The 70,899-nt window shown below is 48.4% G+C and overlaps 1 protein-coding gene across 1 annotated transcript; it reads left to right on the forward strand.

The window, feature by feature from the left end:
* Nucleotides 1–16,501: 16,501 nt before the first annotated feature.
* GARS1 (glycyl-tRNA synthetase 1) lies at nucleotides 16,502–45,189 on the forward strand (the record flags this gene model as incomplete). Its single annotated transcript, XM_082328731.1, has 17 exons — nucleotides 16,502–16,672; nucleotides 20,244–20,345; nucleotides 23,252–23,354; nucleotides 24,484–24,625; nucleotides 25,620–25,708; nucleotides 27,120–27,196; nucleotides 28,963–29,108; nucleotides 30,171–30,320; nucleotides 31,895–32,057; nucleotides 32,966–33,130; nucleotides 35,874–36,021; nucleotides 36,528–36,666; nucleotides 38,534–38,619; nucleotides 40,814–40,923; nucleotides 42,332–42,425; nucleotides 43,351–43,541; nucleotides 44,921–45,189. 17 exons carry the CDS (start codon nucleotides 16,502–16,504, stop codon nucleotides 45,044–45,046), a joined length of 2,202 nt encoding a protein of 733 aa, XP_082184857.1. The 3' UTR covers nucleotides 45,047–45,189.
* Between the last annotated feature and the right edge of the window lie 25,710 nt (nucleotides 45,190–70,899).

The following is a 70,899-nucleotide window of genomic DNA, read 5'->3' on the forward strand; positions in this document are numbered from 1 at the left end:
GCACCAATAAGAAAAAACAAGTTTGAGGACCGGGCTTGAAAGCTGACTTATTGCTTATCATCTGATTCCTACGCAAACCAGGCTGGCAGTCTCACAGGATAGTTTCAGGTAGCATCTGACCGAGTTTCCCAGCTCATCCACATGTGGGTTCTGGGTGTGTTTGAGCTAAGCTAAACCTGCCGGTCATTTAAAGTTTGCTTTAACACGAAGGAGCGCTGGGCTGGTTGGACTGTGCGTTACAAAGCCTCTTTCTAGGAAAGAAGCTTTGCGCAACAGAAGGGAAAATAGGTCGTTGTCAAGGTTTAGGGCATTTGCAAAAGAAAGTAAACAAGTGGTGCTGTGTGGCTGGGTGAGATGGGAGGTCAGCTCCGCGCCGAGCAGGATCTGCCCCTTGCTCAAGACAAGGCTGTACTTGCAGGAGGGTTTGGCTGGGAGGAAAGTCAGCTTTGTGTTTATGGCAGCGGGACTCGGGTCGTTACCCTGCCCTGATTCTCCACGTGATCCCTGGCAAATCATTTAATCCCAGTGCCCCGTCTGGGTACAGGGAGGAATCACCGCGCCGTGACACCCAACCCTTTGGGTGCCAAGCTCTGTGGGGCGCAGTTTGCACCTGGGCATGATGCATCCAGAGCAAACAGGGCTGTTGGCATGGCTGCGGAGCTGCTGGCAAGAGCGGGAGGCTAACAGGGATGGGAGGCCGGTGCCAGAGCAGTTGCACCAGCCACGGCCACGGCAGACCCAGAGCAGAGCCTGTCCCAGAGAGGCTCAGATGCAGAAAGAAACAAAAACAAGGCAAAAAATAACAACCACCAACCAACCGCAAAAGCACCGCAGGTCCTTAAAAACACCCTCAGGCATTTGCCAAGCAAAATCCCAGGGGAGCTCAGCTGCCTCCCTGGGTAATACCGAACTACGGCAAGTTACCTTCCCACCACCCCCCTTCCTGGGGCGCGGGGCTGGGGGGGAGGCTGGGGCACGCACCCGTGCATCGCCTGGTGCAAGAGGCAACGGATGGCTCTGTCCTCGCAGCAAGGGCTGCAGTTTCACTCTCCCTGGGAGGGGATGGGCTGTGCTGGAGCGGGGCTGTGGCACCTGGGGGGCTGCGTAGGGGCTCTGGAGCACATCTGCCAGCCGCCTGGCCCCCGCCGCCAGCCCGCGAGTACATCTTGTTTGTGTTTTTCTGCAGAGCACACTCCCAGCGGGTTATGTCAGAGGTGAGGAATGCAGGGCCACCCTGTGTCATGAGATCAGACTTACATTTTTAGGCTGAACGCTTACCGTATTTGCTGGGAAGCAGCACGCAGGCGGCACGCGGGGCCCCGGAGGGGTGGGAGATACCCCTTCGCCTCCGTCCCTCTTTTCCAGCCCTCGCTCCAGCAGAGCCGGGTGGAGCGGATGGGGCCCGTCTGCTGGAACAAGCTCTCCCTCTGTTCCTTGCAAGGAGCAAGAAAGGAAACGCAGTGAATTAACGCGAATGAAAAGGCAGCAGTGAAAGGCGGCCGGGCGCCATGCCAAGCGCTCGGAAAACGCTTGCAGAGAGAGGTGGTGGCGAGGTGCTCTCTGCTGCCACCGAAGGCATCGGCACCCTGCATTGCCCCGCGGGGAAAACTCATCCAAGCACCAGTACCCACAAAATATCACCGTCCCAGGGGCTGAAAGCATGAGGAGAGACTCCAGCCCATCCAGGGCCATCAGGGGGGCTGGGAAAGGTGGGCTGGGAGCTCTTGACATGAAGGACACGCACAGGGTCTGACCCAAAGCACCGCACAGATCAGTGACTTTCCCCCAGTTTTGTTGCTGGGAGCCAACCCTTATGTCCAACCTCTCTAAAATTTCTTGACTGCTTTGCAGGAGTCCTTCTGCTCGAGGAAAGCTGGTGCAAAATAACTCGGCTGATGTCCTGCAGAGTCTCTGCGCTGCCCATTCCCTGGATTTCCCACTTAAGACTTGGAGGCTCCTTTGCAACTCTGCTTCCCACCTAGGGCAGAAAGAGGGGAGCCGCTTTGATCCCGGTGCCACTGCACAGAAAACCCACTGAGGCAGGGTTGGACCCTGGTGCAGGGAAAGGCTCCCCTTCTCTGCTCTGGCATGGATTTTGTTTTCCCTTTTTTTTTTTTCCTTTTCCTGAAATAGCTGCAGTAGTAGGTATCCTGAGATCGAAAAGCCAAAAAGCAAAGAGAAACGCTTCCACAGATCACGTCCAAACTGAACGCCACTGTTTGTTTGTTGTTTTTTGGGGTTTTTTTTGTTCTGTTTTGCCTTATGGAAGGTTTTGACATGGTGGTGTTTTGTTCTGTGTCAGAAGGAAAACAAACCCTGAAATACCAAATTCTTTCATACAATGGACTTTCCTTTCTCTAAACATCCCTGTGAGATGGGCCTCTTGCAGCTCTCTCCTCTTCCCAGAACAAGAGAACAAATACTAGGAAATCTGGAGAGATGAACTGCACGGAGCTGGCGGCAGCGGAGGAGCGCGCACCAGCCCCATGTTACTCAACGTCTCCACTGCTGGCTGGTCCTCACTCGGAGGGGGCAGGTGAACCTCCAGCAAGCGTTGATGGTCCCTGTGCCACGGACAGTTTTCTGCTGTGCACCTCAGACTCCTTTTTGTGTCTCTGCGAGTGGTGACAGGGGACAATTTTAGGTCCTCGTCTGTTATCCTGGACCCTCCGTCATCTACTACAACCCTGTTTTGCCATGTCACCTCCATGTGCATTCCCAGACTCCTTTGGTCATGCTACCATGGTCCCAAGATCCTCTTTGGGACACTCCTCCTTTCATGGCAAATCCTGTTTTTTGGGTTCTCTCTAGGCTTGTGCTCCTTTGGAGGCACCAGAGGGTGTCCCGTGGAGGTGAGAGAGGTGCCTGGCAGAGACAGGAGGGACTAGCAGAGAGCAGGAGCTCCTGGGGAACCTTCAGACCCAGCACCCTCCCCTGGGCAAGGGGGTGGAGGTCCCACCAAAACATGAAGGTGATGTGTTGACAGGAAGGTGCTGGTCGCTGGCTCATAAAAATAAGGAGAAAGAGGCTATCGCGTGGGATCCTTGGGAAAATGAGGCTTTTTTTATGGTTTAGGATGTTATCTTCTCTTTCTTCCTGCTCTCTTTGTCTGCCTTTCCTTTCATAAAGTTGTGCCTTGATAAGATTTTCTGTTTTATCATTTGGGGTGGAGGAAGTAGAAGTCACAGGACGATCTGAGATTGGGTTTCATTTTCCCTGGATTTGGAGGGGAAGGAAAAGGGGGCTTGAGGCAGCGTTTAGCAACAGCCCTGGACACTGAACCAGGGCCTTACAGCTGCCAGACAAGACCTGGAGAGGGTGTCGCAGGTCCACCTTGGCTGATCCAGAAGACTTCCACACTATAAATGACATGAAGAATGGTTCTTGGCTTTCATTAAATTTTGCAGGTGTCTGGCATGCTTTGAGGAACAGAAATCATCATTAGCAATGATTATGTATCTTTAGGCTTGATATAAGCTCAGTTCAACTGCAGTGAACTCATTCGCTTTTGTTACGCTTCTTCAGTTTGGGGGAAATACACTGACACTGCTTAGCAACCTTTAATCATTTTGGCAGAGAAAAATAATCTGGGAAGGCCAAAGTTTATATCTGTTACCCTGCCCCAGATGGTTACTTGATCTCCCAAATAGTAAGTTATCTGGCCTTGCCATTTGCTTCTAATTAGCATTATTTTCTGAATTGCAACTGAGCGTCCTGAAATCATAGAATCATAGAGTATCTCAGGTTGGAAGGGACCCATAAGGATCACTGAGTCCAACTCCCTGCTCCTTGCAGGACTACTATAAATGCGTATTGCTCGACTTTAACACTGGATGATTACTCGTTCTGCAGTGTGGCAGTGCACCACGCTACCTCGGGCAGATCCAAGAATATAAGGCAGTAATATCTCCATCTGACCCAGGCAGGCAGTCGCTGGTTTGACTCAGCGCTGCTCAGCAGTGGGATGTGCTGTCCCTGCCAAAGCAGATACTGTAGGTTCTTTATTTCCTAATTGTCACTTTTTCTATGACTGCTTCAAACAGAAACAAGGAGCACGGAAAGAACAGTGCTTCCCCTGTCAGGGATGGGGCGGAAAGGACAGAAAAAAAGACTAAAGGAAGAATGCAGTGAAAGGCACCACCACATCCAGGGGCCTGACTCTGATCTCGCTTGAAGCAGTGTAAACAAGCAGGTTGCAAACCCTAGGAGGTCTGACTGACACTGGCACCAGAAGAAAAAGTAAAACATATTTTAGACCAAATATGCTGTAGAATATACGTGAGATTTTCAAAGCACCGAAAGCCATCATCATCAGGCAGTGCAGTAATTTGAGTTTTAGGGCCAGATCTACACACTAGGGCCGCAAGAACCAGACCTTTAACCCGATATAAAGTGACTCTATTGTATTGGTTGGAAAGATTTTCTATGGTTTGAAAGATCTGTGACCACAAAATCTCTCTGCTGCTCTGCTAACCTCCCTGATGGGACACCCTGCAGCTAGTCCAGACCCATCTTCCCCAAGACCTCCACCTATCTTTCTGCTCTCTGTACTCCAAATCTCTAGATAACTCTGTCATTCCTGGCGGATACTCACCCAACCTTTCCTGACCTCCTGCTGCATTTCCCCCACTTTTTTTAACCACCAGCCATGATAAAGCGCTCTGCTCAAATTCAGGACAGGACTGCCATTGCCTGTGCTCCTTCCCATGAAACTCACTGGAAGAGCATCCCACACACTTGGACTCTTGAGCAACTCAACTCACCTACACAAAGAAAAATGAGGTAGAGCTGGTAAGTCTGAGCAAGAGGCCCAGGCCAGCCCTTGTGGAGCAATAGGACAGGACTTGCAGGGAGATCTTGTTCCTTGATGTTTTCCAGGTTCCCATTAGGAGCCAGGCAGAGCTACCTGGCTTGTATGGATTCAGCTAGCTGTCCCTCCTGGCCACCTCTCCACTGGTCACTGGTGCAGGCTAGGAACATGGATCTGCTGCTCCACCTCTACCCATGTCCTCCAGGGTAGACCTAGAGACTTGGAGGAGCATATAGTCATGACTGATCTGTCTGAAGGCCAAGGACGCTGGGAGATATGCTGGCATCAGTGAGGTCCCCTGTCCCTGCCACAGAGAGGTCTCTTGAGCACTATGGTAGGCTAGATGTATTGCTCCAGAGTGTGGTCAGGGATTCCCTGGAACATCGCTTTATTCAGGGGCATCAGGTATCCCACAGTCCCCTGAGCAAGCAGACTGTCATGCCTCAGGATCCATCCTTCCTGGTTCCCATAGAGCAGCGAGAGAGCCACAGAAGCCCTTGGTGGTTCTGGTTCTCGTCAGCTACGGTTCATTCCTCCAGTCCTTCTTGCTCTTACACCCTGCAGGGCAAAGCAGAAAAGATCTCAGTACAACAGTCAATATAATGGTCCGTCTTCCTTTACACTAGCCAAGCGCACACTCCATTGCTGTCCTACAGCTACCCAGGAGGAATGAGAAGACATCTGGGAGATGCTCAAGGGTGCTAGTGTACTGCTGCAGAAGCCACTCCAGAAAGGGGTATAGGAAGGGTTTCAGGCAGCAATGGCATGGTGATTTAATCAAGTTGAGCAGGCTCTTTGCCAGGCATATCCTGTCCAGCTTGTGTTGAACCGACTGGCAACGAGGCGAGTCAGTGGCAGCCAAATACAAATGACCAAGACTAGCCTCGTTTCAGTGCTCAGTAGCTGATTCATGCTTTGGTCTTCTGCCCCACCCAGTCTCGAGTGAGTTCAGCACGTCTCCCCGAGATTCACTTTCCTGCTTTCAAGGCTCTCCCTCCTCCAGAGATCTTCCCACATTTGCAGCCCAACCCTCTGCCGCCAGTCCTCTCTGGTCTCCGGGACTGGACACCATGCAAGGCAGGAGCCAGCAGCTTGCTGGCTTTGACTCATCATCATCTAGGAAAAATGCTGGCTGATCCTGCCGGCTCTGCTTCCTCTTGCACCATCTGCTGTTCATGATAGCCATCCCCAGCACAAAGACTCGGTGTTTATCTCCACCACCCTGTCTCCTGGGGAAAGGCTGCTTCTAGGGTCACTGTTCCTATATGGCACTGCTGGACATGGCATCTGGGAAGTGGAGCTGTGGAAACGGTGCCATGCCATGCCCTAGCAATGCAATGGCATCCTGTTTTGTTGTTTTTCCGAGGCTTTTGCTAAGGCAGTGGCTCAGAAACATCACCTTATCTTCAAAGCAATGCTCTCCACCATGCAAGAGCACCCACGTGTCCTGGTGCATCAGGGAATATGGCAGTGCTGGCCGCGATGGCCGGTAGGATGGACAGACTGCCAGTTGCCATGAACACTGCACCACATGCTCTGGACATGGCAAAAAAGCATGGCCATGGGACCACGGGAACACATATCCCACCAGCTTTGTACCACCAGGTAATGCTCAAGTTTGGTCTCCGTGACTTACCTGTCTATGGTGTGAGTTAAGAATCAAAACCTGATGGTTTCTCACAGGACTCAGACTCCTGAGTGACGTAAGCATTTGTGGTCCCTTTCCTTAAATAACTACAAAGTGGAGCCAAATGGGTTTTCTCTCCAACAGATGGGCTGCTGACAGGTGCTGTTGGAGGCTGAGAGATGGAAAATCAAAGAAGATGCCCTGACGTGGTCTGTCACTAGCTTGAAGAGAGAAAAGCAGGTGAGATCTGGTTTCCTTATTCTGCCAGGCTATTCAGATGCTCTAGCAGTACAATAACACAAACATTAATGAATTTTTCCTCTCTGTTTTGGTGGGTCAGGAAAATATTATTACCTTGTCTTAAAGACAGGAGAGTGGAATGTGTCTTAAAGATGGGAGACTGGCGTATGTCCTTTGGGACAACAAGGATCTGCTTACGTAGCACAGGTCCCAGAAGAAGCAGGGTTGTGTCAGAATGGCATTCTGTAAAATAACAGAAAACAAAAGCTTTTCTTTCTCCCTAAATAAATCAGTTCTGTGTTTCATTTGTGGTTCACTTTTAAAGCCTTGCTGAATTCAAGGAGGATGTGGTCACGCTCATTGGAAACTCCAGATGCTACAATTTATAAACACAAATCTTCATTAAACTCACATTTTTGATGAGTTAAATCTCATGTGCTTTCACTCTATTTTTCCTGAAGGGTGATGGCAGGCTGTTATAGTTTTCATGTCCCTTGGAGAGCATTTGCCCAATACCTCTGATATCTCCTCCTTATTTCTTTGACAGGATCCAGTCTTTTGTTATTTACTGATGTCACTGTAGCCTAGGAGAGAAATCAACACAGTCATGAATTATGGGCTATGCTGGTAGGACATTTCACTCTGATTGACTGATTTTAGTGTGAACAAACTCAAGATAATTAAAGATGAGTCTAAGCTACAACACTTCACTTCTGGCTTCTAGTGAGGAGTGTCTGGGTTGAGTACTTTCACATGGGTCATTAGGAAGGTGAGATCCTTCAGCAAACATGGATCTGCGTGTAGGTCTCAGTTTTGAAGAAGCCGAGGATTATAGCAATGCAGCTGTATCTCCACTCAGGAAACTTTCACCAGACTTTAAGAAAAAACTCTCAGAATCACTAGGATGAAAATATCATGTGTTGTTGCATGGCTGTTCTTCAGCTTTAGGCATGGCATCCTCCAACTGGTCCTTCACCTGCAGGACGTTTCCATCCCACCTACCACCTTCTGCTGCTGAGCACCTGAGGGAGAAGGAAAGCAGCATCCTGGCCTGTGGGTGTGTGTTTCTGAGATGGGAGAGGCATGAGGGCACTGCCTGCCAGGACGTAACGTGTACCGGCTCTGCAAAGGTTGCCACCAACACTCTCATTTGCTTCAATACTCCAAATGTTACCTTCAATCAGAAAAAAAAAAAAAAAAGAAAGAAAGAAAAGAAGCCAGAGTCTTGCTTTCTCCTGGAACAACAAAATTCCTTGACTCCAAAGCAAAAGCAAACTGAAGTCACTTCATTTCAAAATCACTTCAGAAGATGATGTGCAGTGCTGTGGTACAACAGTGATGGGGAGGGTGTCCCCAAGCGCACAGCCACCTTAGGGCACGATTAGAGGAGTAACTCAGACTTTTCCATCTGAATGCTCCATTTATTATAAATAACCACCATTTTTAATCTAATCATAACCTACTGCCTGCTGGAGGCCCTGCAGTAATGCTGTTGTCATCTGCAAGCACTGGAACCTGGGGAGGAGATGAGGGTAGGATGTGTTTAGTTATTTGATGGCCTCTTTCATGAGGGCTACATTCAGATCTACCCATGTGCAGAAAGCACCACAATTTGGAAAGTCTGGGCTGTCTTTGGCAAGGTCCTCTTTGTACACCGAAACTACAGCACCACGCACGCTCCTTAAGATAGCCAAAACATATGTGAATGCACTCTTGCCTACCCTTGGAGTTTATAGCTCTTACTGTTGGTTAAAAATTTGAGAGAATTATGCAAATATGAGGACATTGGGTCTGGAGGACACCTCAGCTTGGGGTTTGGAGATTTAGCTCACAATTTTTAACTCCTTGACATCACATGGGCAAACACTTGCTTTGCTGTCTGATGAACTCCATGGTTTCCAGCCAAGCATTTGACCCAGAGAGTCAAGCCCATTGCTATGTGACTCACAAGGTAAAATCAACAACAACAACAACAAAAAGCCTTGGAAATGCAGCCTGACTCCATTGCTCCATAAAATGCCACAATGGCACAATCAGATACGGAGCAGTGTTTTTACCACCTGGGAGGAAAGGAGCCATGGACCCTCTTTGGATATGAAATTAAATGCGTGCTTATTTCTAGCAGATTCAGCCTAAATAGATTTGGAGCTTATCTTCAAATTTAGGGGTTCCCTGCTGCCCCACAGGAGCTTCTCTGCTAGATCAGGTTGGGTCTATTCAGGGAGCAAAGGGTTTGCATTGCCTCAGGAGAGTCCCTGTGAGGAGCAGGACAGGGAAGGCGGGGGCTCACCCCAGCTGTTGTCAAGAAATTGAGTATTGGGTTGACAAGATGAGGGGCATTCTTTGTGATGGGTGGGACAAGGAAGCCACCAAGAAGTTAAAAACAGAGTAGGAACAAAATGAATATTTAAGGAAAAAAAAAAATTGCAGCATCTGGCAAAATATTTTCTCTTTATATCCCTCTATGGGGTAATAGTTCTTCACCACCTGAATTGCGCTGGTGGTTGCGACTCCTCTCAGGATGTACATAAGAAGTGCTGCTGTACTGCACGTGTGATGGCCTGGACGGACAACTCAGTCCCTGGGGAAGTGTCCGGTGACTGGTGGCTTTGATGAGACCTACAGGAAAGCCACTTGTGGTGGAGAGAAGCACTTTGCATCCCAGCTGGTTCATGTTTTACGTGTAGTCGTAAAAAATCAAACGATCACTTAGCATGCAATCAGCGGATGGAGTAAGGTTTTTTTTAAGCCAGAACCATAATAGGTCGTGGCCAGTCACTAATCTCTAGCTGTCATGGTCAGAGGTCCCCTTCGATGCCCGGGGGGGACTCTCCTATCTGGCGCCGACACCATGCGGCCTGGAAATCCCTGTGGTCTCGTAGTTCCCCCCCAGGCTCTGGACCCACGCATGGGGGTGAAGGCACCGATTGCTGGTCAATATCCTGTCCCACCAGAGACTGGACGGAAAATATTGATTTCCTTTAAGAGCTCAGGAGAGGCGGCAGATTCACAAATGCAGTTGTCTCCCTGTTCACAAAAGTGGGAGCGAGGGCTGCTGGGACTTGAGTCCATGTAGGCATTGGCCCCGGGTGGGCTGAGCACTGGATCCAACATCACACCACCCATCTGGGGTTTTGGAATTATTGCGGGCTCGTCTCTCCTTGGAGGCAAAGGGAATACAAAGACAAGCCCCCTCCCATGCCGTGTTGAAGGCTCCAGTCATGGAGCAGGAGGATAACACTGAAATAAGTCTCCGTAACAAGCAAGATCTTGGTCTTCTACACCGAACCACAAGACCTCTGTCTCCTATGTTGGCCACCATGGAGCCAGCAAATATTAAATAAGCTGCTGTCTGCACCAAGCTGGGCTGAATTCATCCTGGCAGCCCCAAGGTGACATCGCTTGCTGCTCCTTCTACAAAATGCCACATGCTCTCTGGGGGATGTTTTCAAGCCAAGGTGCCCCTTCAGACTTGAGCTTCAAGGCTAGGAACAAGCCACCTGGGATCAGATGTAGAGGCAGAAGAAAACATGACTAAGGAGGCATGAGGTGTTCAACCTGGCGACAGCAATTTGTTCAGGTTTGTTCGGCTCATGTACACGTACCGGTGCTGTTGGAAGTGGGACGTAAGAGCATCACCAGTGCTGAGGTGCCACTGTTTTCTGCGTGCTGCACGTGGGTGCAGTTACTGGCAGCTGAGAGAGGTTATTAATCTTTTCTGGTGATTGCCTTGAGCTCCAGAGCAGCGAAACGCTTGTTCTGCAGCCCCCCGCGCTCAAATCGGCGGCACCCGGAGGGGAAGTCCAAAGAAATGGCTCCTCGGAGGACAACCCACATGCACCCACTTGAAGGACAGAGGCTCCTCTCCAGGAGTGTCCCAGCCACTTTGCAATTTGGGAATCTTGAGGTCAAAAGCCCCTCTGCAGCACGTACCTAAAGGGGCACTTCATCTTCTTTGGCTGAAGGAATTTGTCTTAACTGAAGTGTTTCAATTAAAAGTCAAGACTGAATCACTGCAAAGTGCCGGAGACAAAAGTCATTAATACTGGAATGCAAGTTTTAAATTATTTTTAATATGCTCTGCAAGGCATCCATAAAAGGCCCTTAATCAATATGCATTTCAATTCCCTGCATTAGGGTTTGCAGAATTTAAATTCACAGCAGAGGAAGCATTGGGAAACCAACCTGAATTGCTATCACCAGAGCTCTTGCACAGCCAAACCTGGGAGATCGCCTGGGTCCAAGCTGTTGGGTGGGTGTGACCAAATGGATCAGACATTTTTGGTGGCCTGTGCCAAAATGAACTGGTGGTCCCAGTCCCTGGAGAATGGGTGTTGGGGCACATCATTGACATGGAGGCAAGTCTTGGAGTCCCTGAACATGACGTCAACTGGGATTTTGCTTCACCGGTGCTATCGGCAATTTAAGCATTACCTGACCATCTCCTGGCGATAAGAGCGGAGAGGATGAGGATGGGCTGAGCCGCAGCCCTTAGCTCTCAGGGCTGTGGGTGCTCAAGCTTGGGGACCCCAGATCTTCACATGCAGCATTCACGTGCCCTCACGGCATACACCGTAGATTTGGTAACTCTCTCCCTGCATAGGTACGGGGCTAGTTTTGTGGCTGCTGCGCAGCAAAGCAAGCTGATACTCCTGCCTGCTGCTGCCGGCAGCAAGAGGGAGAGATTCATCAGCTCACAGCAGGAGCACGGAGGGGCGCGAGCTTTCCGAAGGCGAGAAAGGACAAGGGGACCCGTCCAAGAAGGCACTTGCGGGAGTGCAGGGGGCTAGGCAGTTTGAAGCTAAGCGTGTGCTTAAGCATTTGGCTGGATCAGGGCCAGGGGTGCAGAAAAGAAATTTCCGGCAAGGAGAAACCTCTAGGAAGAACCAAACCCTAGAGGAAGCTCAGGGTGAGGTTTGTGTTTCCTATTTCAGCCTTAAAAAAGCCCTGTCTCAGGAGGGGGTGAGTTTCACTAACATCCAGCATGTCTGTCCCCCCACCAGATAGCCCAATTCTTTGTATCCAGAATGAGGGTGACGAAAATAAAGCACGTGGAAGCCCCACAATGCAGATGCACCCTCAGAGCATCCTTCCCTGCAGTCAGCATCCTGGGGCCCAGGGGCAGAGCAGCATCACGCCTTGAAAGGTTCATAGGAGGAGGGATGCACTGAAAGGAGCAGAGATGGTTGTTGCAGCTCACCCAGAGATGAAAACAGGGCCTGGGGACAGATCTATCCCGTGGTTATTTGCATGCTCCCTGCCATGGGTTTGGATGGGGCCAGCTATTTCTCTCCCCAGACAGCCCCCAAACACAGCTTGGGGGAAGCCTAGAAGCAGGCTGGATGCAGCCACCCTGTTTTGGAGGCTAAAAAAATGCAGCCCCATAGAGGAAAGCTAGGTTAAGCCATTTACGTGCATGCCTCCGGCCCTGCTTAGTTTACTGCCAGCCTAAAAATCCCCTGGTGCTGGGAAATCATCCTGAACCTTGCATGCACATTGCTGCAGCTCAGCTTGTGTTCGGAGGGATGCATCTGTCTGATTTCGCTACCTTGATGCTTGAAATGAGCTAGGGAAAAGCAGGCGCCCTTTTGGAAAGAGAGACGGGGGAAAAAAAAAAAAAAAAAAACAGAAAAGAAAAACAGAAAGAAACCAAAACCGGGGGCGGGAGGGAAGGAAAAGGGAGGATTTTGTCTCGGGGAAAGGCAGCCCGGAGGCGTCGGAGCCTCGGAGGACCGTCCCCGCCGTCTCCCCGCATTGCGAAAGACCCTTTTGCTTTGGATTCGGGTGCCCCTCGGTTTTGCAAAGCATCCCGGCACGGAAACTCTGGCCGACGCTGCACCTCCCAAGAACCCAGCGGGAATGCTGGAAAACCGGGAGGCCCCGCGACGGGGCCGGGAAGAGCGGCCGGGCTGCGGGGAGCGGAGCGGGCGGCCGGCGAGGGGCCGCCTGCCATCTAGCGGCCCCGGGCCCGGGGTGCCCGCCCTCCGGCCCAGAAAAACACCCCAAAGCAAAGCCCAAACCCCTCCGACACCTTTTTTCTCCCCCCCCCCCCCGCATCCCTCTGCAAGCAGGGGGATCGGTGTCTGGTTCGGGGGGGTTTCTGCCAGCGGGGTCTTGTGCAGCTGCCAGGAAAATGCACCGAGACGTAAGTGCAGTGGAGCATAAATGTATTTGCAAACACGAGCCAGGCTGAACCAAGGAGCCATGTACTCCTGCCTGTATTTTTTTTTCCTTCCCTCCTGCACGGCTCCTTTCCCCCTCCTTGTGCCCCTGCAGAGGATTTTTTTCCTCCTTTCCCTCCCTTAAAAGAAATCCCCCGTGGCTGGAGCAGGGCTCTCCCCTCCTCTCCATCCCTCCCCATCTCCTGCAGTCTCCCTCCTGCCTCCCATTTTGTGGCCTCTCTGCTCCCACCCTGCTGCCAGCCCCGATGGGGACCCAGAGGGGAGGAGCAGGGGGGGACACAGCCACGTCTCCGTTCTCCCTTCGGTGACCCCATATCTCCTTAACACCCCCAGACCTTTCGGGGTGATGATACCTCTCTGTTTCTGCACCCAAAAGTTTGCAGGCTGAAGGCAGGGGGGGATGTCTGAACCCTCTCTTCCTTTGCCTCTTCCCGCAAATTCCCTCATGCAATAAATCCCCCTCCCCGCTGTGCTGGGGGCTCCCCGGTGTCACGGGGGTGACATGTCCCATTTTATCCCCACAGCATAGCCCCATACCCAGGGAAGGAAAGGGAGATGGCTTTTCAAAGGCCACCCCAGAAGAAGATGGAGTAACGCGCTCCCTACGATCCCGTCCTGCCCCACAGCCCCGCGGGGTCCTTTTTGGGGGTGCTGCAGAGCAGAGACCCAACACGTGCATCCTCAAACTGCCCTCCCAAGGCGCTTATTGAATGCAAATAGGCACAGAGCTGGGATCAGGTTTAAAAGGAGGGGAAAATCTGGGCTCTGGACAGTCATAAGATGTTAACCAGTGGCGATGGTTTGCCCAAGAGCACTGGTGGTTCACCCACCGACAGAGGTGCCAAAAATGAAGCCAGCGCTGGGTCCTCTTAGCAAACCGGCACGAGGCATGGGGCTCTCTGCAGCATCAGGTCAACAGAGATCCTCTGCTCTGGTGGGGGTGTGAGCAGTTTGGCAGCACCTTGGGACCCAAGGGGATGGGGGAGATGGGACGGGCACATGCTGGGTCTGTGCCCTGGTCTACAGACCCTCTGTTGGCAGTGGGTGCATGAAGCCCTTCCATGCAGCTCTGCACTGATATAAAGCTTTAATTTTACCTCTGGTATTAGCTTCTTGATAATTCCCAGAAGCATGTAGCCCTTCCCACAGAAATTGGCTTGGAGCTGGGGTCCAGCCGACCCCAGGTGTGACCCAGCTCTGGGGGTCCAGTTTGCTCACGGTCTCTCGTTTGCAGCTATGGTTTGGTGAAAAACGCTGCCTAATTTTACTCCCTTCCTGCACAACCTCCTTCGGCTGGGGCTGCACGGCTAGAAGGCGCGTCCCCTGGGTGGTGGATAGGGGATCCCTCTCTGGAGGGTGCACCGGATAAAATTGAAGAAGGTGCCGCGAACCAACGCAGCCTAAGGGAAGGCCACCCTGACAGAAAAACCACTGGCCCTCCAAGTCATGGGGGTTGGGCAGGAGGCCAACTACCTCCTCCCGGAAAAAAAATAAAAAGTTGCAGAAACGACGAGCATCAACTCGGAGATGGAGAAAATCAGTAATGAAGTGAGGAGGAGGAGGAGATGGAACTGGATCGGTCATGTCTTGAGGAAAAAACCAACAGAAGACTGCGCTGTGGCCCTTGGGACTCCAGAGCACGCAGCCGCAGACCGATCGAAGTGGAAGAACGATGTTCGCGCCTTGTGTGCCTCCTGGCACTGAGAGAATTCAGATCAGATCCTGCACAACCTAGCAAGGATCCAGCAGTGTGCCTTGGGTCTGAGGACCCTCAATCACACTGTCAGTCTTCAGCAGTACCATTGCAACAGGGGCAGTCGGGGTTTCCTTGTGTGCTCCCTACCCACCCTCCTCTAACCTTGCTCAGGAAATGTGTCCACCCTCCTTTTTATTCCCTTTTTTCTTCTTTTATTGCTTCATTCCTTTATCTAAAAAACCAACACAACTCTAAAAGTTCAAGTTGACTGGACAGCCCAATCCTTGTGTGAGCCCAGAGCATGGGCAATCGCATGTGTCATGAAGGATTTATTCACAAGGCCAGGTCTTACAGCTCGGTCTTGCTCCATAGGTGCTCTCAGCCAGATGCTTTTTAAAGTGCTTTGGGGGAAGAGCTGCCCCCCTAGCTAGATGGGAACGGGCAGGGAGAAGGTCTTTTTGGCCCTTGTGTTGAGGTTTTCCCATACCGGCCGGTCACGGTGCTGGGAACTGGTCCCAGGCATGTTTCGTCTGCAAGGGGAAACGTTGCTGGGGTCAGAAGCGTGTGCGAGGAAGGATTTTATAGAGGGAAAAAGGCTCAAGGCACCAGCCTGGCCCGTCTCCATCCTCGGCTGCAGCTCCACGGTGCTGCCCTGGGGACCAAGCCTGCTCTGCTGCGGAGAAAGGGAGGAAATCTTCTAGGAAGGGGGAAAAAAAAAGGCATTTGGAGAAGCGCTGCTACCTGATCCTTCAGGTTCGGCACAGGAGAACCGAGCTGCTCCCAGTCACTGGGGTTTCTCATCTCCCTGGGTCCTGCCCACGTTTCCTCCGTGGTCCCAGCTGGTTTGCCCTCTCCCGATTCCTCCGCACGATCCATTTTTTTTTCTGGGGCTGATTCCACTGTCTTCACATCTTAGATCGCCGTGACAAGCTAGAATAGGGCTGCAGAGTCCTTACGCTCTTATCAGCATTGGATTAATTAAAAAGCTAATCAGAAATAGAGAAAAGCTCAGCGATAACCTTGCGCTAGAGCGGTTTCCGAGTAGGTACGCCAGCGAAATAAAAACAGCAATTTGCAGCTAAATAAAAATAACAATTAAGCATTTGAAATACAAATATACCCTTCAGAACAAGCAGATAAATATTCAGATGCGTTCATTAGGAGGTTGAGGCTGTCTCTCAAATAAACAGACAGGTACAAAATAGCAGCCTGAATACTCCAATTACAGCAACATCACATCGGCGCCCATGCTCCCGGCCCCAGGCGGTGGGAGATGAGGAGGAGGAGGAGGATGGGGGCAATGGGGAAAGGGTGTGTATTTTTTTGTTTTAAATTGGTCTTAAATTTTGTGTTGTGTAACTGGGATTTGGCTTCTCCTGCATGGAGGGGTTTAATTCCCGAGGATGGGAGGTTGTCTTGTGGCACCGGTCACGGCTCCTCGATCTGACACGGGGGTGTCCTTCCTCCCACCACGCTCTGCACAAGAGGCAGCAGGAGTTGGCCTCCTGCCCGCTGCCCTAAACCCGGCCTGAGGGGCCCGCCGCCCTCCCCGGGCAGCGGAAGGAAGACCGTGGATCAGCGAAAACCAAAACACCGCCAAGCCCAAAAATTACAAAGCTTTTAGAGCTCAAATGCTGCAGCTGATTGAAAAAATAACACACACACACCACCACCACCACCCCCCGCGCCGAGGCCCTCAGCGCTTCCCCGGCCCGCGGCGGGCTGTGTGGGCGGGGGAACGGCCCTCTTCTTGCGCGCCCCCTAGCGGCGCGCCGCTGCACCGCGCCGCGCCGTGCCGAATCTGCGGCGGGGCCGGCGGCGGCCGCTGCTGCTGCTGCTGCTGCCGCCGCCCGTGCGGAAAGTGCGGCGGCGGGACGCGGGCCGGTTTTACGCCGGGCGGGATTTCATCATGCGTGGGGGGGCAGGGCGGCGCGCCGCGCCTCTCCATGCCGCTGCCGCCCCGTAGCGCCCTGCCCGCCCTCCTGCGCCGCCTGCGCCGCCTCGCCTGCCCGCCCGCCGCCCCGCTCCGCTCCCGGCCCGCCCCGGCCGCGACCCCCATGGACGGTCCGCAAGCCGAGGCGCTGCTTGCGCCCCTCAGGCAGGCGGTGCGGCATCAGGTAACCCGCCTCGGCCCGGCTGAGGAGCGGGGAGCCCCGCCTGAGGGGGGGGGGGGGGACACCCGCCGGGGAGGAGCCGCCTGAGGTGGGGGGGTCCCGGCTGGGGGACGGGGGTCTCGCTGAGGGGGTCGGGTGTGTGACAGAGCCGCCCGGAGCTCCGGGCCCGCGGCGGCCGGCCGCTGCCTCGGCTCTGTGGGGAGGCGTCGTGCCCCCCGTGTCCCCCGGAGCCCTGCCTGGGCTGTGCTCCGGGGGGGTCTGCCCTGCGGAGCGAAGGCAGCGCCTCCCCTCAGCCCCGCGGGGCTTGCGAGCCTCCAGTGCCGCGCTCCGGGGCACTGCGGTGCTCCAGCCCGGAGCCCGCAGCCCAGGGGCCCTGTGGGTTTGCCCGGGGCTTCTGGCCGGGTGCGGGGTCCGCAGGTGTCTCCCCTCGGACCCGCAGAAGCGGGCTGGCAGGCTGGGGGGCTGCCCTCTCCCCTCCCCGCAGTGGTGGTGGGCGTTGGGGCTGCCTTGCAGGGCTGGATCTGTGCGTCAGGCTACCTGGCTTCCCTCCCCTGGGCTTGATGGGACTTCTGTGCCCAAGGCTGACTCTGTCATGCTTTTAGGGCCCTGCCGCTTCACATTTTCTTTATAAAACAGCCTGCATAGGTTCCCTCATCCAGCAGGGTCACGCGATGACTTCCCCTTCGAGCTGAGTTGGTGTTGGAGGTAAATGGCATTCTTTAGAGTTGCATATTTGCCTGCTACAGGAGGGGTATTAATTCCTTTGCACATTTTCCATTTCATCATTCTTACTTCTCTAGCTGTCCCCTGTTAGCTGGGACTGCATCACGTTCTCTTTCCACCTCCTTCGCAGATGAAGCTATTATCTTTTGCTTCCTTCTTACCTGAGAAGGATTTGGTTGTCTTTTTATTTCCTAAGTGAATCTTGATCTTGGTTCCCTTGCTGTGTGCGTTACTGGCAGCGGAGCCTGCTCGCAGCTCGTGGAAGCTCCCCTCCCTCCCTGCTTTAGCAGCAAGACCTATGCGTGTGGGTTCCCCGCACGCCTCCTTTGGCTGAATCCGTAGTCTGCTTAGCTGCACGCAGAGCTATGTGTGTGTCCCAGGTATTTGTACATTTGTGCCTGTGTTTTCCCATTAAATGAGTGGATTTATGGCCCTCTAATTATACCAGCACTTCAATGAGTTTTTATTATGAATCATTGTACAGCATAATGCCTTGGCAAGAGAGCTTCTTATAAACAAAATGATGATTTCTAGAACCAGCCAATTTATTTATTTTAAAATCCTATATCTTGGATGCTGTCATTTGCCTTTAAAGTATCATTGAACCCCTTCTTTCTGCCTGTGGGATGGGGACAGGAGTGTGGGGTGCCAAAGAAAGGTTTGTGGGTAAATTCGTATAGCTAGGACCACAGATATTGTGTTGTACAGCTGACAGTAGTAATTCAGTGAGATCTTTGCACAAGAGGAAAGGGAAAGAGTAACAAAGATTGGGGTAGTTGATACCTTATGATGCAGAGGACTCTGTCTATCAGCTTGTGGAGAAGCAGTTTAATTAAAGCTAAGGGACTCTTAACCTATGGAGAGGAAAGTGAGCAGCCTATCTTCCTGCAGCAGTGCCTGATGCAATAAGCTGCCGTGATCCAGGGGTGGATCCCTCTCTGCTTTACTGGTCTATGGGACAAAGCTGCAGCAAAATTTGCCACATCGAGTGCTGCTGTGCACTCCTCCTCTGGGTTGGGCTCGAGCTTGTAGCTTTAATTAGATTGAGTCCTGTCAGCAAACATAATTATTTGCTTCAGTTGTGTTTTTTTGTTTTCTTCTCCTTGCGTATGTCTCAGTACTCTTTTACTTATAGATCAGGACAAAGAGTTGCTGTATGCTGTTTTTAGATGCTCAGCCATGAGCAGGGTGATAGCTCTGTTGAGTCAGCAGTCGCTGCTTTGCTGCTACCTTGATGTTTTCCCACTGCCGACCCCCTAGCTCAACAAAGGCAATTTGGACTTACTACTTTAAAAGAAAAAAAAACAGATCCGATCCCTCCCTCTGCCACGTTACCCAGGAATGGCAGTTGAAGTCCTCAGCCCTAGAGTGAAAGTTTCACGTTTTGGTATAACTAGTTAACAGGAAGGAAACGGCAGATTTGTACTGTTCTTGTAGGCAATGGGGTTAGGGAGCCTACCAGGATTCTTATTTTTCTTTCTTTCGTTGTGTGTGCATTTGTTTTAATGCAGTCTTTTGAGTCTTCCTCTGTTTATTAATAAAATTAGCCTTTGAACTCCTTAGTCTCCGAAGCACTTTCAGCTTTTCTTATCTGATTACTGAATGGCAATTTGTGTATTCTCTTCTCTTTGGTTTCTCAGTTGCCTGTAATATTAATGTCAGAAAAGCGCAGAATTTGTGAAAAAGCTAGTATTGTGGAAATGTGGTAATCTCTTTGGATCTTTTTCTTTTTTTTTTTTTTTTTTTCTTTTTGTGTAATGGAGATGTGCAAGATGCAAGAAAAAAGCTGAACTTGGAGCTTCCCATTCTTAGAACACCCCACTTGAGAAGGCATTGACTTTTCTCTGCTTTTTCCCCCTGGGTCAGCTCCTTTGTCCTTCTCAGTAATTCAAGATAGACCTCGGTTTTGGCTGAAGAAGAGTGGACTGAAAGGAAGACTTTTAATTAATTTATCTCCAAGTGCAAGCTGGGCATGACTGCTGAGGATCACGTTCAGAAAAGCATGGTGCTGGGTGTTTAGGGGTTGAGCACTTCCCTGGGATGAAAGGGGAGGATCGTCCCCATGGGGTAGACAGACCTCTGTGGAACCATAACAAGGTGATGTTGGTTTGACTTGGGTCAAGACCTTGGTGTAAGCCCACTGCAGGGTTTTGCGGCTCTGAAATATTTAGGCATTGGGGGTTTTTTTGTGGGTTTTTTAATGTTTTTTTTTTTTTTTCCACTCCATTCTTTCCCAAAGTTACTGGACAGGTTTTAAAAACAATAAGTGTTTTTACAGATAATGCAATGCCTTCTTTGCTTAGACATTAGGCTAAAAATGTCTGTCTTCTATGATACCTCCTTCTAAAATTTTGTGTGCTTATCGGTCAATTTTGAACAGATTTGACAGAGGAAAAGAAGTCTAAAATGGTCATAAATTTTGAAGGCAAGGGAAGGGGTAGAAGAAAGAGAAGCCTTGTTTCCGAGAAAAAGAGCACAAAGCCTGTATTAACTATCTGAGAATCCACTTAGTTCATCCTCAAAGACAGAAAGCTAGGATTTGTGGAAATCTGCCGTGAAGTGGTGCATACAGGAGTATATTTGCACACTGAGATTTAATAACCGCTCTGGGATTTGACAACAGTGTGTGTAGGGTTGAATTTCTGTAATAATGTCTAGTTCTGCTAACTCTCAATGCATAAGTGTTTCTCACTTCTGCCAATTGAAGCAGCCTCTTGAGACCTGCGTGGAGAGCGGGGAGGCAGGACAAAACCCTCCTTTTGGATTGCCAGGGGAGCTGAAAGAAAGAGAGTTCTCGTCTATGGCATTCAAAGAAAGAACGTATATCTTGTGTTTTGTCTCCTTCTTCTAGGGAGAACTGGTAAGGAAGCTAAAGGAAGAGAAAGCTCCTCAGGTGGATATAGACAAAGCTGTAGCAGAGCTCAAAGCTCGGAAGAGGGTCCTAGAAGCCAAGGTGAGTCTGGAAATTAAATTTGAGTTCCACAGTTTCATATGAAATGCCTTAAAATCTCTACTTAATGCTTTTTTACAGTATTGATTTGGGCTAAACAGTCATAGCAGGGCAGACCGTTTGAATCACTTCTGAAATAGTTTGCAAGTTTCCAACTAGTGGCAATTTTGTTCTTTATCTGTTACGCTAATGTCTTAGCATTAAATCACAGTGTGCGAACAAATAAATAGGAGTTCAGGTTGTTCATAGTCAAAGCTGAAATTCAGTGCATATGTTGCTAATCTTCCTTTACTGTATAGATCTCTTGTGCACAGTGAGAGGACGTGCTGTTCACCGTAGTGAGTTTCATCTTCAGATTCTTTGTGCAGCATTTAAATTCCCAGACTGGCAGAGAACATGTTTCTTTAGAAACCATTTTCTTTGCTACAGTTTAAACAAAGTTTTTGGAGACGTTTCAAATAGCCTATGGTTTTCCTCAGCCTTAAAGAGAGGGGTGTACTGAAATTATGCCCCCTTTTTTAAATGTGATTGTGCTCTGAAAAGTCTTTCTGTAAATGAAATGGTGGACCTTCAAGTTTGTTTTGTCTCTAAATCAATAAACAAGTAAAAATACACTTCCTTTTCCTGTGTGCTTCCCTTCCCTTCTCAGACTGAAACAACAAAAAGAAACTCCTGAAGCGTAACAACAGTCAGGTGTGTAGATTCACCCAGGAAACTGCAAGCTTCTTTCTAATTTGTATTACATATCAAAATGTAGTTGTGCTTTGGTGGTACTCTTAAAAATAAATGAATAAATAAATAAATACGCCACTGCTTGCAACGAACTTACTGTGAGAATGTGAGTATACCTGAGTTGACCCTATTTGTCCTACAGAGTCGTGTGAGGCAAACAGCGCTCTCTGTCAGGTCTGGTGTTATGGCTACCTGTTTGTATACATTTAACCCAAGTAAAAATATGTCATTTTTACTTAGTATTCAGCATAGAAATGTGCTTTGAAGCCATTGCGTGAAACCTGTTTTGATAGCTAGGTCATCCTGGAATAAATAGTTTCTAAATGCTTTCCCAATTCTGTTTCCCAGCCCTCAGAAGCTTGACGTAGAGAGACATAGCAAGGCAGGTTAGGAGTCCTGGTATCCCTGTGAGCCCCACCTTTCTGTTGGAAGAGTGCCTGTAGGATGCAGCGTAGAGGCGTGCTTGCCAGTTACACAATTTCTGTGGGCTGTATCCCTGTCAGTGCAAGAATGACCTTGCAAACGCAGCGTCTGCCCTTGTGAGTGCAGCACTCCGATATAGTCTTTCTCTCTTGATGGTGTTTCCAGCAATGCATCACAGCACTTGCAACTTCTGCAGAAGGCAGCAGTGTGAATGCTCGTTAGCTTCAGCAGCTGCTGGTAGAGTTTTCAAGCCCTGTGATTCCGACTTAAAGATAGCAGAGTGGTTCTGAATTTGGAGCTTTGAACAGGGCAGAGCAGTTGAGTGTTTAAAATTCGTTGGCTTTATGTCCTCAAGCCGTATCTTAAGTCAGTAGATGATTCTGCTCCTGTACGGGGTCTTTCTTTCCCCTGGAGGCTAACACAGGTGCTTTTCTGCCTTCTATTTATGAATATATTTATGTTTATGAATGTATGCCAGATAGAAGAGGCTGTTTCTTTGACTTCTTAGGTGGTAGAAGAGGAGCTCTGCAGAATTCTATACCTACTCCAATTACTCCTGTGCTGCTGGCCATTTCTCCCTGCCAGTTCAGAATTGGGCTGTGTCACTGTTGCTCTTCTCCTGTCCATCTCTAGGCAAAAGACATCCTTTCTGTTAAGAAACCCTGGTCGTTGTGAAATGTGATTCTATGTTTTTAGGCAGAGAGTGCCAAACGGATTCCCTTTCCATGCTTTAAAAGTACCATTCTCGTGCTTGCCTGTCTCTGTGCCCTCTGCCTGTCTTTGACTCTTTCTGTCTCTCGTGCAAAGTTACTCCTTGGCTTATGCTAATTCATGGGAGCAGCAGAGGTACAGTGCTTTTAAAATTAGACCACGTTTATTTGTCTTTATAGATGCTCAAAAAAGAAAACTTTGAAATTCTTGGTCATGCAATACTTTTTGTTACCAAAAGGCTGTTCAAAATGGTAGCGTTAGCCACTTAGGAGGATCTGAATTAATTTATTGAACTTCTTGGCTTAACTCTGCTTTAATTATCAAAACATCTGTTGTTGAAGAAAATCTTTCAAGTCTGTTGACTTCACTAAGGGATTTGGTTGCAAAAATCATAGGTTTTCAGATAAAATAGTCTGCTGTAAAACATTTTCACAGAATCTAGTCAGGGCATTTAGGTACTCTGTAACTAAATTTTCTGAGTGCGGGGGGCCGTATTTGTGAAAGCCTACATTTTGCAAATAGATATGCTTTGTACAAGTAGCTAAATACACGCCTTTGGCAGAGCACAAGGATGACGATGTTCGTAACCTTCATGGTAAAAATTCTTCCATGTGAGCTATGCTTTATTGAAGGCTTCATATATACTGAGAGTTAGATGTTTGTAGTCTGAGCTAGTCACTTTAAGCTTTTTTTTATAGTCGGAAGGGGGAAATAGGTCAGAAGAATTGCTTCAGAAATTGCCATTTCTCTCCATTGATTGTAAAGAAAGCTGAGGATAACTAGCTCAGACTTAGTTGTCTGAAAGTTAGGGCAGATGAGTCCACCTCGAGTGTCTAAAATGCTGCATTCAGACAGTCATGTTCGTAAGTGAGCACTTGAATCTCAGTGTGACAATTCCTCTGTGGAAAATGAACATGTTGGCAGGATACCTTTGCTTCAAAATGGTCTTTACAGACTTTTGACTCATAGTGGTGAATGGAGCGCATTTGTCCTTCTGCCAGAAACTGGAGCTATTAACTGTTTTCGGTTTGCTTGAATTACAGGAGCTGGCCTTACAGCCCAAAGATGACATTGTGGACAGAGTTAAAATGGAAGACACCCTGAAAAGGAGGTTTTTCTATGATCAAGCCTTTTCTATTTATGGAGGTACAGACTTGAAGAAACACACATTTTAATCCCTTTAGGCTAATGTTCTGGTCTTCTAGCTGTGTGAAATGCTGTACTCTTGCGATGTTATATTAATGCAACGTAAAATAATTTTTTTTTAAAGTTGGCTTTAAACTGTCCTGCTTGAGTCTGTAAGCCTTTCAAAAGTTTCCTCCTTCCTAAAGTCTTAGGGTGGGGAGAGGGTTCAAAATTTGCCTCTTGCTTTCTGAATGCAAATGAGTGGACTTTAGGATGCAGGTTCTGAGCATTACATTGTAGAAGATGATTTCTTTTCAGAGGGGTAGGGTGTTTTGGCATTTAAGAAAGTGATCAGCTTATTTCCTCGTAACGATTCATCCCTGTCTGAGCAAGATCATGCTGAAAACTACTGTGAACTTTAGAACCTGTTACCTTAATGAACTTTGTCAATGAACTTTATTGAACACGTGAACGAATGTGTCTGTTGAATCTCTTCAGGTGGCTGATTTGAGCAGCTTGGGGAGGGGCAGCATGGTGCCTGTGTCATTACTGCTCTTTCACCTAAAATACTAAAATAAATACTCTGGGTTGTTTTATTGGCTTTTTCTTTTTCTTTTTTTTTTATCTTTGTGCCTGAACTAGTGATTGGCAGATATGCTTTATTGCTGACAATAACAAATTGCTTTGGCACATGCATTATCACCTCTGTATTCAGATTCCTCTTTCAGATAGATTGCTCCCACAAAAACTCTCCACAAAACGTAGTGCATTGGTGGAGAGAGGGTGGCTTTTACAGTTGTTGGTTGCAGGTATTTATCAGTTTCAGCTTCTACCACTACCTGACGCCCCAGTGTGCTCTGCGACTGAACTGTATTGGTTAGTGTGTAGTGCAGTGTCTGTCTAGGTGCTTCACAGGGTTTACTTTCAGCCTTTATGTCATGGGTCTTCATGTAAAAAAGTACTACAGCGAGACACATTCCATATTCTGTTTAGCACAAAGAAGCTGATGCTTCGTTCTCAGAAAATTACCTCAGGCTTAAATCAACTGATGGAAACACTGAGAAGGGAGGACTTTTCCTCCAAACAATGCAGGTTCATACAATCTCACACCTACCACAGTTGGTTTTTTTTTACCTTTTTTTCTTTGCAGGTGTCAGTGGTCTGTATGACTTTGGGCCTGTTGGGTGTGCTTTGAAGAACAACATCATCCAGGCATGGAGACAGCACTTTATTCAGGAAGAGCAAATCCTGGAGATTGACTGTACCATGCTCACACCAGAGCCGGTTCTGAAGTAAATATGGGTCTTTTTTTCTGCAGCTTGTAATTTCTGGTCATAGTTGCTTTTTACAGTCTTCTGTAAAATTACCCGCAGGGATCTTGAGACTGGGTCACCCAATTTCGTACCCCATTGCAGTGCAAAATAATTAGATATCAGTGCACAGGTCAGTGTGAGAAGCTGTTGTTCCATAAATCAGGGAGAGCAGTGGGACTCGTGTCTGAGAGTCTAATGTCTTAATGTCTCCTAGCAGTCCCATTAGGTGAGAAATTGCCATTATCCCTTTTTCTAAAAGATCAAGAAGACAAGAAAAAGGATTAGATGACTTGCCTAAATCTGGGACACCTGGGTCATAGTCTAGGGCAGTGGCCAGGTTGCTTGGCTGTTTTTCCCTTCTCTGTGGAGGGATGGCAATATGCAATGTGTTAATTGAGCTCTGAATGCAAATGATGCTTCTGTAGCCCTGGGGATTGAAGCCCTCTTTTTATCCGCAGACCAGGTAGAGGGACCGTCTTCCAGGGTGAGAGCATGGTTCAGACTCTGGACCCTTTCACCTCACGTATCTCCACTAAGACTACCCACAGGTTTGCTAAATATGTCAGGAGCTTTTGGAATGAGAGTCTGAGCTGAGTCAACTGCGTTACTTTGTATGGGTCACAGCATAATGGGCAGAAGCTTTCATGGGTCACGGGTATAAAATAGTGGGAATCTGTCCACTAAACTACTGGTTACTCCTCACAACTGCATCTATGTCTTGCTTCGATCCTAAAGGCACTAAGTGTGACACATTTTAAGATTTAGATGTATTGATACTTTCTCACAGATCTGATTTTCTGTGGGATGGTACTGCTCAATGTGAATCTGTAATCTGAAGCAAGAGCGAGCCTGCAGTTTGGGCACATAGTTTGAAGGACTTCTCTCTGGTGATGGTCTGTCCACTGGGATCACGCAGTACCCGGGGCTCTCCGGTGGCAGCTTTCATGTTCCTTCTTTGTATCATCTTTTCTAGGACTTCTGGCCATGTAGACAAGTTTGCTGACTTCATGGTGAAAGATGTGAAAAATGGGGAATGTTTTCGTGCTGATCATCTCTTGAAAGGTTTGGTTTTGTTCCAAGGCTAGGTGGGCTTGGGGATTTCTTGCAGTGGTACAAACATGGGAAAAGAGTATCTTTCTCAAGGAAGGCCAGTTGGTGTAGCCAGTCTTTCATACTTGTGTTTGTAGTTCATTAATCATACCATTCCAAAGATCCTGTAAGTTCTCAGTTCCACCCAAATGTTGTGTTAGTGTCTTAACGAGGAACAGGATCTCTAGTAAAACCATAGTTGGGTCACTTCTTATAAAATCCTGTGTCATCAGGCCATAAAAGATTACCGTGTTGTCTAAGCTGAGGACTCCCTATATAACAAGGTTCCTGTTCTCTACTGTGTTCTGGTCTTACTTTTCTTGAGTTTCAGTTGCTTTTTGTTCAGAACTGAGAAATGATTTAATGACAATACAAGGGGACAGAGCATGCTTTCCCTATGCAAAAGTCAATTACACAGCAGCTGCTGACTTTCATATACCTTAGAACTCAGCTGGCTTTTGGGAATCCTAAATAGACTTCAGGCTTTTCTTAGGTTTGCAAAGTACTCACACTTCTTCCTGGTTATTGAAAAAAAAAAAAAATCACATGAAGGAATCTTAGAAATAAGAAACCTATTTGAAAACTTTTTAATCTACAGCTCCATTGTGAAAGGAAGGATTGTTGCGCTCTAGGTTGAAGTGAGTTGTGCTCCCTAGTTTTCTAGCCTTTTCCTTGGAAGTTAAGTATGTAGAACAATCTGTATTGGCATTAAAGCTGTTTTCGTAATATTCAGTTAGAATTTTTGTTTTATTAAAAAAAAACCCAAAGAAGCCCATCTAACCTCAACCCACTTTGCACCTGAACAGCATCATAAACAAGTGTCCCTGTCTCTTCTGCAGCCCATCACAGCCACCTGCTGTTACTGCCACTAAAAAGTCAGATTGCTTTTTTCAAATGAGAGTGGGAAGTCTTGGCATCACTGTCTGCCTTTGTAACTCATGGAGGATGCTGTGCTTTACAGTGGAATGCAGTCTAACCCTACCATACCAAGTCAGTACGTGCCTCTGAGTGCATTTGGGTAAAATTAGCCTTGCTGGCTCGGGATCAGACGTTGCTTTTAATTTCCAGTCTGTACAGAAAGAGAATAAGGAGAAAGGGACTACAGAGCCATTGCTTGGGTTTAGAGGAATGAGTATTGGAAAGAAACTAGATAAGGACCTGTTGTTTTCCCTGTGGCACACCAGTACAGCGAACTGGTGCCGCTTCTCTGCTGTAGATCAGCATTGCCCTGATGACATGAGTGGAATTGCCCTGATAGACACCAGCAAGACAACTGGTGGACGTATGCTTATCCTGGAGGATCCCTCTGATCTGTTTAGCTTTACATTGGGGTCAAGCGATGGGGTTGCAGTATAAACTCACTACATACTTTTCTTGCTTACAGCTCACCTGCAAAAGCTTATGTCTGACAAGAAGTGCACAGCAGAGAAAAAGGCAGAAATGGAAAATGTTCTGACACAGGTAGGTGCCTGCATAGGGAGGTGAATGCTTCAGAGATGTGTGTGTAACAGAAGAAGTGGGGTGCGCTGAGTCCAGAGGCGGCGATGTCCCTTCTGTGTCTCGGAAAATGCTCAGAAGTCTTTACCTGAGAGATACTTGTTGGGCTGTACATGCTCCTAAATACTGAAAACTTACTGGTTAACAAATACTGTGAACTTGCTGGTTAATTGTATCTCCCTCCTTCTGCTATTTTGGAGAGTTATTGCTATTAATTAGTGTCTCGAATGTTGGGCTGGTAGGGCTGAAGCTCTGTTCTTGGAGCTTGTCTGCTCTGTTCCACTTCACACCCTGGCAAAAAGCGTGTTTCTTCTCAATCCCTCCTTCACCTTTGTAAATTCCTCACTGTGGGATTATGATACAAAGGAACAGAGACGGATGAGAAATCTTGTCGGGGTTTTTCTGAATCACCTTAGCACTGAATTGGTATGTTTTAAAGTTGTTTCAGCTTTCAAGAACTTGAGATTTGTTCCTCTGTCTCTAGCACCCTGCACAGATTTTTCTTTGTTTACCGTGAGAGTAGTTGGTGCTCCAGGCTGACATTCCTGAGCAGCTGTGCAGACATTTGCCTTTATTTTATTTGTTTTTTCTTACTTTGCTTTTTTCTCATGACTTCTAGGGTAAATGCTTCCAGAGCCATGCATAGAATGAATATTTCCTTCCAGAAAGAGCAACTCTTTTTTTTTTTCCCAGTGTATTGCATCACTGAGCAGCTGTCATTAGGTTTTCCACACTACAATGCTGAACTTTGACCATCCTTTAGGGGAATCCCTCTATTAATGAACTCTTTTTATCTCCTGTCTTGAGTTTTCGCTAATATATGAAGGATGATGACAATTAATGCTAGAAGCAGCTCATTTGATTTTAAACGAGTATTAAATCATTGGTGTTAAATCATTGGTTCAGTATAGATCCTTTGTGGCACTTAAGTCTAGAAACTACAGTTAAATGTACATTTGCAAAAGGCTAGTACATAAATGCACAAAATAATGCCAGAAATGGCGGCTTTTGTGTGGTTAGGTTGCAGTTAGATCTGTGGTTCTACTACTGCTTGATTCCCATCTTCCAGAGGAAGGGGAAGGTAAGGTCGTGGAAGGGGCTGACGTTATCCCACTTGTGAAAGTGTCCAGTCATTACCAAATGGTTTTCAGAGCAAATGGAAAATGTCGCACCAAGAATCCCTGTGCTGCAGATTTGCTCTATTTAACGAAAATGCAGAACAGCTCTAAAAGAGAGCATCTAATGCATAGCTTGAATATTGTGTTTCATGCAACAGAGGAAAGAGAAATGAATGCAGACAAAGCACTGCTGAAATTTTGGCTCTCTTCTCCCTCATCGCTGTATTTTTTTCCTTCTCAACACATTGCTCCCCATGTTTTAGCTGAAACTGTTCAAAAGAAGCTACTGGTGGGTGGTGATGCAGTCCCAATGACTTTTCTGCTGCTTTACACCCACTCTTATGCTCAGTGCTTGCGTTTCTATGTAGACTTTAGACTTTCTGTGGTATGACTGAGTCGTGGACCTATATTACTAAAATGGGTTTGCAGATGTGCAGTGTATTCTATCATCAGTTCAAACTTTAGCTTGCTTGAAAATTTAGGTTAAAAGGAAACATTGTGGGCAGGTGATTCAGAGCTGTGGATCATGCTCAGTAAAAGATGAAAAGGACAGAATTCATTCCTGTTATCTTGTCTAGTAATTACAATAGTTCTCCTGTGTTTTGATATTAGTTGGACAACTATGGCCAGCAAGAACTTGCAGACCTCTTTGTGAACTACAACGTGAAATCACCTATCACGGGGAATGACCTGTCCCCTCCTGTTTCTTTCAATCTGATGTTCAAGACCTCCATTGGGCCTGGAGGAAACATGCCTGGGTAGGTACTGATCTCATTCTGCTTACGCTCTCCCTTCTTCGTATTCTGCATCACCTGGAATAAAAATGAAGTCTGAAAAAGGATTGAAATATACAATTTCTCCTTGAGTAGCCTTCCCCTACCTTTCAGTCCCAGTCTTCTCCGGCAGCTTAGCATTCCTTGTACTCTTTCTGAAAGGTAGGAGAAACAAGGAGCTGTTGCAGAATCACAAAAATACTTGAAGCAGCAGACTGTGTGGATCATAGCTATGCCCTTGCTGGTTGGAGTTATTTCCATAAAGCCAGTTAATGTTGGGTCCCCAATTGTCAGCAGCTTCATGGCTATAGACAACCTGCTTCAGTGTACCTGTTTCAGGATGAAGTTACTTAGCAGGGTGATCCAGTGGTAGCATCATTTACTAGGTGTTTGTAGTTAGTGTGTGAGAATGTAGAGGCTACTGTCTTGAGTTGGGGTCTCCAAAACTAAAACCGCTATTGAAGAGCGGAGAATGATTCTCGCGTATGTTCTGGGATGGGACCAGAGATACGTGTCGTATGTGTTCTCCAGTGTAGTACATGAAATAGGCTGTGTAGGTTGTATTCTCTGTGGAAGTCTCAAATCACCGTAGGGGTTGTAGGAGCCTTGCAGTAAAGCCACTTCACAGTTCGTGTAACAGCAGAGATGTAGTCATGGTTTGCCTGCAAAATCCTCGTTTGTAAGCAGCCTGGTATAGCTCAGGCCTACGTAGGAAAGGCAAGGAGGGTACATTCCCTCTGACCTCCGTGATGTAATTGGCCACTGCATTTCATTCAAACATCTCTTTCCATGCTTGCATCTCAAAAGCAGCCAAGTCATCCAGTGTACTTTTGGGAGTAACTATGGAGCGCTGTGTTTTGGCTGCAGCTGATGTTTGTTTGTGTTTTTCCCCTCAGTCTATTGCTTCATTGTTTTGTGTCTGGAGTTAAAAGGCTCAAGAGAAAAAGTACCACCTTTAAGTTTTGTAGTAACTGTGTTTTTCTTTTCTCACTGCTTTCCCCACCCTTTTATCTTCCTGAATTTTCCTCTTCCCCCATCTTCTTTCAGCTATCTGAGGCCAGAAACTGCCCAGGGAATATTCCTCAACTTCAAACGTCTTCTGGAGTTTAACCAAGGCAAACTGCCTTTTGCTGCTGCCCAGATTGGAAACTCCTTCAGAAATGAAATCTCGCCCCGCTCCGGCCTTATCAGAGTGAGGTACTGCAAATTTCCTCTTTGAACAGAAGGGTACCTGGGAGCAGGTAGCACCTTCCTTTTGTTCCAGTGTTTGTACGTGATTGTTTCACATTAGTGCTTTCTTCCAGAGGGCTTCTGATAATGTGCCTGGTGAGTCTCAGGGTTCATGGGCAAAGAACTCATTTAGTTAAGGTTTTAACTATAGAATTCTGTCTAAGCCTGGCTGGTGAGAAGTAGGATCTCTGAAATAGCTGTTGTATTAGAAACACCTAGATTAAACTCACTTTTACTAACAAAATTTGGCTTCCATCATAATCTAAATGAATCATATTAAAGATAGCTGTGTTCTCTATGGGACATGCAGCTTTGCTTGTTTAATTATGTTCATGCGATTTACTTTAAAACTGAAATCTGGAATCAAAACACAATTCACCTTGCAGCAGTATCTCCTTGTCTCAGTTCTGCAGATTCTGCAGTTCTGCAGCTTACTACAGAGAGGAAGTTGGGAGATAACCTGATTCGGGACATGTGTTTGTGTCCCAAGATCAGTCAAGCAGGAAAGCTCAGGGTTATTGAGAACTACTTTCAAAGCTTTCTGTCTCAGGATAAAAGTGATTATTGCATTTCATTTCATTAAGGATAACTGTATTTTAACTGAACTATTCTGAACAGAAGTCTCTTCCATCTAATTTGGAACAAGAGCTCCCATGCACAGCCAGTGTGGTTCTGTCGTACACACAGGCATTATGTGTTAATTGACGTGGTAATTGATTAATATGGTGCCGTAAATGTCACTGAGAGGCAGTGGGATCGTTAGCACTGGGGGTGTCCTCCTGTTCTCTCTTGCACATCTGGAAGCAAGAACTTTTCTCATTGAAATGCATTTTCAGTCAAATATAAATTATACGCTTGTGGCACATTTATTGGAGACTGTGTTATTATGCTATCATAGCAAATTACATCCTGATGCCTGTGACTTAAGGTTAATGATTACCTAGAGCTTTTTTAAAGGTTCTTGATAATAAGCTAATTCAGTGTAAAGCAATTTCAAGCAAGAAGGCTAAGGATCAATGTATGAATATAGATGTATTAAAGACAAGTTCTTAAAACAGAATGTACACCATTGCTGAGTGTAGCGGTATGAGTATCTTCAAGAAATTATCACGTCACCTGTCTATTTTGGACACCTCTAATATGAGTTAAGACTACTGAGTTAATCAGTGGATTAGTCTTTATTGACCCTGTAGGAAATGTGTACTTCTAATACGGGCATCACAGCAGTCTGGAAAAACTCCAGAGAACTGGAAGTATTTCCAAAGGTGGTAGTCTCTGCTCTGAATCACAGTGGTGATAACCATGGCCTGGAGATCTCTAGATGAATTTGTAGAACGTTTTATTAGGAATTTGAAGATGAAATTAAATCCAGTGTCGAGACTGGTTCATGTTCCAGTCTATACATTGTCTTGGCTCTGGGCTTGCATATGTTTTTAAACTACTGACTTGCTTGTGACAGGCTAAAGCATAATCATTTATTAGAAGGGCTGTGGCTAATGCATAAAATATTTAATACACACAGTTGTTTGTGTTTCCGTTAGGGAATTCACCATGGCAGAAATTGAGCACTTTGTGGATCCCAGTGAAAAAAATCACCCCAAATTTCAGAATGTGGCAGATCTCAACATCCTCCTGTACTCTTCCAAGGCCCAGGTCAGCGGGCAGTCCGCCCATGTAATGCGGCTGGGAGATGCTGTCCAACAGGTAATGTTCCTCTTGCAAGCACACGGAGCTTGCTCTTTTCAATATTGCTCTCAAGGCTAAATTACAAACTGTTGTGTTGGTGCCAGTTGGGGTTTGCTCCCAGATTTAAGAGTCAGTTCTCATCAGTGAAGCTGTGACTGAGATCCAAGCCTGGCCCTTATTATCGGTAATGAAAGGCTGCAGGTGGTGCTGGCGTAGTGGTTAGAGGTTAAGTTTCACACTTAGCTAATGGGAGAGGAAGAGTAAGGAATACTAATATCTGCCAAAAGCTCAGCAGTGACTGGGAATCTAATGCTCAGCTGCTGGCCCCCATCAGTACGTGGCTTGCACGCTGGGGTTTCGCTACCTGATGCTCCATTCATGCAAATGATGAACGAGTAGGTTTACCAACCCCTTCCACCCCACCCCTAAAACCCCAAATAAAAACCCACCAGAACACTGCCCCCCAAAACCCAAACAAAAAAACCCCAAAAAGCAAACAAACAAAAAAAGGCAAAAAAAAGAACACCACCCCCCCTGTTGTATTGCAGCTGTGAACTGTAGGGTACAGCTGCGGGGGGCTCCTGAGCCATAACTGCAATTCCCGGGCACTGTTGCAATACCAGTCACTGCATTGTTGGATACAGCAGGGTATTTTCAGGGCATATTCTTCAGAGACAGTTAGTGATGAGTCCTAGAGTAATAGTAACTTACTGTTTTGTTCAGATGGAGATACTGCCAGTGGCACTAGGTGAATTTGAAAAGATGCAATAGTTTCAGGGGAGACATAGTACTTTATCACAGGCAGCTGCAAGAAGTTCTGTCTGTAACATGTCAGGTTGTCTGCAGCACTGCAACAGATCGTGACTTTGCTTCCTGAGGAATTAATGTCTATCTGTTTTTTTTCTTCCTGCTTTTTCCCTTTCCAGGGTGTGATCAATAACTCCGTTCTCGGTTACTTCATTGGCAGAATCTACCTCTTCCTTACAAAGGTCGGTGTATCCCCAGAGAAGCTGCGCTTCCGACAGCATATGGAGAATGAGATGGCTCATTATGCCTGTGACTGCTGGGATGCAGAGTCCAAAACATCGTATGTAAGTGGCAAAGTGAAACAGCAAGTGGCGCTCCTTATCAGATCTGTTGATAGTGCGGGAAGGAGCTCTGTTTTATTTCTTGGTTTTTAAAACTAGGGCTACGAGTCTGATGTTTCTGTCCAGCCCCGTGTTGGTGTAAACATGCTTACTGCAGTGGAAGTATTCTGAATCTGGGACTAAGGGGACAGGTCAGCTCCCTGCAGTGGGCTTGCACGAAGTCTATGAACTGTTCATGCTTGTTTGTGGGTCCATGCTTCAGACTCCCTTTGGTGGAGCCTGAAGTTGCCTGTAGACGTTGTGCTCGTCGAATATCATCTAGAATTAAAGGAAAGGTCTGGGTGCTTTCCAAGACTATAACCCCTGTAACAGCAGTGGGGAAAGATTTATAGAATCATAGAATTGTTAAGGTTGGAGGAGACCCTTAAGATCATCGAGTCCAACCGTTAACCAGTCACTGCCAAGCCCACCACTAATCCATGTCCTCGAGCACCACGTCTACCCTTCTTTTAAATACCTCCAGGGATGGGGACTCAACCACTGCCCTGGGCAGCCTCTTCCAGTGCCTGACTGCCCTTTCGGTGAACAAGGTTTTCCTAACATCCAACCTAAACCTCCCCTGGCGCAGCTTGAGGCCATTTCTTCTCATCCTAAGATTTGTTTTGCTGGAGGTGTTATTCCAGGGCAGATTCCTTCCTGCTAGAATGCTTGCTCTTCCTTTCCCACTTCCAAGCTGTGAGAAATGAGAGTTCGCTCCAGCCAGTTCAGACAGCTGGTGCTGGGAAAAATTTCCCAAGGATTTTTTATCTTCCTGCTGAGTCACTAAGAGCTTTTCAGTTCAGGCCTTGTTGGGTGCTTTGTTTTTCTCTTAGATTGTTGCCTGGATTTTGAAAAATGTGTCTTTTTTTTTTCTTTCAGGTAAACCAGCAGTAGGTAGTTAGGGGCGAGGCTCTTAGACTTATTTTAGATTCTCTTGGAGAGCTTTCAGCCTCTTCAGTTAAGTCTCAGCCCAGTATGTCAGCTGCAATGATGGTTTCAAAAGAAATCTATTAGAAGGCATAGTAACTAGACTGTCTTGATTATAAAGTCATTCCCCCCATAAGGGTACAGAATCTACTTTTTAGGTGGAATCTGAGTTAAAAAAAAAGTTATTTCATTATTTTTCCCTCACGTGTAGTGAAGCACATGCTCTTCTGCCTAGTTAGCAGTTAGTTTCCAGGGAGTCTGGGGTATGTGCAGATCCCTGAAAATATCTGGTAGCATGCTCAAACTGGTAGCATGCTCAGCCCAAAGGTGTCCACATAGGGAATGGGGCAAGGCTTCAGATGGTTCAGACAGCCTTATTTATGGGCAGGGAGAACCTCCTGCAACCTAGGGCTGAGGAGGTTGTGTGTGGGTGGTGGGTTTTGTCCATGTGGGATTTTTGGGTTTGTTTTGTTTGTGGTTTTTTTTCCCTCTCTTTTCTTTTAAGGAGCTGAAACAGGCTTATCACTAGTGATGTTTCATTACAGCTAGTTAGAGCAACAGCAGCTAGTAAAATTTCACCAAATTGAAGGTGGGGAAAAAAAATTCCTGCAGCTTGGATAAGTGATTCGTCTTCATATAGAAAAGACCTGTAGAAATGATTGAAGGACTGGCTTCCTCTGAAGGTAGCTAGCTGACTTCCATAAGTTCACAGCTGCTTTTCCCAGCCACCCTAAAACAGGCTGGACATGTGTAGGTCACCCCATGTAAATAAGATTAATAAACTTTGCAAGCCTTGTCATGGATCAGGACGACACTCACAGAGCAGTGTATCCAACAGCCTAACCCAGAGGTGAAGACAGCAATCCCAGGGGCATGACAAAACCGCCTCGTGAGCTAGACTCATGCTTTGGTTTGTCACTTAACTCTGACCAAAAATGCGTATACCAACTTGCAGCATGCAATTGTGAGAAATTAACTGCACTGAATGTGTAAAAATATGTGTAAAAATTCCCCAAGATGTTTTGGACCACCATAGTTTTTCCAGCACAGGGGTTTCTTCTCTTCACGTACCTTTCCTGACACCCTGCTGTATCACTGCAGACTGGAAAACCACGCAGCATCTGGCTGCCCGTGTGTCCATGCTGATGTGACAGAGTGAATGCAAAGCAGCTGATGTGCCTTTTCTCATATGGGATCGTCTTTTAGAAAATCCAGGTGGTGGTTGTATTTGCTGCAAGTGTTGGAAGGCTTCATCAATTCCGTGTGTGTGAATGGTGTTGTGAGATCCCTCCTTGCCATACATGCTGAAATGTTGAAAGAAGTGCTTCCCTTGCATATGATCTGTGTCTTAGTAGCTTGTAAGCCAGGCTTTCAGCTGTTCTGATGTGGCTGGTTGCCTGCTGTCTATTCTATACTGGCGGAGCAGTAAAGCCCCAAAGGCATGATATCTTCGTGTGCCTATAGCATGTGAGTGATAGGACTGCGTGCTCTGGCCTCAGCCCCAAGCTATTGGCACAGTGCTGTGTTCTGCCAAGCCATGTGGAAAACCTGGCCCTGAACACAGGCACTGGTTAGATAACTGATCGTTTCCTCTGGAAACAAATGAAATCATTCAAATGAAGGAGCAACTAGTGAGTGAGGGTTGCTTATTGTAACAGAGCTAATTATGTAGAAAAAAACAGTCATGGGAGCAGGGAGGGCTTAAGGGTGAGTAAACATATTTGATGGTTAAGTGGACAAAAAAGTGAGTTGGTGAAAGCTTCCACTTTTGTTGTTTCAGGGTTGGATTGAGATCGTTGGCTGCGCTGATCGTTCCTGCTATGACCTCTCCTGCCATGCCCGCGCCACCAAAGTTCCTCTTATAGCTGAGAAGCCTCTCAAAGAACCTATATCCTTTCAGAATAAACCAGATTCTCTTGAAGTGAAAAGTGATTTGACAGTGAGATGTCTTGGAGAGCTGTGCAGCTCTATTTTAAGTTATATCTGTAAGTTTGACAGGGAAACCTAGAGCTACAGACCAGCGTGACTTTGGGAAGTAAGCTGAAAAGAATTGAGCGTGTGGGTGGCTTTACTCAGGTGGGCAAAGGGGATTTACTATTGTGCTTGTTTTTTCTAGCTTAACGCTAGGCTCTGTTTTGACTGTGAAGCGTGGTGTAAATGTGAATGTGGCGTTACGATCCCGGGTTACTCCATGTCATTCCGTGGTTCTGCTGCTAGCTGTACTTGTAAAAAAAAAAGTTGTATTCTTTCAAAATTTGTGACCTTCTGCCCTTCAGTATTTTTTGTTGTTCCTTTCCTCTCTTGGAGGGAAGTTCCTTAATCCAGTAGCAGAGGAGATTTCTTTGTGTTGCGTAGCAATTAGCTTTGACATAGCAAAAGAACCAGGCCCTGCTTTCTGTCATCTCAAACTCCTTAACTGCCTCGTACAGAACAGTCAACATTGTTCAGTTTGAGGCAAATAAGGGAGCCATTGGCAAAGCTTATAAGAAGGATGCAAAGGTGGTGATGGAATACCTTTCCATGTGCGATGAGTGTTACGTCACTGAGATGGAGCAGCTGCTCAACGAGAAAGGGTGAGCTGGCTGTGTGTGCGTGGTACCATTCTCTGACACCTCTGATGAGGGTTCCCAAGGTGCTGCTGGATTAATTTGAGCCACCTGAAACCAGTTTCCTTGTCAGGGTAGGCCGAGTGGATTGCCTGAAATGTTTTAGTGCTGTCCCTTCTGCCAAGTCATTGCTGGTCACCCATTGACATATCTCTTGATATATGCGCATAAATGTGTAACCATGGTATTCAAATATTTGTTTATTTGCGTGGGAATGAGCTTTAGTAGGATCATCCCATAAGAGAGACACCTCAGTGAAATGGGAAGTGTTTACCAGCTTCCCTACTCTGGTTTGAGAGTTGACCAGGGCTGGCAGATGGTTTTGAACTTAATTTTAAAATTAATCAAATAATTCTGTGAGCGATGGAACAGAATGGTTAAATGAGAATCAAAACTTGTGTGAGTATCCTCCGATGTTTAGTGATACGCTTTAGGACCTGTTACAGCGTTTGACTTATTAGGGCAGCAATTTGCATATTTTTCCTCGACCTGTCTGCCTACATTCCTAACACATGCAGCAACTGAAAATGTAAGAGATCTCTACAGTTGTCGAATCTGGTTGAAGCAGGCCAACAACTGTGTATGTTATGAGAAGGCCAATGGTGCAAAAATAAAAAACAAACTTTATTTCCAGCTTGAAATGGCACAAGGTGTAGGATTACTGAATACATTCCAGACTGGTAACATTTACATCTTTTGTTTTCTTTTTTCTTCTTTTTTTCCTCTGAGCTAAGATTTATTTCTTTTACATTTCTATGAATGGGGAAGTGTAGAAAAAACAGTAGCACTCAAAATGGGGAGAGAAACTATTGCAGAATATGGTGATGTGTACACACATCAAAACCAGAAGAAAGTGAACTTAGTTCATCCAGAATCCCACTGAAATGGTTCAGTAGATGAGTTATAAGCAGTATCCCGGGTTTGAATTGATAGTGGACTGCAAATCATGGCTGTGTTTAAACTCAGGATCTTGTTGTAGCTGCATTCAGAGCAAAGCCTTTATAAGCTTCAGCCCATTTGGTATCAGGTCCAAATGCAGGTGCTTAGCACACGCTTTTCTTAAACATTGGGTTTTGCATTACACCGTTCTGAATGCTTCAGCAAGGAGGGTGCCATTGCTGAGCACATGTTGAGAGTGTCAGTACGTTAGACCTGCCTTTTATATGACTGTGATTGTATAAATCCACCATGTGAAGCCCTCAGGTTTACAGCAGCAGTTTTCTGTTAGGACGTACAATAATAAAGACATTTGCTTCCTATAAGTGGGATGGGTCAATGCAGCCTAAGGTCTCCTCGGCAAGGAGTGTGTGCTAGCTGCAAGTTAGCAAGGAGCAAGAGAAAATAGTTGGAAGACCGTAATATCAAAAGCTTTAGAACTAAGCAATAAAATAACTGTGCTGTATCCTCCCCTTTGTTTGGTATCTGTGAAAATGCACAGCACCTTCTTACACAACTCGGTTTTCACGAGAAGTCCGTCCGCTGGACAAGATGTACAGTTTGCAGCAAGCGCCTGTTTTGTGTGCCTCCCTCTTTTTCTTTTGATGTATATGCTTCATCCTGAGATTCTTCCATTTCCTAATTGAGTTTGCTTCAGGCTGTTAACCACAACGAAGTTCACTGTGATTATGAAGATGGTTGCTTTTAATGTAGATGTAGTAATTTTATTATTAACATAGATTTCTTTTAATGGGTATGCCACATGTTTCTTTGATCTCTGGGATTTGCCCTGGCTTTTATCATCCCACTCTTAGAGCCAACCAACCAATGCAATTAAGGAAATATAACTTGTTTGTTTATTGCTGTAGTATTTAAATGACTTCTTTTTCCTTTGCAGGGAATTCACTGTTGAAACTGAAGGGAAAACTTTTAAATTAACAAAGGACATGGTTACTGTGAAGAGATTTCAGAAAACATTACATGGTAAATTTGTATCTTTGTTTGATTGTCAAAAATAAGAGGCACATCAGGATACACTTTGAATGTCAACTTTATTTGTTGCATTGTCCTGTTAGTATTGTACAGTGGCACAGGAAAAATACCAAACGTTATTTCCTTGAAATCCAACAATTTAAGAGAATTGGAAAGCTTTCACACAGCAGTGGGATTTCATTGACCATTGACACAGGCCTATCTGCCCGCTTCTTGCCTAGTCTGTTCGGTAACCCCTTTAATAGACTTTGAGTGGCATGTTATATTCATGCTGCTTCAGTTGCGCATTCTAGGATTTGTAAGGTCCCACGTGGTGCAGAGAACCAGCCGCTGTAGTGATGGAGGAGCTGGGGAAAGCGCACCAGCTTTGGGAGCTTTCATCTTCATTGCAGTGCAGCAGATGGGTTGTGGCAGTCTGTTGGTAGGGCTGTAGGCAGATCTCTGTGCTCAGAGCTCCTGTTGTCACTCCGCTGCCTGCAGTCAAGCCTTCCAGCATCTACCAGCTTGCCAGGCTGCCGTGCTGACCAGACTCTTCAAGCTGACAAGTCCTGTCATTTCCTCTGGTAGTCGATAATCACATCAGCTTCGGTCAGCGACTGCATCTCCACAGAGCTTTTGTCCTGATGTGGGGAATGGGGCTAGAAGGTATGGATTTAGTTCCTCAAAGAAGTCTTGTCTTTCCAGCCAGCTCTGTAAGCGCCTCACCCAAGGTCGTTTGGGAAGTCTTTGACAGAGCTGGAGACTGAGGTAGATTTTTTTCCCCAGTTCATACTGTAACTAGTGGATCATCCTGCCCTAGGCTGGGAACATGATAAATGCTCCTGGGAAGGAGTAGAGCAGCTCGTAGCATGTGCAGAATATTTTTGTTCTTGCAGCTGCTGAGCCTTCGAGATGTCCAGGTGTCTTGCACTCAGCACATGCTGCTGCTGTGCCAGGCTTTGCTTTGTCACAACTTCAAAGAAGGAATCAGAGTTGTAACTGTTGGTGATTGTAGTATTGCTGGGGGCCAGCAGGTAGAACCCCGGTTGCTGGTTTTCCTTTAAATTTGTGCATTTGGCAGTTTGGCTGCTGTCTGCAAGCAGAAGGCAAAGCTTATGGTTTCCCTCTCTCTTGTCTTGAAAACTGGTTGGTCAAGGCACAAATAAAACAAGACCATCCTTTTGGAAGGTAAAGCCCCACCCCAGGTGAGGTGCGTAATTGAGGAGGATTGGCTCTCTAGGCACATAGAGTGGGAGGCAAGTCAGGGTGCAGTGCTGGAGAACTGGATTCTGCCCTTGATTTTCAAAAGCAACTGGTGCCTGTAATTGTTGTTTCTTCTCCAGTTGCTATCCAGGCTTTTTCTAAAAAGCTGCACTGTCTGAGCAGGGCAGCTGTCCACTGAGCTCCTTTCATACACGGAGGGGAGGAGGAGGAAAAAGCCTCTTTGACAGACGTGTGGCAAGGATTGGAGAGAATGACGGGTATATAATAACGTAGCACATCACGTCTTCTCAGAATTTTTGCAAACACTAATGAGTTGATCCTTGTTCTTTCCCACTCTTGTGATACGTTGCAGGGGGATGGAGAATAGGGAGGGTAGCAGCGCTGAAGCAGGCAGCTGAATGACTCAAGAATATGGAGGGAGACTTTGCTGGAATTTGAGTGGGATCTGAAGCTCCATGCTTCTCTGCTCAGACTGCTGGGTACTGAGGCCGTGTCTGTACGTTAAACCAAAGTGGGCCAGGGATTGAGCATTACCCTGCCGTCATCCAGGCTGTTTAATTGTTAGCATATTCCCTGGCACGGTTTTGGTCTATGCCAAGTAGCGCTCTCCCAGACAATGCCTGGACATGGTTTGTGGCTTGGTGTGGAGCAGGGACTGTTCCCAGTGAACAGTTTGGATGAGGCTTTGCTGTTGTGAAGCGGAAGAGGGTCTCTCTGCATGGATGCAAGTTGTGCTGTGCTGTTTGCTGTCAGGGCCAGAGAAGGGGCCGCGACTTATTATTTACAGCCTAAATACATTCTATATGTGGACTAAGTCCAAATCTCTACTTCAGGTATTTGTATTTAGAGCAGAAATGTTTAACCTTTTATTTCCATATGCTACATGTAATCGCAACTTCTGAGCAGAAAGGCAGCTTCAGTAAACACATCTTTTTTTGTGTATAAATTCTTCTTTAATGATGTGGGTTCTTTTGTATTCCAGTGGAAGAAATCATCCCAAATGTAATTGAACCCTCATTTGGTATTGGGAGGATCATGTACACAGTGTTTGAACACACATTCCAGATCCGGGAAGGAGATGAGCAGAGAACGGTGAGCTTTCCTGTGGCTGGGCCTCAGCTTAAAACCAGCTGCAAGCATTTGCCTTTCCCTGACATCCAGGGGAAGGACTAAAATAAGACTGTGCAATACACAGTAGAGATGGGAAAACCCAGGTGGGCTGTTGAATTGCTGTTTTTGCCAGCGTACATGTCATTTATATATGTGCACTGAGAGCAGTCTGGGGCTGTGTGTGCACGAGGCTCCTGCTGTATTACTGGCAAGCGGGTGAGAAATTCCTCCTTCTGGATTCACACTTGGCAATGTCCTGTCACTCAGAGAAAGGCATCTCTTCAGTCTTTTATTTCCTCTCTCTTTGCTGCTTTTTCTGGAATCATAGTTCTGTGCAGCAAGATGGACAACAGACTAACTGTTTCCTCAGTCCCCCATGAAATTCAACCTTCTCTGATTCTGGGCATCCCTAAAATCTTGGCCTGAAACTTTGCTCTAGCAGGGACCAGAGGGAAGCGAGTGTTACATACAGACCGCCAGCCTCTTCCAGCCGGTGCCCAAACCGTGATGCTCTGCACTCTTGCTGGTGACCCATGGGAAGCTGGCTGTAAACTTGATGCTGGCTCCTGTTGTTTCTGGCTGCTAGGCTGTGTTTATAGAAAAGAAAAATAACAGCGCTCCTTAGTGTCTGGTTGTCACAGGGTGTGATACAATTATGAGGGGGGAGAACAGGATTCAGGAGCCCAGAATTAGGACACAGTTGACTTTTTCAATCACAAACTGCTCATGAAGTCTGAAATACTGGACTTATCTTCCTTCTAGTACTCATTTACTTTCTGTGTAGCCTGGGCTGCTCTATATTGTGGTACGTCTGAATTGCATTACTTCTGTACCCTTACAGGCCTTGCTGATTGCCAGGAAAGACGTTTTTGGTTTTGTTTTTTTTTTTCCCCCCTCCCCTTTTGGCACATTTTCCTTTTCTGAAGGTGTCTGTGGAGGGCTCTGAAAACCTTTGAGCTGCCTGTGCTCCGTGTGTGTGGAGTCTCTGTGGGAATCAAACAGGGAGTGAGATGACTGTGAGAATCCTTCCCTTTAGACTGTGCATAAGACTAAATCTCCTGGAAAGACCTCTCTACCCTTCATTTTTCTGTAATTCAAATGAGGTTCACTTTCTTCAGGGAAGGCTCTGGTAAACATCTTTTGGTGGGAGGTAACGATTAGCTGTCAGGAGGGAGGAGGGAGCGGAGGACAGCTGCAGAAAATCAATCTTGCTTTAGCAGGGTGAGGTGTTACTGCTGGAGCCCTGAATGCTAACGTCTTACAGAAAGCCAGCTACTCCCCTGGAACAGTCACCCTGCTTCCAACCTCAGTCAGAGCTTATTCTCGCCTCCTAAGAATCTGGCCTAACCATTAAACTTGTATTTATTTGTGCTTTTTCTTTTTTCTTTAGTTCTTCAGCTTCCCAGCTGTTGTAGCACCATTCAAGTGCTCCGTTCTTCCTCTGAGCCAGAATCAGGAATTCATGCCTTTTGTCAAGGAATTATGTAAGTGTATTAAGCACGGTGGCTCCAGTGGGGATGTGCACTGGGAAGAGAGGTTTCTTCCTCAGTACTGTAGGGAGAAAATAGCACTGGGATCGTGTGGCTCTCACACGTGCAAAGGCAAAGCCATTGAACTAAAACAGCTGAGTGCGTTGGTATCAGTCAGCTTTGGGTATCTATCAAACTCTTCGGTCTAGCCTCAAAAAAACCAACTCCCTGCCCTTCCCCATGTTCCTTTGCAGTGTAAAAGACATTTCTTTTTTTCCTTTGGTGTCAAAAAGAAATCTTTCCCACTGCTTAGGCAAAGCTGTCAGGAGCAGTGGGTTTTTGTGGTTTTTTTTTTTGGTTTTTTTTTTGTTTTTTTTTTTTTTTTTTGAATAAAGTTATTTTCTTCGCCCTTGTTGGCCAGCTAATTTATTGAATCGGTCCCAGAGCTGCTGAGCCTCCAAGCATTCTGTCAAAATGCCCCCTAGTACCATCTAAAAGTGAATACGTGAAGGATAGGCACATAGGCTGCACGTCAGACAGTGCCTTTTGCTCTCGCCATCGGTTCTGCTCCAGACCTCGCCTGCCCGTGCTGGACATGCCCCTGCACGCGTGTAAGGCTGGCGTGTTTTTGAGTTAAAGCAGAGTTGTGGGACTGCAATGACAGGTTGAAGAAGTTGGTGACTTTGCTCTTTGGGTAAGAGTTGAGTGATGCAATGTGGAGAGCTGTGGGGTGGGTTTGAGCTTGTAGTCTTGGCAGGGACTGGAACACTGGATCTTCTGTCAAAATAAAAATGAGGGGGTCTGATGCTGCTTGAAACCAAGACGCATGGTGCCTCGCTTCAGGTAGTGCCATGAGGGTGTGGGAGGCCACTGCTAGGGTGGTGTTGCCTGCTGCATATGTAACGAGTCCTGGTGATCCCTCCTCCTCTGCTTCTTGCAGCTGAAGCACTCACCAGGAACGGCATCTCTCACAAGGTGGATGATTCCTCTGGATCCATCGGCCGGCGCTACGCCAGGACTGACGAGATTGGCGTGGCCTTCGGGATTACGATCGACTTTGACACCGTTAACCGGACGCCTCACACTGCCACCCTGAGAGACCGCGACTCGATGCGCCAGATCCGAGCCGAGGTAAAGGGCAGGCAGATGGGTTTGGCTGCTGACAGAGCCAGCTCTGTTTCTTATGGGCTAGGGGAGAGCATTAGCTGCTATTTCTGATCCAGCCATGACTCCGGTCTCTGCGGGAGCTGCCTCCAGCTCTCATAGGCAATTTAGCTATTCTGAGAAATCCCCAGGGAAGATATACTGGTCAAACAGAAGATGCCGGTCCTGCTGCTAAAGTGAGGAGAGGCTTTTGTTTTCCTGGAATGCAGAGGTGTTGATCTTACTCGAAAGCCATACCTTGTGCTGATTGCACTGCTCTGTAGAGTGCCTCTTTCCAAGTGAAGGCTGCTGAGTAAATGCATTTGCTGGGTCGTGTCTGGCTTTTAAAGGCAGGGCTCCTCTGAATCCACAGGCACCAAAAGGCAGGAGATCTTTGCCTTCTACAGGCTGGCTGGCGGAGCACAGCGCAGACGTAACTCCTCAAAGCTTGCTTCTCGCCGGTGTTGCCTGAGCAGCGCCAGTGAAGCTGGTGAGCTGTTGCCCAAGAGCCACACCTGCCCTAAGCAGGCTCTGCTAGTACGGCCGTAATACGGAGACTGGAGCAGCAAACCTCCCCGTGGCGGTCTCATCGCCTGTGAGCAGAACCCGCTCAGAGCTGCGGACACGCAGTCTCAGCACCTCTGTCGTGCCCTCCTCTCCCTGGCCCCCACCAGGAACGCAGCTGGGCTCCCGTAGGAGGAGAAGTTAGTGCTGATCTGCGAGGCGGAGTTGTTCTAGCTCCGCTCTGTGCAAAAGCACCTGTCCTGCTCGGGGCTGCTGAGCTGGCTGTGGGTTTGGTTCGGCGTAACAGGCAGCGCCAGCTCCTCAGGGCACCCGTCTGTCTCTGTATCACCTGGATGACCTCCCACCGCTGAGCAGCAGAGACGAGACTTTGTTACCCTTCAATTTCTGCAAATTTTCTAGTTTCTCTAGCTGACCCTTCGCACCATGACAGTGTGCTATGAGGAGCAAAGAAAAGGCAATTGGCAGCTTCTTTTATGCTGGTCTTACAGTAAGTAGGGCCTGGCTAAATCCTGGCTTACAGCATCTTTTGGATGTGCGTATTATTTTCTTTCCCTTCCAAAACGGTAACATAACACTACCAGGGATGAACCTCGTTGTGGTCCACCACAGGGACAATGGCATTTCCCGCATGGGTCACCCTGAATAACTGAGCAATTTGCTGAGATGACACAGACTGTCCTCCTAGTTAATCGTTTTTTTTCCCCAAAAATGATCTTGCAAGAAGATATCTTGCTCCTGTGCTGTTGCTGATGTAAAAATTACCTGTGTTCCCCAAGTATCCAACAGAGCAACTTGGTTCTGAGGGCTTCGTGTTTCATATGTCTTTGTGATTTTGCCTGCAGATCTCTGAACTTCCTGCCATCATTCGTGACCTGGCGAACGGTTATCTAACTTGGGCTGACGTTGAGGCAAAATATCCACAATTTGAGGGACAAGAGACTGGCAAAAAGGACACGATAGAGGAATAAAGAAAAGGACCCGAAGGAAAATCCTGTCAAATGTCCACTTTTTACTGTTCATGTTAATATGAAATAAACTTATCATGTATTATTCAGAGCTGCATTGTTTGTGCACACAGGGACTATTTGTTTTTTTTTTTTTTTTCCCTCAATTGCTGCCCCAATTTAACTTTAAAAACTGAAATAATTGCAGTCCAAGTTAAAGGTGTTATGAATAAAAACGCCATTATATATGCCTGCTTCTCTGTGTTCATGCAGCCTTGTACTTTCTTCAGAAATGTCTTTTTTTTTTCTTCTTTTTTTTTTTTTCCCCCTCCTGCTTATGGCTGTGGGTATTGCAGGTTTATTACAGCCCCTCACGCCGTTAGGGACCGTACACCCTTTCCTCTGGGTTCGGATCACCTCGGACTCTTGTGCGAGATGGTACTAGTTGCTTGGCCTCGTGTTTATGAAGGGATGATCAAGGCGTCAGTCTTCCTTTCACCGTCGCACAGTGCTTCAAGCCCCTGCCTTAAGAGCTGGGTTCAGTGCTTTCTTTTGGCTGCAGGTGTTTAATACCTGTTTCTGCAGAATGAGAAGCATTTGCATGCAGCAGAACAGAGAGGGGATGGAAAATCCTGTTCTAATTCTTGCTCTTGCTTGGCATGGTTGGTTTGCTTGGCTGAGGGAGCGAGGAGTGTGGAGAGCAGGAGCAGTGGCAGGGTCCCTTTTTCATGAAATGTCTTCTGGCAGCAAGGACTGAAACCGGAGATTGCCCTAAGCGGGTGGGAAAATGCTCCGAGGGCTGAGCACCTCTGCGCTCGGGAAAGGCTGAGGGAGCTGGGGTTGTTCAGCCTGGAGAAGAGAAGGCTGCGGGGAGACCTTATTGCTTGGGGAGGAGTGGCTGGGAGCTGCCTGGCAGAAAAGGACCTGGGGGTGTTCGTTGACAGCCACCTGAACATGAGCCAGCAGTGTGCCCAGGTGGCCAAGAGGGCCAATGGCATCCTGGCTTGTATCAGGAATAGTGTGGCCAGCAGGAGCAGGGAGGTGACAGTGCCCCTGTACTGGGCACTGGTGAGGCCGCCCCTCGAGTGCTGTGTTCAGTGTTGGGCCCCTCACTCCAAGAAGGACATCGAGGTGCTGGAGCGTGGCCAGAGGAGGGCAACGAAGCTGGTGAAGGGTCTGGAGCACAAGGCTGATGGGGAGCGGCTGGGGGAGCTGGGGCTGTTTAGCCTGGAGAAGGGGAGGCTGAGGGGAGACCTTATTGCTCTCTGCAACTGCCTGAAAGGAGGCTGTAGCCAGGTGGGGGTCGGTCTCTTCTCCCCAGTAACAAGCGATAGGATGAGAGGGAACGGCCTCAAGCTGCGCCAGGGGAGGTTTAGGTTGGATATTAGGAAAAACTTCTTCACTGAAAGGATATTCGGGCACTGGCCCAGGCTGCCCAGGGCAGTGGTTGAGTCCCCACCCCTGGAGGTATTTAAAAGCCAGGTAGACGTGGTGCTCGAGGACATGGTTTAGTGGTGGGCTTGGCAGTGATAGGTTACTGGTTGGACTCAATGATCTTAAGGGTCTTTTCCAACCTTAACAATTCTGTGATTCTATGATTGCAGCCTTTCAGTACTTAAAGGGGGCCTACAAGAAAGATGGGGCCAGACTTTTTAGCAGCGCCAATAGCAATAGGACAAGGGGGAATGGTTTTAAAATAAGAGAGGGTAGATTTAGACTAGATATAAGGAAGACATTTTTTACCATGAGGGTGGTGAAACACTGGCACAGGTTGCCCAGAGAGGTGGTAGATGCCCCATCCCTGGAAACATTCAAGGCCAGGCTGGATGGGGCTCTGAGCCACCTGATCTGGTTGTAGATGTCCCTGCCCATTGCAGGGGGGATGGACTGGATGGCCTTTAAAGGTCCCTTCCATCCCAAAGCATTCTGTGATTCTATGAAAAGAGCCGGGTACCCTTTGACTTCCCTGGGCAGTGGAGAAATTCAGGCCCCTGCGCTGGCAGTGCCTTACCGCAGCGGGAGGTGGGAACGGCACCGTAGTGTTTGGGGAGCACTGAACCCTGCCTGACCCAGACCAGTTAAAAGACTACTTGTGTTTCAGGCTCTCATCCCACTAAAAAGCAGAGAGGTCTTGTCTCCTTCCATGTCATTTCATCTCAGCCTGCTCAGATGTCCTCTAGGCTTTGGAGAGGGCTCTGATACTGCCATCACAGGCGTTTCCATCCCTGGGCTAGAAACCTCTGCTTCAGAGAGCAGGGAAGCATCCTCCTCCAAGCTGTTGCTTGGGTTTAGAACACTCATTTAAAGACAAGGTAGAAAACACGAACTCCAGCGCCGTGCTGGACGCGGCTGACAGGAGATCTGCCAGGGTGGGTGATGTCCCGGTGGCAGAGGCACCGCGCAGCTGCGGGGAGCGCGGGCAGCAGGCAGGGCTGTCGGCCGTCACCTCTCCCCGGCGGCTGGCTCCCAGGAGGGGCTCCCACAGGGCTCAATTTCTGTTTCTGCAGGGGAAGCCGAGCTGGAAATCGTTGCGCTGGCTGAGTCTTTTGCGCATCTGCAAGAGCTCTCTTTAAAACATGTCTGCAAACGGTGCTGTGCGGTGAAATCAAATGATGACCTGAAAGCTTTAGCCAAAATAATAGCTAATAATAAATTCCTCTGAATCACAGAGCCTTAGATATGAAATAAATGGGATGCTCTTGAGAGGCTGTGATCCGATGCCCTAAAAAACTCCCAAAACTCCCAGTGGGGAGATGCAAAGTTGGTGTTTTGATGGGAAGAACCTGAGCAGAGTAGCTGCAGGTTGCCATTCACCTGCCTGCCCTTGCCCGTCTGTCCCCGATAACGAAATCTGAGGCCTGATCCCCACTTTTCTTCACCCCTGGTGTAAATAAGACATCTGCCACTGCTGACTCTGTCAGCTGAAGGTGCATAAACCTCTTCTAAGAAGCTTTAGCTGCGTTAGAGCCTTGCATAAGCAGGTCTGATGCTCAGAGAGGGAAGGCTTTAAAAAAAGGGATGCAGAAGAGGATGCTTGAAAACCTCAATTGATTCGTGCGACTGGAAGCTGCTTTCTCTGCGCTAGTGGCTGATACCTTTTCCAGATTGGGAGGCAAGCAGTAATTAGTGAATGTTTCTGAGTAATTTCCTTTAGTTTTAGCTAAACTTCTGCGGAAGCAGATGGATCGGGGGCATTGGAGAGGGAGGGCAGACACAGGCGGGGAGGGTGGTGGTTTCGCTGTGCCCATAAATCACTGCGCTGCTGATTTTGTTTTGCTTTGCTGGGCTTGGTTGCATGAATTCATCCTGGTGGTGACAGCAGGCACGCGGTCACCGCTTTCAATCGTCTTTTTCCTCCTCAAACTGCATCCTTCAGTTAAACTGGCAGGTTTATGGGTCTGCCTTTTGCCTGGAAGGGGCTAACGGAAAGAGGTGCCTGACCTGGAGCGGGGCGAAAGCACCAGGGGTTTTCTTCAACCACGTACCTGCGATGCGTGAGCCGTGGAGATGCGTGCCTGCGGATCCCTGCGAGGAGGCTTTCTGAGCCTCAGTTTCCCCTGTGCTGGGGCAAGCGAGGGTCATCATCGTTGGCAAATGCTCCAAGACGCACAGAGCTAATAATGTAATAAATTAAGCCGGGTTATTCATTTGAGTGAAACACGGACCAGGCAAGCCCAGGTGCCCGCGTGCCAGGCGCTGCACAAACCCAGCCAGCAGCCTGCGGGCAGGGAGAGGAGTACTGAAGCGCAGGCAGGGCTTTCCAAAGCCATCAGTGCTTTGGGGTGTCCCCGTTTCAGAGGATCCGAACCCTGAAATGGCGGGGGTTTTGGGCGGCATCGACGGGCCTGCCTGCCTCCAAGCAGGTGTCAGACCCGGGCGCTCCCAGCCGCTCCCCCTGCCCACCGCTGCCTTTTGAGCAGTGGCTGGAAACTCAGGTCAGCTCCTCTTTGTCCATCTCCCTGCTGCTTTCCGTGCTTGAAAAAGGTCATTAAACACCTCCACACCGCCAGCAAACGCAGCAGTACCGTTTCCTTAATGTAAGAACAGATAGAAGTTTGCAGCCACGAGTGGGAAACCATCACCAGGGAACTAATTAGCAAATTGTGTCTCAACTTCGCTGCTTGGCCTTCAAAGGGGAGCGCTAGCCCAGGACAAAGGTAAACCCTGCATGTAGTTTGTGGTTAAAAACCTTGTTATTTGAAATACAAACAAAGCCTGGAACCAGCTGCACTATGTTAAATCCGTTCAGCTGGAGACCTGCCCCGCGCTAGCCACAAAAGGGTGGCTCTTTGGGGTTAGGGTTTTAGTTTAGCCTAAAAATCTCGTTGCGGAGGGCAAGGGATGAGGACGGTTTTTGGAGGAGGTGCAATCTGGAGCCCAGCCAGACGGGTGCTGATGGTGGCTGCCCCGGCCCTGGCAGCTGAGCTGCTCATCCCCTTCTTACCAGCCCCTGTCGCTGTGAGCGGTAGCCAGCTGAACACGCGTGTTCTTGTCCTGACTAATACGCATGCGATTTGCAAAAAGGTGCTTGCTCACCTGTGTTTCAAGCAAACAAATAAAAAAGCTGGGATGTGTCTGAGGACACACTTCATTAAAAATTAGGATGGTGCAGATTTTACCTGCTGCTCCAGCAATGCGAAGCAGCAATTTGCTTTGCCGGTGTCTGTGCTGATTCCTGGCTGCTGGGAGCTGCACCCATCGGCCAGTGGGTAGCAAATAACCGGGTGCTGTGACTTTGACCAACACTTGATCATGCAACGATCTTCAAACTCCTTCAAAGGGAACTGCAAAAAATAGCTCAGAAGAGACTGCCTGGTTCCAGTCCGCTTAAATTCACCCCGGGACGGCTCTGCCCTTTGCTTTCTGGTGCTGGGGCACCGAGGAGCTGAGCAGGGTGCACCCTTCAGCAAGCAGCACCCACTTCCCAGAAGAGGGTGCTGTCAGGCAGAGAATAGCAAGCGCAAGGAAGGTATTTAGACACTGAAACCCTATGTTTTATTTTTAACTCTTCTGGGTGTTTCAGTTGCGCTGCAGCCCTGGACCTCCAGCACTGCCTTGCTCTAATGCTGTTGTTAATTCAATGGCAAAAAATGCTGTTGCAGCCTGGATTTTAATGCAAGGGAGACAACAATCCTAAGAAAGTCTTAGAAAAGTAGTTCGTAATAGCTCACCTTCAGGGGAGTGCATAGCTGGGGTGAAAGAGTGAAGTTTGGATCCCCTTGCCATGAGCTTATGGAGTTGGGGGGGATCCATCTGATTAAATGTAATTATTTACAGCACGGATGGTTGTAGCCTCCCGGGCAGCCTCCGTCATCAGCGGAGTCTGGGGCAGGGTTTGTCTCAGTGTTAAGTGGGCTTTGCAAACAGGCATCATGAAACCGCTGGTTTTGCTCCGCTGACGGCGGGGGATGCCGGGGAGGGGAGCACAGCCAGCACCTGAAGGCAGCGGGACGACCCCTGCCTCGCCTGCGCGCTGCAAAAATCCCCCTGGTAAAGAACAAAGCCGAAGGTGACAGGCTTGTCCTAACAAAGGCAGATCCAACAGATGCACTTTGGAAATTCAGCTTAAACCTTTTTGATTCCTATCTTTGCTGTGACCTGCAATTCACCTTCTGCGCCAGAGAGGCAGAGTTTAGTATTTATAAGCGGGGGCTGCTGAACCTCAATCTCACTCCGCATCGCTCTGCCACACTCATTTCCATGTTCCTATCCAAGCCGATCATGTAACGCTCTGCTTTCTGCTGTAATCTGCAGCTATCTCCCCTGCAAGGGGATGGGAGAACATTGCTCATTCATTTCATAAAGCTACAAAAAAATGCAAAAACACTGGCAAAGCCCCTTGGTCCTTTCTGAATAATATCTCGGCTTATATCGCCAGGACGCCGGCTCTGGATTTAAACAGCATTTAGGGTCATCCCCACTTTTAGAAAGTGTGCGAAGAAGGGCAGTAGAAAAGAAAGGTTTATTTTCTCTCCTAATACAAGAAGTGATGAAATTGGCAGGTGACGGTTTTGAAATAGGTACTTGGAGGAAAGATCACTGCGTATTTGCGTGGTTCTTCCTCTCTTTGCATCTTCTGGTGGCTCTTGGCTGGTTTGTGGAGACTGGGAGGTATAGGAAGCACCAGACTGGTAACCAGTCGTTTTCCCAGCAGTCAACCCACACAAGCTAAATCCATCTATGCCAACCTTTAACTGAAATAGTGCTAAGAGCAGCGGTTAAGCCAACTGATCTGTAATTGGGTTAACCAGGCGCTGCTTCAGACCAGGCCTCTACATCTTCATTTATAAATTGAGGAGAAATGCAGCTGCTTTGCAGCAAGAAAAGTGAGAAACCCTCAGCACCTATTCCCAAAAAGCCAAAGCAAAGCTCATCAGGGGCTTTCCTTTTTGGTTTTCATTTTGGGAACAGAGCAAAGCTCTGCTCTTTCTTCAAAGGCTTCATGTTAGTGAAAGGGGTATTTATATGAGACGTGTTGTTACAGCGACTTAACAGGAGCGCGAGAATAAGGATTCCTGATCCTCTCCCAGGTAAATAATTCCATATTTCTGAGCTTTGCTCTCCTCCAGTGTTAGGCAGCAATAGCAGTAGTGTCTGGCACGTGCCTTTGGGGCTGGTTATACTGGTGGATCTTTGCTACCTCCCAGTAACCCCAGCAGGTCCTGGCTGAGGTCCCACGCCGGCTGGCGCTCATCCAGCAGGCGATTCCCAATTACATCACTTTCAGAAGATGTAAAAAATGAGCAGAGGTCTCATTCCTCCCTTTGCTAACTGTCCCCCCTCTGATCAGGAGCCCCGTGGTAATTTTCCAAATCCCGCAACCCCGTTTGCAAAAATACAACGAGGAAAAGAAAAGCCCACGATTGAATTTTCTGCCTCTTGGGGGAAATCAGATATGAAATAATAAATATATATTATATCCTCCAGGCAAAACCCTGCGGGTCACTAATACCTACAGATTAATTGTACTAATCCAGTGCGATCAAGGGGAGATGGTTGGCTACTTGGCACTATTTTGGTCCCTTGCTTATGAAACTCCATCTCCGTGTTTGAAAGAAAAGTCTTTACATAACCGTAATCACGCAGATAAGAAAAGGACTAAACTGTCCCAAAACATTTTATCTTCTGCACAGATGCTGCCTATGAATTTTGACTTGATTAAATAACACGGCAACATAGTATTTTGTTCTGAATAACAAATGTCCCTCCGTAGGAGGGGAGCAGCAAGTCAAACGGCTGTTTGGTGCAAACGAAACGGGGGTTGACGGAGGCTGGAGGATGGGGCAATTCACCTGGTCAGTGAGAGTGGCTCAGAAAATAGCTAAGGGGCACTGGAAAGAAACCTCCCGTTGTGTCACCGAGTGGCCGGTGACGCACGTCTGGCTCAGAGAGGTCCCCAAACGTGTAGCCCAGGTACCATCACAAACCACAAAGCAAAATTAAGGTCTGGGGCAAACCACGGGACGGGAACAGGAGCGCCCAGGGACCAGCGTCTTAGCTGAGCGCACCAGCAGGGGATTTGTTAAATAAACGTGGTTTGTATCTCTTCTACCATGTCTGCTTCCCGCTTCTTAAAAAAAGGGTCTTCTCGTGTCCCAGGAAGCACGGCACCGGGCTGGCACGGAGAACAGTGGGTTTAGGATGCCCATGATGCCAGGCGTGAATGTGAACAAGAGAGGTCTCATTCTCGTTTCCTGCCCTGCTGCTCGTTCCCCGTTGATGAGCTCCTGTTTGCCAAACTGTGGTCACCAGCAAACAGTAACGCTCTGAGCAGGAGACAACCAGGACGCACCGGACGCTTGGAGACAAGATTGCTCATCAGTCACTTTTCACCTCTATTTTGCCCCTGTTTATAACTGATCTTTGCAGACTGGTTTACACCAAGATGAGTGAGGACCTTGCATGTCCTTTTCCAAACGTTTGTAGAGAGACTTGGAAAGTTAAGTTCCTTCTCAGTGATTCCTATAGCAAAACCTCAGTCTCACACAACTCCCCCTTCAGACCTGCCATGGGATGAAGTGTTGAATTAAGATGAGGATGCTGGTGTCCTGGTCCCAGGTGGATGCTTCCATCCCAAGCTCTCACCTCCCCCACCTCCATCCCATTCGAGATGACTTGAATCCAACAGCACTGAAGCACAGCTTTTTTTTAGTACAGCTTTTTATTAGAAAAATAGAGGCAAACTATCTGCAAATCAGAGGAAAAAACCTAGGGGAAAGAGGTGAATCTCATAGTTGAAGGATCCTATACAGCAAAAGTATGCTGGGACATGATATTAAAAAGGACAATTGCAAAATGTAATTTATTTTGCTTTGTAAAAAGAAACATAGGGAAGAACAGCAAATAACGTTGGATCATATGTTAATATTTCAGTGGGTGTTCACAGCTCCCACTAGTTCCTCCTTCTCCTGCACGGCTACCTTCTGCCTACCAATAAATAAAAAGAAAGTCAGAAAAAATATACCTGGGAAATAATCATCTTCCTCTGTGTGGATTATACCGGCCTGTCCCCACCCCTGTCTACACCAGCTCGCTCCCTCGGGAAGCCACATGCAGCTGGGGCCATTTGCAGGCAGAGCATGGTCAGCGCGGTGCAGCGCAGCAAACAAATTAAGGGCTGGGATGCTTTTGCGACTGAGGCATCTGCAGTGCTGACTCCATGCTCCAATTATGTCTAATAACCGCTGGCCATTGCAGCCTGTGTCACTAAAGCCCCGGCTCTTTTCCTGAATAGATTGGCTGCTGTGGACTAAAAACCCCATGAACCGATGGCGATGTCTCCCTCCGAGCCCGGCTCCCCTTTGCAGCCCATGGAGATGTAGCCAGCAGAGTCAACGACGTCCTGGAGTCTCATCCCGGAGTGGACATCTAAATAGGGCAGAAAAATCACTTTCTCCATTTCTCTGTTTCTCTCCTTTGATTTTAAATGGAGGATGACTGGCTCAGATGTTTACATCTGTACTGTAGAGGCATGAATTCAGGTGAAATAAAGCCTGCCCCAGAGCATGGTGGATCCACAACTACTGAGACAGGGGAAAATAGATATATTCCCAATCTGTTTTATTTTCTTACTTGACATTAGGATGATTTACAGGTGAGAGACTTTGTTAGACTAAGAATTTACCCCATGGCGGTCAAACTTTTCTAGAAAGCCAATGGAAAACTGCTCTACTACAGCTCATAAACACAGAGCTGCTCCTGTTCCCCAAAGGAGATTCCAACCAAACCATGTTCACGCTCCACTATTTGTCCTCCTGGGTCTTATTTGAAAGATGTTTAGTCAAAGCCTTTTCTTCTTCTATTCGTGCTCCAGTAACATGGTCTGTTGCTCATCACTCATAATCCCCCTGGTTGGAAAAGCGGTCACCTAATCGGGGCAGAAGCTTTGCCATGCGATGTAGGTAGCCACTTTCCAATCATCCCCAGCCAGCGTTTGTTTATGTGCAGTGGGATTATTAGCAAGACATAGTATTTATGTTAAAGAGAGTTAAAGAAATCAGGATCAGTTAGAAAAGAGGAGCTGAGTAATTTATTCCTTGCTGTCATTTAATTCCTGGGGGAAAATCCCCAAACAAAGGACAAGGTGGGGGCCACTGGTCAGCAAGGGCTGAGCCTACACGCCAGCTCGCTGTCTTTAGCTTGCAGAAATAGGGCAGAGCTGTGCAAAGATTACTGGAGCAAGAACATCTTGCACAAAAAAAAAAGCAAGCTTGAAAGGACACAAAGCTTTCAGGAAACAGCAGTCTTCCACCATGGCCTATTTTGCAGCGAATGATTTAATTCCCTGCTTCCCATGTAATAGTTTAGCGTACTATTATCACGGTCTGTTATCAGTGTACCTATTTAAGGCTGATGAATTTACTGCCAGTGAAACAGATGCAGGGAAAAAAACAGCTGATAAAACCAACAGAAATGCTGAAGTAAATCTTTAAAATCAGAAAGATATACTGGGGGAAAAAAGAAAAAAATTAAAACGATCTTTAATTTTGTATAACTATGCATTTGGCTCGTCTAGTGACCACGCGGGGTTTGAAGACAGGCTGGCCCAGTTTTTGCAAGCTAATAGTGGCGTATCGAGCCTTCCTTTGGCTCCTGCCATCGCTTCATGGCATCGGAGCTCTTTGCCGTAGTTGATGGCAGAATATTAACTTAATGGCCAGGACGTGGAGCAGCAGGGGCTGCACCGGGGGATGGAGCGCAGGCCGCACGCCGAATCTGGCAACGGTGAGCGCTGCTGAAAGCACGGAGGGAAGGGGAACATTTCACACCGGGTAATTTTAATGGGGGAACTGCACGAGCTCCAAAGGCACACGCAGGTATTGAAGGTTAGCGTTGCATGGACATGGTGGTGTGCCTCGCCGCCTTTGTGCGACCTCGAAGGCAAAAGCTGGCGGCTAAGGAGGGAGTGGGAGGGTGGAGCGTGCTGCTCTGGGCACGGGGAGCACCCGGCTCCAGGGAGGGGGTGGTGAACCCCCTTCTTGCTGTCGCTGAAGCGAGCTCTGGCAGTAATGTCCAGGATGCAAAAGCAACTGAACCCCCCCCAGCAAGTCTGAAGTGGCGCTTTGATTGCCCAGCAAAGCCCTTCCTTCTTCTCCCTCAAAACCACTCAAAACAGCAAGTTTGCTTGGCCAGGTGGCCTTGGAGGTGCACCTTGGAGGTGGCCTCCGTGCCACTAAGCTGGGTCAGAGGGGTCCTATGGGACAGCACAGCCCGTAGGGCCAGGGTCTTCATGCCAGGTGTGGGGAGGCTCATCCGCAGCCGTGGTGGGAACAGCCTCTGCTAACCCCCAATTCCACCCAGGGCGGTGGGGCGCTGGGAGCAACCTAACGCCTCCTTTTCTTGGCAGAGCAATTAAACACACCTTTTGCTGGTGCCATACTGTGGTCACGACTGCAAATGTGTGACACAGAGGACAGTTGTAGAGGGTTTCTCCCTACTGCAGTGAGGCTGTACACGGCACAGACAGCCGGTCTTCAGGTTTAGGAGCCACATCTCGGCATTGCAACTGAGCATGTGGTGCAAGAAACAGGTCTGGCAACCTCCCAAATGCTGCTCTGAAACTGTGACTGTGCAACGAATGCCCTCAACTCCATAATAAATATGCCCAGGGATTATCCTGCACAATCAACCCATGCATGAGGTTATTTTAAACTAGGAAAAAATGAAGTCTTCATATAAACCCTGCGTTAGTTCCCAGCCAGGGCTCTTACTCTGGCTCTGTAAACTAGGCTGTGTGGGTAGGTGTTTGCCCGCCACGAGGAGCGTTATTGATCTCAGTGGCCCTTCCCCAGGAGCCCGCAGGGTCCCCGTCCCTGAGTCCTTTGGTCGTGACATCCTTCCTTATTTCTGGCTGCAATTTTTCCATGGTAGCAGACTCTGTGCTGCTCCATGTGTCTGCAGGGTGGCTGGTGCTGGTGTCAATAGCTGGAAGGCTAGGGACCAGCGATGGTCTGCTCTGACTCCTGCCGGGAAGTTGGTGATGGCAAGCCTTATAATGTTCGGTGAGATTTTTGGTCCTTTTTTTTAAAAAAGCTCCAGCTCTTGGAGTCATGTGAATATATCCGAAATCACAGATTTCATTTACTTGCTTTAAAAATATGAGCTTCTCAGCCCTCCTGTTAGCAAAAAAAAAACCAAACCAAAACACCCTCTTGAAATGAGGACTCTTACAGAAGATATAAAAAAGAAGCCAAAATACATATTTATATCCCTCCCTCGCCCCCAAATTTCACATTGTGTCAGCCAGTTTTGACTGAAGTTTCATTCAGGGATTGCTGTGTGCAGAAGTCCAAATCATCCCAGGTTTTTCACTCCTGGCTCCCACCAAATACTGTGAGATGTTCCTGGGGAGCAGCTCCCACAGGACCATGGACCTTGGTGGTGGATGCAGCATCCCCATCCCCAAGTGGGCAGGCATAAGCCCTTCCCTCCCTGAGTGCATGATCCTTGCCGTCATGGGACCTGTAGGACCTCATAGTCATCAGCATCAGCCTCTGTCTTCACCACAATGGTGGGGCTGCTGTGGCCACCCACTGGCTCTGGTGGCACGTGGCCAGTTACCAAGTGCTCAAGGGGCTCCTCTCCCTCACTAGGAGGGCTTTGCTTCTTGAGGTGGTTCCTCTGGTGCCTCTTGAAATGTCCAATGGTGGCGTAGCTTTGCCCACAGTCAGAGCAGATAAATGGGCCCCGGCGGGTGTGAGTGAGCTGGTGCTTCATGAGGTTGGCTTTCTGTGAGAAGCTTTTGCTGCACTGGAGGCACTGGAAGGGCACCTCTCCCGTGTGGACCCTCTGGTGGGTAGTCAAGATCTCCTTCCTCTTGAAGTCCTTCCCACACATGGCACACTTGAATGGCCGGTCCTCTGCATGGGAGGGTTGGTGGAGCCGGAGCTGGGTCCTGTCAGGGAAGACCTGCCCACACTTGCTGCAGCAGTTGGGGTCATACTTGGTGTGGACCCTCTGGTGGGTTGGGAGGGCAATCTCCTTGCAGAAACCTCTCCCGCAGATGGCACAGGTGAAGGGCCACTCCTCACCCTGGGGTCCGAGGGGAACTGGGGCTGGCAGTGGCTGGTGCTCCCGCATGTGGACTCATTGGTGGGTGGTGAGGGCGACCTTCTGGGTGAAGGCTCGACCACAGGCAGCACAGGGGAAGGGGTGCTCGCCAGTGTGGGTGCAGCGGCGGACAACAAGGCGGGACTTGTCGATGAAAGCTTTGGGACAGTTGGCACAGAGGAAGGGGCGCTCCCTGGTGTGGATGAGGAGGTGGACTGCCAGCTGAGCCTTCTGGGCAAAGCCCTTCCCACACTTGCTGCAGGAGAAGGGCCGCTCACCAACGGGGAGCCGCCGACAGGGGACAGCCAGGCTTTCCTCATCTTTGCCAGCCACCTTGGCATCGGCATCAGCATAGGCATTGGCGTTGGTCTTGACATTGGTGTTGGCATTGGCATTGCCGTTGGCATTGGTGTCAGCATTGGCATTGGTACTACTGTCTTTGCCGCCTCCCTTGCCCCTGCCACGCTCATGGATGCAGCGGTGCTTGACCAAGGCAATCTTCTGGCGGAAGCCCTTGCCGCAGGTGGTGCAGGGGAAAGGCCGGTCACCAGTGTGGATGCGCCGGTGGACGGTGAGTCGTGACTTGTCACCAAAACGCTTGCCACAGTCACTGCAGGGGTAGGGCCGCTCACCGGTGTGGACGCGCTGGTGGGTGACCAGCTGGGTGCGCTGGGCGAAGTGCTTGCCATACTGCCCTCCCCCATAGGGCTTGTCCCCGGTGTGCGTCTGCTCATGCTTGGTCAGCTCCCCCGGCTTGGCAAAGCCCTTGCCGCAAGCCCCGCAGTGGTGACCCCGGCCCTCAGCATGAGCCCACTGGTGGTTCACCAGGTTGCCCTTCTTGGTGAATGTCTTCCCACACTGCCCACAGGCATGGGTACCACCGAGGGTGGTGGGGGGCTGCTGACCCCCTGCGGCATTAGCGGTCTCCTTCTCCCGCGCATGGACACGGCGGTGGGCTGTGAGGCCAACCTTCTGGCTGAAGCACTTTCCACAGGTGGTGCAGGTGTGGGGGGCCTGCCGGGGATGGCAGGCCCTGTAGTGCCACAGCATCTCCCTCTTGCTGCTGAAGCGGTCCCCACAGGCTCCGCAGACGTGGGCATTGGGCCTCTCATGGGTCCGCTGATGCCGGGCGAGGTGGATCTTCTGCCGGAAGCACTGCCCACACATGGAGCAGGGGTAGGGCTCCTCCCCGGTGTGAATCCTCTGGTGGGTTACCAGCACTGACGACTTCTTGAACTCCTTCCCGCAGGTGCCGCAGTGGAAGATCTTCTCCCCTGCTGGAGTGGATTCAGCCACGATGTCCCTAGCAGCACGCCGCTGGGCCCCCTTGGTGCTGTGGACCCGCTGGTGCTTGGTGAGGGTGATCTTCTGGCGGAAGCCACGGCCGCACACCCCACACTTGAAGGGACGGTCATCTGTGTGGATCCGGTGGTGGGCCACCAGCTGTGACTTGTCCACGAAGCTCTTCTGGCAGCTGCTGCACTGGTAGGGCTTCTCACCAGTGTGGATCCGTTGGTGCACAATGAGCTGCGACTTCTGGGTGAAGTTCTTCCCACAGTCCAGGCACTTGTACGGCCGCTCACCCGTGTGGATCCTCTGGTGCTCTGAGTTGTGATTTGGTGATGAACCTCTTGCCGCAGTTGGTGCAAGGGAATGGTCTCTCACCCATGTGAGTCCGGAGGTGCTTGGTGAGGTCCACCTTCATCCTGAAGCTCTTCCCGCAGTCAGTACAGGCATGGGGCTTCTCCCTTCTCTCAGGATCACTCTGTGCGCTGTGCTTGCTATGGCCTTCCCCACTGGCCTCCCCTCCAGCTCTGATGGCTTCTTGGTCATGCGGCTCTCCAGCCTGGTCAGCATTGCCCTCCTTCTCACAGCCTTCAGCCTCTGTCTCCTCCTTATGGGATTTCTGGTGGGCCACCAGGATGCCCTTGTGCTTAAAACTGTCCCCACAAATCATGCAAGTGTATGACTTCTCCTGAGTGTGGCTGAGAAAACTCTCTACCTCCAAGAGCTCCAGCGTCATTATGGCTGGCTGTTCCATCACCCAGTTCTTCAGAGGTGGGGGTCTGGGTGGTGTTCACTAGGAGAGGCATTGCTGGGAGTCCTCCTGGCCATTGCCACCAGCTTTCCCTGCCTGCCAGGGCTGCTGGGAGATAGCGACCATGGGGATGTGCCAGCGCTGGTTTGAGTTACTCTTCTTTATATGAAAGCCTATGTTTTCCTTCATGAGGGCTCAACCTGAGAAGAAACCAAGGTAGGTGTTATTGTCAAGGCCAACAGGAAAAAAACCAACAACAAACAAACCACTTTAAGTGTGGTAAGCTGTCACGTGGAAAAGAAAATCATAAATAAAAGCCCAGCCAAGCTTAGTTAATTCTAGTAAAACCAAAGACCAAGAGACTGTAAAATCTAGGAAGGGATTGAAGGGGGTTGGTGGAACTGCCCGGCACAAGCTGGAGTTTCTCCACATCTCCAGGTACTCATGACAAGAAACTGGTGGTTTGGGGGGCTCCTGCTGTGCTGATCTCTGAGCAGGAACCAACACCGCTTTTTCTTCAGAGGGGTGGTAAAGGCTGGTGGTCATAACCATCAGAGACCAACTGACAGTCATCAGCACCTCTAGAAGTAAATCCCTCTTGGTGAGGGGCACACGCAGACCCATTTCTGGAGGATCCCTGGGGTGGTGCAATGCCTGCTCTGAGCCAGGATGACCAGACCAGGGGCTGGGGCCAGGGCCAGACATGTCCCATGTGAAGAGTGGTCACTGAGATCATCTGTACCTCCTTCAGTGCACTGGCAGAGAGGGACCTTCTGGGACCACAAGGGGAAATGTTGAGGATGAGCAAACAGCTGCTCGTCTCTGGGACATATCACATTGTGCTCCCCGGCCTCCAGACAGCACCGAAATCTCACATCTGTGAAACAGAACTGCCCGAGCATTGCCTGAGGCTCATCTGGCTGCGCGACCCCCATGGGGCTCCCGTCCCTCGGCAGGTGCCCACTTATTTCTCTAGAAATTTTGTGTCACGTCCAACTCGGTGAGGGGACAGGGACATCTGGGTCACAGCTGCAGCCAGACAGGCTGGAGGCAGAACTGAAACTCGCACCGATGTCCTCAGTTCCCTGTGCAGCACCAGGGCAGACACCAGAGCCTGTGCAAGGCTGCTGGAGCTGGCGGCCAGGAAGACGTCTGAACAGGGAGAGAGGTCCTTCTGGTGTCCAGGAGGACAGCAGGGACTCAACTCCTTCCCCTGTCCCCTTGCCCTGTGGTTGGACTGCTGAAGGTCCAGTTTTGCCTTGGTGCCAGCTTCAATCTGCAGGTTGTCATGCCTGATCCATGAAGGGTGCAGCCACCGCACCACCAGCATTATTGACCCATCTGCTTGAAAAGTCCAGCCTGAAGAACCCCATTTGCCATAGACTTTCTTTTTGGGAGAACCAGCACCAAACTGCCCCAAGAGCTGGGGCAGCTCCTGGGCAGGAGTCCCTGATGGTGGTCCAGCCAGCCAAAACTCTCTCCTCCCCTGCTCCTTGACTCCCAAGTGCCTCAAAGTCACTTGAGGCACTTGGGAGACGTCCTGAGAAGCCCCTGCCCAGCCTCTCAGCTGAGCAAAGGCAACCCCGATCCAGCCATCCCAGCAGGCACCCAGGGCATTTGCAGCACCTCTGCTCCTTTCTCACCAAGAGAAAGGATGGGCATTGGGTGAGATGTTCTCTGGGGACATTTCAGGTTGAGAAATGGATGCTGCTTTTACTCTCTGTGGCGACCAACTTTTCAGAGCCCAGAGTTTGCCCCGGACAAACTTTTCGCTCTGGCTGTTCCATGCGCTGGGCTGTTTTTCCCAGAGGTGGCTGCATGTCAGCACAGCTGCCTGAATTTCGCTCGTGAAACACATGAATGTGAGCAGCTCCTCAGCTGTTGCTCTGCTCCTTTCACTGGGAATAACCCCCCCACCAGCACACACACAGAGACACACAAGCATAGGCACAAGCAGGCACAGCTCCTCCTTGCAAGGCAGAGGCTGGACGTATTAACTCATTCCTACACGTGCCTCCATCACTCCTGCAAGCACTTGTCGCACAGATGCCCCAGAAGCATCATTTTTAGGCAGATTTTAAAGGGCAGACACCCCTTCCCGCGTTGTCCTGCTGTTCCTGCTCCCTGAGTTTAGCCAAGCTGCCTGCTCCCACCGAGCAGGACCAGCTGTACCTCTGACTCCACCAGTCACCTCCAGCCAGGGCAGCAAGCCAGATCTCTCAGGCAGGATTCAGCCTGAGAAAGACAAGCAAGGCAATTTATCCCAGTTTGCTCCACCACAACCAACCTTGACAAAGAGTGCGGCTTCGCAGCGGTGACCCCAGCTTCCAGAGATGTCCTGCTGCTGCCTTGGGATGCTGCGGGACGCATGCAGACACCACAGAGGGGTTCAGCCCTGAGCATCCCATCCTGGCCCCAGACATCCCAGCTCAGCTGTTTACTGACCTGTCTCCCATCTCCCTCGGCAGCACGGTGGGTCTGGAAGCATCCAAGTGCCATTGGCCAAATTTTCTTATTTCTACCCACTTTGAGCTCCTCTTCTTCTTCTTCTAGCTACTTGGTTCATGTCTGCTGGTGCTGACTCACAGGAAGTCTGTGTCAGTGATGTAAAAACTACCGGGGGAGGAGAGACAGAGAAAGAGGAGCTGGGTCAGGGAGGGAAAGGGCTCGGGGGTAGGAAACAGCAGCCCTACAACCTCCTGGGCGTGGGTGGGGGGATCCCCAGCCAGCGCTGCCTCCCTGCTGGTACCCCTGCCTGTGCCCAGCGCCTGGTCCCCGCACAGGCTGCAGGCTCCTGGGAGCTGTAGTTCTCGGCAGGGATGCTGCTCGCCCCTTCGCTTTGGAGGATGCCTACGTTTGGTGGCTGGGGGCTGTTCTAGGGAAACGCAGTGCCCACGCTGCAGCAGGCTGGAAATAGCTTTTGATTTACATTAGTTCTCTTTTTCAGTTGCTGTTTTTAGGTGGCTGAACTGCTTTGCATTAGAATTCCCCATTACATACCTCCAAGACCCCACTGTGGATGCTTTCACTCTCTGTTTGTGTGGCTGACCCGCCTTAAAGTTGTGCAAGCAAGAAAAGCCATCCTCTTCTCCTCTTCCATGACCTTTTTGTCTGTGGATCTCAAAACACTTTGCAAATGGAAAATGCAGCGAGGTGACTCGAAAGGGGATGTTTGGTAAGACAGTGGCAGAGCCCAGGTCTGCATCCTCTGCTAGAGGCAGTGGAGGGGGTCTCCACTTAATGAGTCCAAGAAAATTGTTCCCTCCATGTGGCTGTGAGTCTCCTTGTGAGTCTCCAGCTCCCAGGGGAGGCTGGCCTGCCTGTTCCTGGGTGCTTTGAAGCAGTTAGCAGGCTGCCTGGATTGGGCTGTGGTTATAACCAGCAACACTGATGCCTACAGAAATCCACAGTAAATCCATGGTCCTGCCAGTCTGGGTCACACGGCAGGTCCTGGAGCATTTTGGTGGCTGCTGACATGTGCTAATTTGGGGTGATGGAAAACCCGAGTCATGTCGCTGAAACAAATGGTGATGTTCCTGGGCACCGGAGCACAATTTTCTCAACTCTCACGTCTTTACGTGAAACTTTTAGCCTGAGCCAGAGCCAGAGCCAGGGATGAGTCCCAGGGCAGAGCTGGATGATGCCATCCTGAATGGAGTTTAGCTGTATGGATGCAAGGCAGCTTGGTGCCCTCAGGGCTGGAGAAGCGTCCTCAGCTCGGCTGAATTGCTCATACAGACGCAGCCACTTTGCCTGGCTGTTTAGCACTAGCACCTTGCAGACAGCAGCTTGGTTAGTGCAGGTTAAAGTGTCAGGGGGACACGCTCTCAGAATTAGGACCTTTTAAAAAAATAGTAATTTTTTAAAAATGAAAATAATTGTACTGTGAAAAAGGAGTTCAGCCTGTGTTGGTGGTTGCATGTTTTGTGCTCCTTGTGTTTTCTGACTTCAGATATGTGCTCGCTGGTGTCACTTAGAATCCAAACCAAGATCTCCTGACATCATTATTCAGATGAAATGAGTCCAGAACTGTTTCAAAGCGTGACATGGGGGAACAGAAAAGAAGGATGAGGGTGTGCATCTGATGTAGGTTGCTTGTGGGATTTTGTGTAGATCCAAAGTTTTGCCTCAGTTTCCCCATCTCTAAAATTGAGCTGAAATACTGTAACTATTATTTCTGTCTTTTACAGGAATTTAGTATCCTCAGGAAAAGAAATATTATTATATCCCATTTTTGAAACCTTGGAAAAAACAGCTCCAGTTTTCCTGGACCTTTTGGGTAGGAAGCTGGACCCTCGGGACTGCCCCATGTCACACTCCTGGCCCACAAGTGGCTTGCCAAGTGACCACAAAAAGGAGTGACGCTGACATTCTTTTTGGTTCTCTTTTCACAGTTACAAAATAGAGAAGAAGGACAAAAACCAGGAGAAAGTGGATGTTCTTATGTTCTCTTTTTGGTTTTTTGTTTTTTTTTTTAGTTAAGGAAGCGAGGTGACACAGGCAGATTAAAGCACTTGGCTAGTTGAAGGGGAAGCCCCGGGAAAAGAAGTGAAGTCCTCTGACATCTGTGGCCTTATGCTGTTGCACCAGATACCTTTCTTGTCCTCAGCAGGGCGTGATACATGGTGACTCGGTTGACAAATTGTCATGGTGAAGACCAGGTATGGGGGCATCATCTGCCCTAATGCAGGTGGATGGGGAGTAGCAACTTCATGTTGCTGTTACACTCATTCAGCAGCCAAGAGCCTTTGAAAAGGGGGTCCTGCTCCTTGCCAGCATCTGTGGCTGTGCTCCTTTGAATGGGACTGCAGGTGCAGGATGAGTCAATTTAGCTGGATGACTTGGGAAAGCACCCTGAAAAAAAAACAAAAAGAAGAAAAATCCTTTAAGAGTTTTCCACTGCTCCAGGTAGCTGAGTCCTCTTTTCCATCTCTCCCACCTCAAACTCTTAAGGTCTACACTCATTTCTTTTGCAAATGTTATGGAGGTATATAAAGACCTCATGGAATGAGATGGAAGAGCAAAGGGTGAGTTAAAGTCTACCTTCCACAAAAGTGGGCAGCAAGGACACAGCTAACTAGCTGGGGAGACAGACACAAGGGGCAAGGGCTGGGGACACTGCAGCTGCCATTGATCTGGGAAGAGGTTCATTCCAGACTGCAGCCAGGATCACTGAAAGTAAGGTATGGATCAAGGTCCTCTGAGTTTTTATTACAAGCACAAGAAAAAACAAAATATAATGTAAGAATACAGATGGGCCTGACTCTGATTCTGCTGGGTCCTGGACAAGGGTGGGATTTTTTTGTTACTCTCATCCCTGAAGTAGGAGAGGTGATGACAGCCCAAGCTGCAGAGCACAGGCTGAGAGCTTGGGTCCCTTCTGGCTCATGGAGAGGGACAAGTTTCTCCAGAAGGTGATTCAGGGGAAAAAAATCAGGTATCCTGAAATCACCTTTCAAAGAGCTTTTCTCTCTGTTTTGACAGGTGTTTGTGGTGGGAGACATGAAGAAATCTGGATGCATCGTTCAAGGTCTGAAGGGGAGCAAAGTCCCTTCAGTGTCACTAATTTTCACCACCGCAGGGCAGTGCCTGCCAGCAGGGATCCTGTGTGACCTTTACATTTGCGTTCACCCTGGCCATCCCCAACCCCCTCTGGTCATCGAGACATCGTGACCATGGAGAGGAGAAAGCACAGCCTCTTGCAGAGATGAGCAGCCTGGGACACCTTTTATGGTGGGTATTTTAGCCCACTATATCCCCACTCTTATCTGGGGACCTGCACCGCCTGGTACACCACAGTAAAGGTCTCATAAGGCTTATCCTTGGCATGGATCTTGGCATGCCCTGGGGATGGTGCCTCCTTGGCCTTGCTTGTTTTGCTCCTTGCAAAGGATGCTGCTTGGTCCTGGTGTATCTCCTTCCAACCCTGTGCACAACTTTGGACCTTCCTTTGGTGGATTTCTCTTCTCAAGAAGCTCTTCCCACACATACGACACTGATACACTTGTGTGTCTTCAGGGCTTGGTAGAGTGTACCTCCTCACAATGCTCAGGTTTTTTTCTTCTCCTTCTTGCTTTCCCCTCACTGGTTTTGCTGGTGGATTGTCCTTCATGCATCCTTGCCGGTTTTCCCATGTGGGGGTGTACAGACCTGGGTGGGTGTCTGGAGGGTCTGGAGGCCACATGGACATGCTCTTGGTTCCCAGCTTTCCCCAGAAGAGTGGGCTGATGTGCAGAGCCAGGTGCTTGCTGCCAAGGAATGAATGTTTCCAGCTACTGTGTTTCCAGCCAGCATATGTTTATTCTTGTCTTTATTCAGCTTTGTTGAGATTTTTTTGGGGGGAAGCTCTCACTTCTCTTTCCTTATTTCAATTCCTGGTCTGGTTCCTATTTTTAGCATCCCTTTCATGATGCTTCTACTTTCTTCAAACCACCATGCTGTAAACCTGCTGGGCAAGACAGGAAATAAAACTGCATCTCAGTGCCAAAGCTGGAGAAAAAAGCACATCCAGAGCTGCCATTTATGGAGTAAGTGCTTGAATTGCCCTAGCTAAAGTAAAGAGCAGGAACTGGGGCTTGATGTAGAAAGCACCAAACAGAGGTTGATATTGGGACTCCCGTGTTTAGCTCTGAGCACTGGCATTGATTTATCCCGTCTGCCTCTGCCTCTACTTCAGTTCATTTCCAAGTTTTGCCTATATATTTACTTTATTTGGAAGGGAAAGTGCTTGTTTTCCTCCCTCTTTCATTCCTGACCACTACTCTTGTTGCAGCTAACCACGGGAATACAGCAGGCTTGGTCACATCCACTACCCTTTCTCGCTGTTGCACTCTTAGAAACATGCATGCTGTTTTTTCCATCAAAAGCACTTACACCCCTTATTCATTCACCCATTTTAATTTAAGCACTTAGAAAATCTGAAGAGTCCTTTATTTAAAGTAAACCTGGATGAATATGTGGTAGTATCTCATCTGCTATCAAGCCAAGAATTTGTTCCAGGTAAACTTAAAAAATTTTTTTTCAAACTTTTTTCCTGGAAAACAAACACAAATCTAAACAAACCTTTGAATATCTTTTATTTTCACCCCATAATGAAACTTTTTTTTTAGGATAGGGTTGACTCCTTCTAACAGAAAGAAAGGCATCTCCAACCTACCAAAATGTAAAGCTTGCATTTATTTTTGAAGTAAGAAGACGATTGAAAAAATTTCAATTTTTTTTTTCTGGCTTTACAATTAGTTTTCCTAATTTTCCCCTTTTTTGTCAGCTTGAAGAATTCATGAATTCGTAATAAAGTGAAAAAACCTCCAGAGGACCAGAAACGTCCTTTCCTCCTTTGCATTAAAATGCTTCTTGGCCCCTTTCCAGCTTATCATCAAAGACTCAGCCAGGGTGAGTTCAGGCCTTTGACTCCTTGGCTGGGATTCCGCTCGGAGTTAGGATGCTTAAATTAAGCACCTAAATTCAAGTGTCTCCAAATTATACCCATGGAAAGAGGAGACCATAACAGGGGAACAAGTGCTTTAACCCCAGTTTAGCCCACTGTGGCCTAAGCCTTAACCTAATGGCCTAATCCTCTAAGCTGAGGAGCTGGAGCCGTTTCCAGGAAGGCACGCAGAGCTGGGCTGCCCAGCCTGAGCTCGACAGCAGTCCTTGGCTGTACCACCTTGCGCAGCATCTCCGGTGGAGCCTGACCCACTCTTTGTGGCAATGCTTGTTTACCAGAATTGAATACTTTTATACTGCTGGATGAGGGATTTACATTGGCAGAGCTACACACCGAAGCGTGTGGGAATAGAGGGCATATTCAGACTGCACAGATGTATACTGTATACTATTACATGCCCGCTGTCCAAAATTCCCCTGCAGACTGGGACTAAACCCTGGGAATTATCTTGCTGAGGGCAGCAGAATGCCTTTTCTCCTCTAACTCAGCATCTGGCTGACCATGCTGCCATGCAATACTAGCACAGACTTTCACAGCCCCGTGCCACTTTCCATGCTGGGTGCTTAGCAATTAATTTGTGACAAGCAAGCAGAGTGGATTTAAGCAATGTTAGGCTGTGCATTAGCAGCTGAGCCGCTGCGAGCCCCCAGCATCTGCAAGCAATTTGGTGAGCAGAAAGGGGCCCCCTTATGTTGAGCTAAAGATGGATCAGGCTTATTACCTGCATGGAGATGTTAAAATGGAAAGTAGACTGCTATTTTCTTTGCTACAGACTTTGTCTTATATTTAACAAGAAAGCCTTTCGGAATTAAAAGAAGTCCCATTCTGAGAGACAACTAATCACAGGGGCTGATGTGCTGAGCCACGGGAAACTTGTGTCAAAGGTTTGCAAAAACTATCCAGGAAAAAAAGGAGAGAAAGGGGCTGAAAGGAAGGCAGACAGTGCTGCAGGAATAGGGCTCCCAGACCACCTGGGCTAGGTGCATCTGTGGTCCCTGAGAGCATCCCTCTTCCCCGGGACTATAAGATGGGGACATGCCAGAGGGCTGGAAAAGCAAAGGATGAACCTCTACAGGTCGTGCCTGGGACAGGAGCTCCCCATGCTCCTTCTCCCTGGGCTTTAATAGAGAGAAGCAATAAGGAACATCTGTAGGGTCTGGAGTGACTTGTACCGTACAGCACCTTATAGACAGGAGGAAGGTCTCGGAGAGATCAGCTGTGCCCCACTTGTGCCTTTAAGATGCTGATGCCTGCAGAGTGAGCAAAGGGATGCTGATCTGTGACGTGTTTTCCCATCTTTCCCGTTACATCCATAGGGCTGGTTTGTGTGTGTGTGTATATGTATGTGTGTGAGCTACCTGATTTTGGGTGGTCTGTCCAAGGAAATTCATCACAAGCTCCTCAGCTTCTGGTCACACCTGAACCCTTAGCTGGGGACAGAGGCAGGCGTGCAAGGGGCTGGTTAGAGGGTTTTGCAATTAAAGATCAGCTTGTGACAATGACTATGTGGGCTAGCTGCTCCCTGAGGAGTGGGGAGCCTTGTGCAGGCAGTGCCCATGGGGTGCAGTCTCTTAGGGGCTGGACATAGCAGGCAGAAGCTCCATTTAGGGTTGGTCAGGGCCATTAAGGCTTACTGGTGCCCTCAGGACCCTGATACTCAGCCTAGGAAAACAACAGCAAGTGATGCTTTGAAGAGAGGAGCAAGAACCCAGGGAGGTGCAGGAACACCCACAAGCTCATTCCTCCTTCACCCCTCCATGAGCAGCAAATGGAGTCATCGGCTGCGTCACCCAACACGGGGCTTTAACGTAGCCTGAAGTTGTTGACAATAAATTAACTTCATACAAACAGACAAAGCTGTAAGTAAGATCTGATCCGGATCTAACTCCTTCCTGCAGGGAAGCCCAGGTTTTCATGGTGTTTCCCAGGTTCTGTGTCTCTCCTTCATGTTGTTAGATCTGATGCACAACTCATTTTTGCCATCTGCTCAGAGGCTTTACAGTCACCTCTTCCATACTTCACATTCCCCCCCTCCTCTCTGTTCTTCAACCTATCCCAAGCTAGTTAAAGTTATTATAAATTCACTTGATCGAAGTAACACATTCTTTGTCACAAGGGGTTTTTTTCTGCTTCTTTGCCTTTTCCCTCTGATGGGGAAGTTTTGGGCCCTGCAATACTGGTTGAACAAGCATCTGCCCTTGACTATGCACAATGCACTGCAGCTCATCTGTGCAGCAAAAGGCTCTTAGTAATCTCTGCCTGCAGCCCTAGGCCAACACTTTGAGTACAGACTAGGAATAACTAGTTTTCAGGGCTGCTTATCTTGTAGTTCACAAGACCAACATTTAGTTTCCTAGATTTTTTCTCCCCAAAGTGAGCTCACGTCAGTGCTGTTCCCAGCTCTCCTGCAGGCACTGCTTTTCTGCTCTGCTGACATGTCTAAGGGCGAGTGAACTTTAGCACAGGAATAATGATGGCTTACTCTTGCATGACTCCAAAACCCTGTTACTTTTCTAGCAGAAGTTGTCCTTTACGTTCAGACCCTCACTGTTCAGTCCATTTTGTTCCTCAGAGGCCAACACACATGTAGAAATGAGAACAGTCTGTATCTTACTCTACTTGCAAAGCATCTTATCCTCTTTTTCAGATGATGAAAAAGGAGAATATCTTGTGACTTGGTAGGGAAGGATCTCCAGATCTCTGCTTCCTACTTCTGCCTTCAGTTTGCAGAGACTTGGAGGAGGTTGGTGTCCTTGAAACAGCAGCTCCCCAGGGAAGAGGTCAGACAGAAGCAGAAGAGACAGAAATCAGCTTGGGGTGGAAAAAAAGAGTGAGCAGTGGGGCTCTGCAATGTCCCCCATGGGGCAGCAGTCCTTTTACAGAGGATAGCAATGGGCTGTAATCACCTCCTGTGCAATTAGCAGAGAGCCACAGGCCAGCACTGCTTACCTCACCTACCCCATCGCAGGGTCTGCTCTTGTTTTCGAGCTAACACTGACCTTAGAAAGGGAGATCACAGGTTTTTCTATGACCTTGTTCAGAAAATCTGCAGGTGGGGACCTGTCAGAAGCTTTGGTCCTTTGATGGAGATCTCTCACCTTTGCTTTGTTCTAGCACAAGAAATCACTTTCAAGGGAGGGACTGTGCTTTGGGTCGGGAGATGGAAGCAGTGGCTCCAAGTGGGCCTTGGCTGCAGGTAGTTCAGCTTGATAACCTGGTCCCGTGTGGTGCTACCTGGTTGCATCACTTTGGCTCTGGATGGGATGAGAGGTAGCTAAGGTGGTGGTAAATAAATACTCATTCCCCATGGAGGCTGCTAGTGGAAAGTGAACAGATAAAGCATGTGTAGAAGTATGTGATACTGAGTGTCCTGTTGCTCACCCAGTTTTCACCCTGGTCTTTTTCCTCTCCTCCTCCCCATCTGTGGGGACACCAGGGTCCCTGCAGCCGGGGATTCTCAGAGAAGTTCTCATGGGAACTATCATGTTCTCAAAGGGCAAGTAAACATCCCAGGGCACTTATGTCACAGAAGATGTTTGCTCTGGCCCCAAAGACCCTCTCATTCCCACAACACCAGAGCATGCTGAGCACCAATCAGCTCCACATATCCCATCAAAGCATGAAATATGCACTCTTGTGCAAGTGCTCCCCAACACAGCCTGTCTCCATATCTCCTCCAGACAGGCCATGCTGAATGCTGGAGACAGAACTGATGCTGAGATGATACAGACAGATAGTCAATGAGTCAACAAGGTGATAAAAATAGTATCACAGCCAAATTCCTCCTGAAATCCACAGAAATAATGTGCATGGCTAGAAATAGCACAGCAAGTGTCTCAAGAC

This window comes from Platalea leucorodia (genome assembly GCF_965183815.1).
Source record: "Platalea leucorodia genome assembly, chromosome: 1".
Classification (NCBI taxonomy): Eukaryota; Metazoa; Chordata; class Aves; order Pelecaniformes; family Threskiornithidae; genus Platalea; species Platalea leucorodia.